This window comes from Rhododendron vialii, chromosome 5a (assembly GCF_030253575.1).
Source record: "Rhododendron vialii isolate Sample 1 chromosome 5a, ASM3025357v1".
In the NCBI taxonomy this organism is placed as follows: Eukaryota; Viridiplantae; Streptophyta; class Magnoliopsida; order Ericales; family Ericaceae; genus Rhododendron; species Rhododendron vialii.
The window spans coordinates 39,851,746-39,923,834 of record NC_080561.1 but is presented as its reverse complement, the minus strand read 5'-3'; the positions used below and the strand labels follow the sequence as shown (position 1 = coordinate 39,923,834).

The following is a 72,089-nucleotide window of genomic DNA, read 5'->3' as shown; positions in this document are numbered from 1 at the left end:
GTGGCATACGAGTAGCATTGCTTAAATATCATATTTTACCACAAAAATGATTTTCTGTTTCTTTACATTTTTTTTAACGCCCACAAAGATGATTTGGTATTGATGTACTTGTTAGAGTATACAATTAATCTAGAAAAAAAAAAAGGTAACTTACAATAAAAGTTGAAGAGTCTGCTGGAGTGCAAAATAAAGTTTTATTTTTCCAATTATAAAGTTTTAAGGACCTACCAGAGATGCTCTTAATATATAAACTTTGCATCTTTACCTATGTTGCAAGACAGGCCCAAAGCCCACTATTTGGGGTTCAGGGCTATCGATAGTCTCTGAACCCCCGTTGAATAGCATACTAACCCCCACTAACCCTCCGTTGATGTATAAATTATGGCCAAAAAAAAAAACCCCCACTATTTGGAATTTTTTATCATACACAAATCACTTTTGAGTGTATAGTATCCAAAAATTTACTTTAATGGTAAGTATTTTACATTGAATGATAAGTATTTCATAAGAAGTGATAATTATTCAATATTGAGTGGTAAGTCTTCCAGATCTATTATATTTATCACTTCATATCAAATACTTTCACTTGGTAAATATTTCACATTGAGTGGTAAGTATTACATGTTAGAATACTTACAGCTCAATATGAAATATTTACCATTTCTTGTAAAATACTTAATACTTAATCTGGAATACTTATCACTAAAGTAACTTTGTGGGTACCATAAAAAAAAGAAGTTCTGTGTACCATAGATGGACTGATTTGAAGGGGTCCTAAACTAGATTTCACAATACAACATACTAGAAATAAAACTCCGTGCATAGCACAGTTGCGGATTCCTTATATAATTATATTACTTTGGTTTTAAAGTAGTAGTTCTGATAAAGTGTAAAATCCAACTTAATGTGTTGAGCTTTGTTTGTTTAAAGTAGAAGTTCTGGACTCGCCTTTACTGCATGTAGGCCGAAGACCAATCCTAAAAATGGGCCACAAGAAGGGTTCCGTTACCTGGAACTCACTATTATAAGGATCCATTCTGGTATTAATCTCACCTGCACAGCAGCCCAATACCACCAATTTTTAAAACAAATGCGAAATAAACTGAGATATGTAAACCAAACTGACCCTTGAATCAGTTTCCTTAAAACATATTTACCGCCTCATGTTGGGTGTTGGAGGTTGACCGACGTCTGCCTCATAGGATAGAACGGGTAGACTCCAGCTATCGAAACACCACCAGAAAGCTGCCTCGGCGAACTGAACGAACGTTTCTCTCTCTCTCTCTCTCTCTCTCTCACTAACAATATCAGAATGGATTTTTATACTTCGTAGAACTGATGACAAAATTAAGAATGTGATGCTCAATATATACACCTCAGGTGGCCTTGTGTAACAACCGAAATTGACTTCAACCTTGAACACACAACCATGAATAGGGGCAATTCAATATGCAAAATTACCGGAATGAATTCTAGGTGTAAATTCTGCCATTAACTTCTCTTCATGGGGTAATAACTAGTTGAAACAACTTGAAACTTGTAGTGCCTCGTCCAGATTCAATGAATCCACAGGAGGTTTATTTGGTTGTCTTGGGAGACCTTCCGAATGTTCCAATTATCATTCACAAAATCTGGAAATTTTCTAACAGTTTTGTGCTATACAATTGACACTGTGTATGCAACTGGGCTTGGTTTACCAGTGTACTGGATTATGTTTATCATGATACTAAAAATCGCTAAAAGACAAAGATATCGGGTGTCTTGTTAGTGATGATCTCTCTGTTTTTTCCTTTTGTTTTACAACATAACATTGTTCTTCATCATTCTATTTACTTGTGTGACATTGTTCTTCATCAATCCATTTACATTGGATGTATTCGATAATGCTACGCCGACCTTTAGCATTTCTTACAGATCCATTTTATTTTTCTGATTTCTGTAGGAGCAATTATGAACAGAGATAATGTTCATGATCACCGGCGTTTATTTAAGGAACCCGTGAACGAAATTAGTAACCGTTATTCCAAAGGCAATAATGGCCAGAGAGAAAGCTACGATCCCCCATGGAGTTTCAATGTACGTGCGTTTCCAGTATGCCCACCACTTCGGCCACCCATGCTGGCTGTACTTGTATGCTTCTTGGCACTTGTCATTAAAAATGGAGTCCACCGTCGTTAAGAACTTATAGGTTACTTGAAAAAAAAGTAGTTCAATTCAATATCGATAGAGCGTTTCAAATTTTGAAACATGTTTTTGTTTTCTTTGTTTAATGTTCTGTTGCTTTAAACGGGCCTTAGCAAACAAAAGATCACATGTGGGGACTCCCTTAATGATGCAAAATGGCAGCGTTTATTAGAGTGGGCATGCAGGGGCTGCTGCCTCATGGGGACGGCAGAGTCGCCTCTGTGGGGAACACGGCAGACAGTACAATTTGCTTATTGTGATTCAAATTGGGAAGCTACTCTAAGAGTTTTACGTTTCATTAAAGGGAATCCTGATTAAGGATTATTCTTTCCTTCGTTCAATGATCCTACGTTAAAGGCTTATTGTAATTCAGATTGGGCGGATTGTGAGACAACTCAACGTTCAAATACAAGATTTTGTGTATTTCTGGAAAATTCTTTGATTTCTTGGAAATCAAAGAAGCAAACCAATGTGGCTTGTTCTTCCACTGAAGCCGAATATCAAGCCATGGTTGCAACATGTTTAGAAATTACATGGATATGACACATTTTGGAAGATCTCAAAGTTCTACAAAGCTAGCCAGCATCCTTATTTTGTGACAACCAGGCAGCTCTCCACATTGCCAAAAATCTCGTTTTTTCACGAATGCACAAAACATATAGGGATTATTTGCCACATTGTTTAGGAACAATTACAAGCTGGAGTAATTGCTACATCCTATGTTCAGTCAAAATCTCAACTTGTAAACATCTTCACCAAACCTTTGGGAAATAAACAATTTCAATATTTAAGTGGCAAGTTGGGACTTCATGATATTCACTCTCCAACTTGAGGGGCAGTGTTAGAGGAAAATCCGGTTGATCTGTTGCCTAATTGATTGACTAAAGATCCTTGATTGTAGCATAGAAATATTGTATATTTATTCTTTTCTAATTTAACTTCTTTCCCAATTTAGCTTCTCTGTATGTATATAAAAAGCTTCGTATCTTTGTAAAAAATTCATTCAAAAAATACAGAAATATTCTCTCAATTTTCGTCTCCTAAATTTAACAAACCCTCTATTCATTCTCTGACAAAGCCGTAACGCCATGGCTGCATGAAGGACTAAATGACTACTTGGAGCCACTTGTCTTCAATTATAACAGAGGCGTGCTAGTGAACAGGAGAATATATGGGAGAAACAATGCCCCTCAAGTCAACAGTGTAACGAGTTACAATAAATCCGCCTTCAAGATATATACAACAAAACCCGAGCTACATGGAATTTTCGGTGTCGATTGATTGTGGGTTAGCTATGTAGGAATTTTCGGTGTCGACTGTGCTTGATTTTTTCAATGTTGGATTATGTAGAAACTTTATATCCAATTCAAAATCAATTGGCAATGAGTGAAGAGGTTCCAAATGTTATTAAGTGATCACACATTCTACTCCTAAGCAATATAAGACTCTATTTCCAGAGCAGATTATGTTTAATTAGTACGATAATCAATCAAATTATTTTGTTTAGAGCCCAATCCACTTCTTAAAAAATACTCTCTTCGTTCCAAAATGAAAGTCCATGTTACTATTCCAGACACTTCAAAAAGTAATTCATATCTTTCAATTTATAATGTTAACAATATCCAAAATGAATATTGTTTGATAGATTTCAATTAGTTTTATTAGACAAAATTTTTAAAATCATACAAAAATATTACAAAAAGAAAGATATGAACAAGATAAAAAAAAAAAGAAAAAAGTGAAAGTGAACTCTCAATTTGGAACGGATGAAGTACTTATTCCCGTTTTACAAGACATGTCATTCTCCCACAATAGTGTTTTTAGCTTTTGATTGACACAACTGATAAATTGGAACCCACTTAAGATTAAAGCTATTGGATCCACTTAAACAGATGACGCAGCGGAGTTCACGAGAGGCTAGTTAGCGTACTAGTCCAAACGAGATAAACAACTCGTCGCAACGAGCAAATCTTGCGCCCAAGAAAGAAAGAGAGAATCTCTGAATATTATTAATCAAAAAACTCAAAAGTTTTAATAATTGAATAACTTATACTCCTATTTATACTAGTAGGAGTCCTAACAATAAGGTAATTACTTAAAACAGAAACCAAGCAAAACAATACTTGGAAACAAAGACTAACAAAATTAAAAGACTAATAGGAATATGCCTAAACAAGTGGCATTAAAAGGGGAATTCCTAAAACGAATAATTCCTAGAATAAAGTTTTCATAAAATTGAAATTTTCTAAATTTTTGTCCTACATCAGTCTCCTTTTCTTCAAAAGAATTCAACCTCGAGTTCTCGTTGGGAATCTGCCATTTTCCATGCCGAATAAATAGATACTTAGAATACTTCAACTCATTTCTTAACTTGAAATAAAACTTCGAGAAAAAGTGTATTTGCAAAGATTGTTTCTCAGCATGCCTTAATTTGTTGACAAAATTCACTAAATAAATGTTGGGAACCCAATCAAATTGTTGTACTCCAAGAAAATCTACAACTAGAACCTTATGCTGAAGTTGCTGGTTCTTTAGATTTTGATTTATTATAGAGTTGTTTGGCACTCCTTTGTCAGAAAATTGGATTTCAGCAATAACCATATTTTCTTGTAGTGTTGTAGTCAACTTTATTGTGGGTGATTCATCAAGCCCAAATGCACAAACCTCCAATGCAATATTCTTTTATTCCTCCGCAATCGCATCGGAAACAATTTCAGTATCCTCTTGCACACAAGCATCGATGTTAATTTCGTTTTGACCTTCAACTTCAATTTTGACCTCTCCCACGGCTTCCACAATAATGTGTTCTGCATGATACTGTTTTGGCCTATATTTTTCCTCCAACAATTGCTCATAATTCCTTGGTAAAAATCTCTCCATCATATATTTTTTAATTCTGTACCATGCATAAATTTGACGCTTGCCCAATCAATCTCTTAGAAATTGCATATCTAGCCATCATCGTAGCGCTGGTCCCGTAAGCTTCACTAACAAATACCTCCACATTTGTTCTGTTGAAATTTTTGCATACTCGAAGGAATATTCGATGTTTAAAATCCAATCCAAACAATCTTCAAAAAATTCAAGACCACTAAATTTTGACAAATTATCATAATACCTGAAATTTGGTTGTCGCTTTATCGACTGATAAGCATCATGGTTCTCGAATAGCTTTCTTTCAAATTTATTCCTACTATCATAATGATAATAAGAATATCCTCTGGAGACGTTATGGTGAATAGGTTGGTTGGGCAAATCCCTCAACGCGGTTCCTATTCTGGTCAGGAGGTTGGCGATGGGCAAATCTCAACGCGCGATCCTTCTCAATCCTTTCTGGCCTTTGGCGATTTTGTAAAGTTAACCCCTGCAGCATCTCACGGATCTCAGCGAACTGAGTGTGGGTATCCTGACGGATCTCGGTCAACTGTGCTTGTTGATCCTCCACAATCCTCTTAGGTCAGTAAGCCCACGACCAACGTCAATGGGTGTGTCTTCTTCTGTGTTTGGTGTCATCGAATCAGGCAAAGCCTTGCTTTGATACCACTTGACGCAGCGAAATTCACGAGAGACTAGTTAGCATACTAGTCCAAACGAGATAAACAACTCGTCACAACGAGCAAATCTTGCGCACAAGAAATAAAGCAAGAATTTCTGAATATTATTGATCAAAAAGCTCAAAAATTTTAATAATTGAATAACTTACACTCCTATTTATACTAGTAGGAGTCCTAACAATAAGGGTAATTACTTAAAACAGAACCTAAGCAAAATAATACTTGGAAACAAAGACTAACAAAATTAAAAGACTAATAGGAATATGCCTAAACAAGTGTCATTAAAAGGAGAATTCCTAAAACGAATAATTGCTAGAATAAAGTTTCCATAAAATTGAAATTTCCTAAATTTTTGTCCTACATCAACAGAATTTATGATCTTGGTAGAAAATCGTTAAAAGACAGAGATATTCGACATCTTGTTCTTGATGTATCTTTCTATTTCTCGTTTTGTTTCATAATGCATGATTGTCTAGTTCCTTGGGAGGATATATATCTACTAGTATAAGAATTCACCGATCCCAATAATAGCACAAGGACTTGAATGGTCCTGTATCAAGAGCAGAATTCACTAGTGTTGGGTGCAAAACAAATTTTGCTGGTGGGAAAGGTATCAATTACACACACAAACACACATATTATTGCTCGATCAGTTATATATTATAATCTTTCACTCAAACTGACAAATTAAGTTCACAAACCCTAACAGTTGGGTTCTCACGTTTCACTCTGTTTCTTTATTCCTCACTCACTCACTCACTTAGTCACTCTTATTTCTTACACACAGAGTACAAGCACAGCACACATACTAATATATAGAAATAGATAGATAGGGGAAGTGAATCGGAGACTTCGGTAGCTTTCAATCTCTAAATCAATCAAGTAACTCCCTTTGATCAGATAGACAATCTTCACAGCAACTAATACTTGAAACACTGATAGGTTCGTGATCATTGGCATTTATTTAAGGAAACTGCGGATGAACTGAGTAAGCCCCATGCCAAAAAGGATAATGGCCACGCAAACAGCTCTGAACCTCCATGGAGAAGAAAAGTACGTACGGTTCCAGTATGCCATCAACTTCGGCCACCTATGTTTACTATAATTGTATGCAAGTTGGTACTGGTCTTTGAAATAGAACTCCCCTGTTACAACTTCCTTGCACAGCTTGTTGAACAGATCAGATACGTCCTTGTCCGCTCCCAAGTGGTTGCATATGACTTTGGCTTTCTTAAGAACTTTGACGTCTTCCTTAGAGCTAATTAACATGTCCATGAACTTTGCGTAGGATGTGAAGTATCGCCGAACCCCAGGGCAACACTGTTCCAAGGCAATGAGGTTTCTAAGGAGTGGCTCTGTGGGGTCATGTACAACAAGAGCCGGGATTTCAAATCTGGCTGGACAAAACCACCAAAATGGGCCTTTATGTTCTTTGAAATTGACGTCAAATAGATTAACGTTTCCCTCAACAGATACGAACTTGACTCCTGAAAAGTCGAGGTCTGATGCAGAAACCTCTAATCCAATGAACTTCTTTTCTATTTTTTCTTCTACGGGTTCCTTATTTTCCCTTTTTTTTTTGGGTAAATCCTTATTTTCCCCTTTTGGAAGGTAATACTCGTGTAGGAAATGGAGAATATGATAGTAGTAGTCGTTAGCTTTGCTAGACTCTTTTTTTCCGTCTTCAGTTTCTTTTGTAGAATCATAAACCAGGAGGACACGTTCATCAGGCAAACCACAAGAAGTTTTCGTCTTGCTATGATCACTATTTTCAGCTTCTGGTCTCATAATGTCGTCAAAGTATGAAACGACATACTCGGTGAGTGATGATAACTTGTTTTCCTCGGGGATCTTATCCACTATGAGTTCGAACAACTCTTCAAGTACGAAGAAAGGAATCTGGTTCTCGAGGAGGATCAAGTCTTGTTTGATCATGTTGGCAGTCAAAATGTTATCGATGATAGGATCAAACCGATGATCTGCCCCTGGTTGTTCGCAGCCGCCGCCGCTGCTGCTGCTTTTGCTGCCATCCTCTCCTCCATCAATAGGATTCTGAACGCTACTCCATGCCTAGCTAAGACAAGAAGTTTAAAGTGACGCCTTATGCAAATACTAGACTATACACTTTTTTTTTCAAAAAAAGTATTGTTTCCTGGTTTTTGGAAGGCAACATTACTAAATCGAATTTGTATACATATCCAGGTTTACCTCACAAATTGTTTGGATTTTGTATTTTTTTTTTATTAGCAAAGAAAATTTTATTAATCAACGAACCGAAGTTGTAAAACTTGGAGAAACATCTTTGAGAATGTTGCTTCTTGCAACCCTATGGTCTATTTGAATTGCAAAGAATGATGCGTGGAAGAGCTAATTAAAACAAGGACAGCATTGTGGATCAAAAGCCAAATTTGATGTAAAGGTGTATACGGTAGAAGATATCAAAAGAAACCTTAACGGTGTTAGAAGGCTCACTATTTAGGTGTCTTCGGGTGTAATTTTCATTGTCTTTTTGGAATGCAACATTATCAAAATTTTCTTTTTCCGAGCAAAAAAAAAAACTGAAGTTACATAGATTAAAAAGAACTGAAGTTACATAGGTTAAAATTTTAGTATTATGACCGATTCATTATGTACATGTATAGAGTCTGAATTTGTTCATTCCCCCACAAAAGAGGGTAAACCTATTTTATTGGCTCTTATCATCTTATGGGCCCTACACTCTAACCATAACCATAGTTAACCTTTAAAAAATAGATATAAAGAAAGTGAGTTTAACTAATAGATCAAGTATAGCATTTGGTGGGCTGTTGCTTTTTAGCTTAATCTATGAAAAATTTCATAAAAAAAGGAAATTCACAGAGTCAGTAAATTCGCAGAACAGATGTACATTTTTTTAGTTTGATAAACCTATGAAAAAGTATACTTTTTCGGTATTATATATGAATAGTTAATCATGAGATTAAATTATATACACTAACAGTGTAAACATTATTTTCCTTCAAATCAATTAGATAGCATCATATGTCAAAACAGTGATCTCAATTAGTAGAACATGGCGATGTGGTGCAATCTAATTGATTTGGAGAGAAAAAATGTTAACACCGGTAGTGTATACGAAGTATAATTTAATTTCGTTAATCATATAACATGTGTATTATACGGGATATTAAGTATGATTAACCTATGACAATGAGTTGGGCATTATAATCTGCAGAGCTAACAATATAACACGTGTATTTTTTGGGGTATTAAATATATTGTGCTAAATGATTAATATGTGAAAATATGTACATTTTGCGTATTATGATTCGCCAATTTTCGCACAGGCATACCTTTTTTGATATCTAGTACATATATTGATGTTTTTAAGTGTCATCAATGATCTAGATTTTATAGAGATTCTTTCCGAGAAGATTTTTTCTACAAATCTGACCTATTAAATATATTTATGGATGACTGAGACAATACCACCAACTCTCTGCAATTCAATCTCAAACTAGTTCTAAGTACAATATAGAAACACATGATTTTACTCCTAGCCAAGCCCTTAACCTTAATTTCATGTCCAATGAGGCCAAATGTTTGAGTTATCCAAACCCAACTTGAAGTCTGGTTGTCCATTTACTATTAAGTCATAAAAATAAAAAAGGCATATAAGTCAAAAAAGTAAAATCAAGGTTGCTTGAATTACATCAAAAAAAAAAATCAAAATGTAACCAAGCACGATTTTGATTCAAAGTAATTTTTTGTTAAAACAAAATTTTCTATTAAGTCATTGTACTTTAACTAGTAGTTTTTTTAGGTTTATAAATCTTTTTTTTTTTTGTTGGGTTTATAAATCTTTTTTTGCCCCATGGTGGAGGTGCCCAAGCCCAGGGACGTGTGGGACTTACCCCAGGGCCGGCTCTATTCATACCTTTGGGTTGCCACTGTCTCTTCTATTTGTTGTCTTTTCTTCTGCTGCTTTGGATTTGTTAGTATGGTAGGCGTAGAGAAGTTCAAGGATGAAGCAACCATCGACTAACATCATTTTCACCATATCGTCATCATCCAGCTTTAGTTCTTCTGCGTAGTATTTCTTGGCCCTGTCTACGCTCTGCTTCATTTTTCCCACACATTTCAGCAGCAGCTCTGTTTTTTTCTTGCGTTTTTGGTCATCACTGTTCATTCCTGCCGTCACTCGAGTAAATACGTAATTGGCGTAATACTTTTTGACGTCTTGCATAGGTGTTTCGAGGTGTTCTTTGCGGTGATGAGGGCCGATAGAGATGATACGAGGGATGTAGGCGCTTTTGTTGAGCTCACGAAGATCTTCAGGCACCCTGTAAATGCGAGCGGGGAACAAGGATTTGGTAGTTTTCTGGGAAGATTCAAGGAGTTCTTTGCCAATTGTATTTGTAAGCGGGACTAAAGTTGGATCGAAGGATTGATTTGGATCCTCCATGTAATCGACAAAGCAATTTGTCGTGATTTGGGTAGTGTGTTTTTGGGGTGAAGAGGGGCTTAAGATTTTTCTGCGTTTGAGAATGCAAAGACCCCCTGCTGGCACTAGCTATATATAGAGGGCTCATCCATTTTCATCGGTATTTTGTTGTTATTACTATTAATTACTACTATCATCAAAAGTAATAGTAATAATTCTTAATTATAATATTATTAGATTTTTTTGGAGGATTCTAATCTAAAATTAATTGGGACCGGGGACACCATAGCATCATCCAACTTTAGAATATATACTACTCCCTCCGTTCCTAAATGTTTGGCACTTTCATACTTTTTATTGTCCCATATAATTTGTCCATTTTGAAAAGTCAAAAGTAAATTATAGTAAACTTCCTATGTTACCATTTTTCTTTTGGGCACAAAATTTCAAAATTAAATTTTTAAGTACTATTCAAAGTACACTAGAAGGGTAAATTGGACACTTGATTTTTGCACAATACAATAATATTTCTTCCTTAAAAGTGAGAACTCCCAAAAGGGCCAAACATTTTGGGACGGAGAGAGTATTAATCAAGCTTGTGTGGTTTAAATGTGCAATTTGGGATAAAATCTAACAAATATAATTACAAAATTTATTATTGTTATTGATGACGGTACTTGAAATGTGAAAACGAAATGGGAAATTTTGACTTCAATGTTGTGGGACCCTATTTGAATTAAACTTCAATTCATAGAATATATAGTTTAGACACTTCCAGTGCACAAATTTTCATTGGAACTCCGTTGAGGCGTCGAAAATGTACCTAGCTGAGGAGAAATTTCCTTCGTATGATCATATCTATTTGTTCCTTTTTAATTACAGGGGTGGGCATATCTTCTATATATCTATACATGTTTTTTATTTTTATATATCATGATGCTTGGATTAACTTTCGAGTAATTCAACTAATCTTCGAGAAACTAATCTTATTGTTCACTAGCAGGATGACCATCTAAAATCGGAGCAAAGTCCTATATGAACTATTCTTTTAAGCGATAGAAGTATAAAAGGGTCGACATCCCTGTCAGCCCAAATACTCGGATAAAATGCACAAAATTTTACTCATATATTTAAATTACTAAAAGTGTTAAAATTCATGAAACTCAGCGCATGAAAGTGTCCATAAAAATAAATGAACAGACCAAATTAACAGATTAACAGTACTAGTACTACACTTGTTTTCATGAACACTTTCATGAGTTTTATGGACTGTACTAAATTACGGACCTAAGTTTAGTGGGGTTTATAGTCTATGGGAGTTTACTACTGCATTTTGGTTCCACGTGTTGTTAAGGTAGGTCTTTTATTTGTGAGTAGCAGTATTAGAAGAGCCATTGCACTATTCGAACCTCTCTCAAAATATTTCTTTTCCTGTTCTACTGTTTTTATCATTTGATCTTTATAATGAAGTATTTCTTTGCCGTTGAAAAAAAACAAAAAACAAAAACATTAGCTCCCCGGGAACGTGACTTTACTTCATATTTTTGTTGATAGTCTCGAAATTTAAGTGGATTGCAATATTTTCCGTAACCAAACAATCTAATCTGTCCAGTCGATCACATAAATCTGTCCATTCGATCCCATAAAATTATCATTTCGGAAGCCGCTACAACAACCAAGTTCTGGTCATTTTTATCCTCTTTTTTTTAATTTCTCACAAATTGAAGGTGAGCCAGTGTACCGTATTGGGCTCATCTGTAATTAGGCATGACAACAGACAGATATGTTTGTAATAAACTGCAACAGAAGAGCTACATAATTTATTTTTGAGGAAGCACATGCAGAAGTAATGTTAAGAGAATAATAGAAAATTTAGTAATTGGTACTATTTTACTTATTTTATTTGTAATTAACACTTAACTCTATTTCATAAAATTGGTTAAAAGTAAAATAAGGAAACGTATCTTGCTATCAACTAAAGAGGAGGGGGTAATGTTGACTCATTTTTTAATTTTTTTAGGTGAGGGAACGAAATTGAACTTCTTGTGGTATCATGTGGCGGTTCAGCAGACTAATGAATAATTACTAGATTTTGGGTATTATCTTTACTGTGTATCATTAAGCTTGATGAGAAGTAAGAAATGTAGGCTAGTATAACATATGCACCCAGGGACGGACCTAGGTGCCCCACACAAGCCCGTGCTTCCATTCAAAATTAAAATATTTTTGTATAAATTAGCATAATTATGAAAATGTACTAATAAATAAACATACACACTTGCATATATCTCGAAAATACACATATAAAACTAGTTTTATGCTTGAATTTTATTATATGATGCATTTATACTTGTTACTTTATGAGCTGTTCATTTATTTGGAGATATTGATTTCTTGATTCTTTTTATTTTTAACCATTTGGGAGAAATATTTAACAATAAAGTCATTAACAAAATTAGTTTGATCATTCTAAAACTTGTCAATGTTCATTTAAAACACACTTTAAAAATTGTTTGAGATTTTGTGCTCATTTTTATCTAATTTAGCTTAAAGTACACATTTTAAACTTTTGTAGTTAGTAATGCATGCCTTAATTTTGTACGATCTTATTGTGGTTGATTAAAAAAATTAAACTTTCGCCATTATGATTAATAAGATGTCCCCCACTAAGTTATATTTCTAAATCCGTCCCTGTATGCACTAAAGTTGCAAATAGATCATATGATACGACAAAAAGACTTCTCCCTGGCCAACACATTGTTTTTGCGTCTTTATAGTTAGTGAATTTTTTAAAAAAAATTAAGCTTTATTTTTAAATATAGACAGCTAGGAGAGGTTACGCCTAAGCTAAACGACATGAAAAAACAACAAATAAAAAAATTTACCTGTGCGCCTACCAAATTAGACTTTCAAGGCCAATTTTTATCCGATCAATCTTTGATAAAATCTCTTAGTCTAATCTAAATCCTTGGCAAATCTTTGAACATGTTTCTCACGTGTAAATCAAGCTTACCATCTACTTAATATCTACTTAATAAAACACAAAGGTACGGGGACCATACAAATACAAGTTAAAATAAGGGTTGAAATTCATTTGATCAAACGAATGTTGTGTGCTCTCCAACTCTCTTAAGAAAACACCCACACTCTTACAAATATAATAGTACAAACATGTCATCGGTTCTTTTATCCACTGCTCGGCTCTGGATTTGGCATAAAAAAACAAAAATATATTACAAAAATGGATGTGCCTATGGTACTACCGGGGTGCGTAAGTGCCGTAGGCATTTCAATATCCCCTAAGCTTGAGTCTCTTGTCCAATGTGTCTGTCTCGCCGTCTTGACACCTCGTCCCGCTGAACACACGTCTGTTGTCAATTTTCCCGTCTATGGGAATAACCGTCTGTTGTTCATGTTGGCTCCCTCTCATTGAGCCTCTTCAACCACTTTGTTGGTTGATCTCGTCACACAAGGAGTATGTCACTCCTTGTTCCGCATGTCGAACTTAGGTCCGAACATAACTTGAACCATTGGCCAATTTTTTGTCATCTCGTCACGTACGTCTCACTTACGTCTCATCTCACGTCACGTCTCATCTCGTTCGTCATCTTTGATTTTAAGCATGGATTGCCAAAAATCTCTCGTCCGGCAAAATCACGTCCAATTTTGCTCCGTACCGTCTCGTTGGTCAGTCGGCTACGGGTAACCAAAGCACCGTCTTCAAATCACTTGGTGAGTGATTTTTCTTCAAATCACTTGGTGAGTGATTTTTTCGGCAACTTATCATCTGTTACGTATGGATGCACCATGCCACATATGGTACCATCCACACTGGATAACTTCTCCTTGAGTGGAGCTAATTATTGATGGCTCCTGTTTTCTTCCTCTGCGGACAGCCAGCACAGACTGCACTATACTTCTCTTCTTTTTCTTTTTCTTTTTTCCTTTTCTGCAATGGTGTCATCACAGCAATTGCCCAATAATTTTATTACTTTTTTTTTATATTTTATTTTTTGAAAAGGTCTAACCGCGTGAATCACTCCATAACATATTTAAAGGAAAGGCATCAAAACAAGGAAAGGCATCAAAAGTGAAAAGCGACCATTTGTTTCATATTTAAACTGAAAGGCATCAATAATTAATTAGCCACGACTAAAATCTGTCTTGTTAAAATAGTTAAATTATTATCTTGATAGAGTAGTTAAACTTGTGACATCTTTTTTCCTAACACCAAGGTGCGTTCCTAATCATGTGTCATATTTTCTTATACGATGAGGGATAAGAGTGCAGTGGTGCATGGTGAAAATCATTATCTTCATTCCCGAATCTCAAATCCATCCCAACCATGTTGCCGCTCCAATATCCAATTAGAAAACTTTTTTATCCTTCCATTCCTCCATCCAGGGAATGAAGATCTCCGAACGGGGATTAACGGGGATCTAGTCATTCGTAAAATTCTCTTTTACTCACTTCGTACAATAAAGATAATGCACTATAAATAAATAAAAAATGCTCTTCTGGATAAAGAAAAATGAAACTCTTTCCATGCAAATTTTTGTAAGACCAAATTTAAGTTCTCATTTAGTAGTTCTTGATTTGGTGTCAATAAATTTTGAAAATTAGAATTGCTTTATTTTTAGGAATTGATTTTGTCACTCTCCCCTTTGTTAATGTCACTCATCTTCTCTCACAAAATAAATCATCTAATAATGACACAAAAGGGAGTGGCATTAACAAAAAGGGGAATGGCGAAATCACTCCCCTTATTTTTTTTATCTGAACACTATACATCTTTCATAGTGGAGTATCTTTGTGTGGGACAGATCGATTACTAATTATGACCACCTGTAAGACAGACTGTTTCACAAATAATGAATTATCAAAATTCAAAACCTAGTTTAGTTGAAATATCCACTACAAAAACAATAACAAGGGTACAAAGGGTAAAGAAATAGGGATCGGGGCAGGAAACGGGCATACTTGCCTCCAAATCATACTTAATCCCTAGACTAAAAGAGAGTGAACTAGCTAGTATTCAACAGAATTAAAATATAAGTACATTTTAGTATGTAAGACAGTTATTTATTATGACCAATTGGTATTTATGGACATTGCATAGGTAAGGGGTTTGATATTACGGTCTTAGCATTAACTGGCATGGGCAAAAATATATTTATCTTTTTGAAGCGTGAAAGGTTTACCTTTCTCTATTCCTTTGTTTAAACTGTATTTTGTTTTGCCGATAAAAAAAAAAAGAAAAAAGAAGTGTATTTTGTTTTTGTTTTTGTTTTTGGATTTTTGTTTTTTTGCCAAAAGTTAGGAGAATTTCCATATCGGGAGAAAAAACCAGATGTTAAATCAAAAAGAATTTGAATCTCCTTGAAGATGAGATAACAGCCAAGTGTATTTTGTGTATTAGGATCAACCTTTTCAGAAATTATTTATTTCTTGATTCTTTTTATTTTTAACCATCTGGGAGAAATATTTAACAGTAAAGTCATTAACAAAATTAGTTTGTTCATTCTAAAACTTGTCAATGTTCATTTAAAACATACTTTAAAATTTGTCTGAGATTTTGTACTCATTTTTACCTAATTTAACTTAAAGTACGCATTTTAAATTTTTTTAGTTAATAATGCATGCCTTAATTTTGTACAGTCTTACTGTGGTTGACTAAAAATATTAAATTTTTACCATTATAATTATTAAAGTGCCCCCACTAGATTATATTTTCTAGATCCGTCCCTGTATGCACTAAAGTTGCAAATAGATCATATGATAGGATAAAAAGACTTCTGTCTGGCAAACACATTGTTTTTGTGTCTTTATAGTTGTCTTTAGTGAATTTTTTTGAAAATTTTAAGCTTTATTTTTAAATATAGACAGCTAGGAGAGGTTACGCCTAAGCTGAACGAAATGAAAAAACAACCAAAAAACAAAAAAAAGAATCGTGCCAAAAATATTACAATATAACAAAAAGATCGGCCAAAGTGGCCCAATTTCTCATGGCCCAAAAGACTTTTCTTAGATTATCCCAATGTAATAATCAAAAGTGAATAATCAAAACTTACCACGTTAGCTTTTGATTATTTATTTAAACGGTTGCTAAAGTTAGCAGTGTGAAATCCCACATTGTTACTTTTGATTATTCAAATGTCCAAATTTGATTATTGGTTAGGAGGTTGCTAACTTTGATTATTACAATGTGAGTATTTTTTTAAGCACACGTTGCTAACTTTAGCAATTTTTTGATTTTGATTATGACATTGTGGAAAGCGGAAGCGGAAGTGGAAGCGATAGGAATTCATGACATCATTTTGGTTAGGTCATCAACACATCGTTTTCATGACATCATTTCTCTAATTGGTGGAAAGCAGAAGCGATAAGAATTCATGAGCAATTTCAATTTTTATTGATTTATCACTTTCCACACTTTTGCACTACAGCTTGTACACATGCATACAGGAAACAAAATCTAAATTAAACAAAAGACAAATCTTATGAAATGACCCGTGCGCCTGCCAAATTGCAGTTTCAAGACCAATTCTTATCCAATCAATCTTTGACAAAATCTCTAAGTCTAATCCAAATCATTGGCAAATCTTTGAACATGTTTCTCACGTGTAAATCAAGCTTACCATATTTCAACAGCCTCCTAAACTTGATTCTTTTGTCCAATGCGTCCGTCTCGCCGTCTCAACACCTTGTCCGATCCCACTGAACACACGTCTGTTGTCAATTTTCCTGTCTATGGGAATAACATTTTGTTGTTCATCTTGGCTCTCTCTCATTGAGCCTCTTCAACCACTTTGTTGGTTGATCTTGTCACACAAGGAGTACGTCACTTCTTGTTCCACATGTCGAACTTAGATCCGAACATAACTTGAACTAATGGCCAATTTTTTGTCATCTAGTCACGTCTCATTTGCGTCTCATCTCACGTTACGTCTCATCTCGTCCGTCATCTTTGATTTTAGGCATGAAGTGCCAAAAATCTCGTCCGACAAAATCACGTCAAATTTTGCTCCGTCCCGTCTCGTTGGTCACTAGGCTACGGGTAACCAAAACACCGTCTTCAAATCACTTGGTGAGTGATTTTTTGGGCAACTCATCATCTGTTACGTATGGATGCACCATACCACACATGGAACCATCCACACTGGTAACTTCTCCTTGAGTGGAGCTAATTGTTGATGAGTCCTGTTTTCTTCCTCCGCCAAATGCCAGCGCACACTGAACTATACTTTTTTTCTACTAACCAGGGTTTTTTTGTTCTTTTTCTACTAACCACGTTTTTTTTTTTTTCCTACTAAGCACGCATTCTTTTTTTTGTTTTTTTCTACTAACCAGGTATTTTTTTTTGTTTTTTCCTACTAACCACGTATTTTTTTTTAAAAGGTCTAACCAAGTGAATCACTTCATAGCATATTTAAAGGAAAGGCATCAAAACTGAAAGCGACCATTTGTTTCGTGCTAGGGTCAATAATTAGCCACGAAAAAATAATTTCGTCTCCTTATTTACGCTTTTGGCTACGAAAAATGTATTTCGTCACCAAATGGATACCTTTGGTGACGAAAAAAAAATTCTGTCGCTAAATAAGCATAATTTGTGACAAAATAATATCATCGCGGAAGTTGTCAATTCTCCTGGAATGTTTGATCGATTATCCTAGACTGGTGGAACATCAAATGGGTTTGCCCAATCTCAATACCTAATTTAGCAAACTGGTGGTTTACTAATGGATTTTTTAACTTGGAGAAATATGTTTGGGAAGTTTGTTTCTATGCTACGCTGTGGTCCATTTGGTTGGTAAGAAACGACACTATATTCAACAACTCTTCGAAACAAGCTTGGGAGGTAGGGGATCTAGTCAAAACTAGAGTTGCAATGTGGATAAAAGCAAAGTTCGACATCAAGGTCTACTCTATTGAGGAGTTCAAGATCTTCTTAGTCGGTGTCCGAAAATTGAGAGTGTAATCTAGTTTTTAGGAGTGCATCCAACTGTCGGTTGGATGTGGTTTTAATTTTGGGCAGTGCCAAACTCTTTCTTTGGCTGTCTCTTTCCTTTCGATGTTCCCCTTTCGAGTTTTAATAAATGTTTCTTTTGCGGAGCAAAAAAAAGAAGTTGTCAAAACAGTGATGAATTTACTTTTTTCCTTGCCAAATAATTACTCATTTAGCGATAAAATGCCACTTTTTCGTAAGTGAATATACTTTTTCTTGTAGTGCGTTTAAGCCATCCTTAGTTTCAAATGAGATTGCACAAATGTATGAACGCTTCTCTTTTCATCCGTAAAATTTCCGGGCAATGTTTGAGGTTTGCGTGAGAAATTTCTCACACATCCCTGGTTATTTGCTCAATTCAGTCTGACATCAGAACTTATGTAAGTTCATGGAGGAAACTGCGCAAGTCTGATGAAAATAGGTTGCTGTGCTCTGATTGGAATATTTCCCCAAGAATCTTTGAGGCATAATCTGTACAGGAGTTATGTTCCTTTGTTTTCTTTGTATATTGATCATTTTTGTACGGAAATCTTTTTAATTTTTTTGGTAGTTAAATAAGTGCGATAACCTTTAATATATACAGTCTTCTGCTTGTTTAAACAACATATAACAAAGAAGAAAGCAAACTATCATAAAATATCAACTGCATAACATTGGAGTAGTACACTTAATGAGGAAACTCTGGCAAGCAAATCCATCAAGTAGTAAACAAAAACTTATTGAAATCTAGATCCATCGAGATCCACCTTAACATGATCGAAAATAAGATAAAACAACCTTAAACAACAACGTTCCACACGTACAAATCAACATGCTTACTAGATGTAACAACATGTTGATATCACAATTATTTGTAGCATCTTAATTAGTTTATAGCATTCTTAGTTTTTTCCCATTCATCTCTATCCAGTTCTTTATAACTTCTTTTGGTTTATGACGTAACAACATCCATTGCTCCCTGTGCGCCTTACTCTCGCAAAAAATGCTGCACGCAACTGCATATAGTGGATCGCTCATGTCGAGAAGCTTCATCTCATCCAAAGTATGATTGCATTCTTTTATAGTTGGCCTTTCAGAATTTTCAGAATCTTTCCAATTTGCTGCAACTCCATCACCAGAAGCCTTCCCTACAAGTAAATGTTGTAATGTCCAATCAATTTGAATTTAGAAGATTGGTTGAAATAAGGTTGCATCATACCCAATCCGTTGCATCAGAAGTACTTCAATCAAACAAAACCAGCATGCATATGAACACCCGTATAAAAATTATAATTCGTAAATACATGGATGTTTAAATACATGTATGTTAAAGAATAATACATGACTGTATATTTTTTCGTACATCTATGTATATATACTAAATAAAAAGGTGCAGCACATCTAAATGTAATATTCTTCAACAAAAAACTTTGTTCAAGGATGAGAGCACAAGAAATACAAAAACAGAATACCAAGCTGTCAATTGGACCAATTTTTGTGTTGACTTGTCAAATTGAGCCTTCATTTTAGAACACCCAAAAAAATGAAAGATGTACTCTTATTTTGGAATGGAGGGAGTAGTACATAGCATTACCATTGTCACTTTGGTCTTGATAACTGGGAGCAAGTTCCTCGAACCCAGAATCATCGTGCATATTGTGGGCCTCCGATAGTTCTGAAAAATAAATTGTTTAGTAAAACGATCAACAGATCAAGAAACATCGCTATAGATCCATCATCCATGAATTCTTTCATGCAAAGGGAAAAGAAAAGGAACGGAAATTAGTCTGATCCAAAATTACCATAGCACTAACCCAACTTCAAACGACGGCAATGCTGGATTGTAGCATGTGTTGAACTCAAAAGCTTAGATAGCAGTTGAGCATACTTACCGCAGAACCATGTTGCCGTATGACCAGAAATTTGAATACGATATACATGTATATGAAATGTTTATAATTGTTCTATGACTTCACGGGGCCCCAATTTTGGGCCCAAAACTGAGGACCTAGGCGTGGTAGTGCCCAGGCCTGACCGTGTGTTCATGTCGAATATCAAGTTGTAACTCAGAGAAAGGAAAAATTGACAGAATTGGGAGCTTACTCGCATGATAACTGTCGTTGGTTACGGACGACATCAACCTAGTTTTGACCACAGTAAACGGGATACGCGAATTCGAGTAGGAGGGGATGACAGAGGACGTGGTTGTCAGTAGGAGCCTTGTAATCCCTTTCATATTTTCAGATTTGTTCTTTGATGATATGAAAAGCGGGCTTCGGATTACTACTGAGGCCATCCGTATCATCGTTGTTTTTGAACGGCACACCCTCGTAATCGTTTAAGATTTCTTCTTTGATGATCTGTGATATATATATATGCGGGCTTTGGGTTACTACTGACTACTGAGGCCATCATTACTATAGAGATATATCTTATACAGGATTCTTTATTTTTCTTACGGTGCACACCTCCCTTTTTCCGTTCAATGTATGCAGAATGTGATTTTAAGGGTTCTTTCGAAAAATCAGCAAAAAAATATGATCGGAAAGTGCTTGTTTTGAGCAGTATTTTTTTTGCCAAATTTTCGCAGGTATCCTTAAAATCACGTTCTGAATATATTAAGCTGTTCGGATCATCAAAATTCGATCGGAAAATAGGAGTCCACATTTTAAGAGGTTCTTATTTGAAACTTTCTATATATATACAAGTTTTGTTTCAAATGAGCTCCTTTTAAAATGTAGGCCCCCTTTTCCGATCGAATTTCAATGATCTGAGTCGCTCAATGTGTTTAGAATGTGATTTTAAAGATACCAGTGAGAAATCGGCTAAAAAAAATGAACGAAAAAGGATTGATTTAAATAATTTTTATTTGAACCGTTCAATAAAAAATTATTCAGATGAAACTCTTCCCGGTCATTTTATTTATATACACAGTTCGTTTCACATGAAGGGATTCTCATTTTAGATAAAATGCAGACCTCCCAATTTCTCTCATTTCTAGATTGAATTTTAATGATCCGAACTGCTCAATGTGATCAGACGCGATTTTAAAAATATTCACGAAAAATTGGAAAAAAAATAATCGGAAAGAATTTCATCCAAAATATTTTACCATGCACTGTGTACAAAATGGTCACCTTTGATTTTGACGCCTAGGTACCCCTTCGAAAATTCTTGTGGTGTGATTCACGTGGTTGACCTCTCAAAAAAAATAAAATTATATATTAATTATAACGTGGTGACAAAAAAAATGTTAAAATTTTACTCCGCATCACTTATTCAAGCCATACAAATTTGGTTAATATATTATAAAGACTACTCAATCTATTGTCAATTGATTGTAGGTTGAACCATAAAGAAATCTACCCTGATATTAGAGCTAGGTATTAGATTGTGTCACGTCACATGACCAGGTCTCCGTCACTTGAGTCAAATCTCTGCTTCTCCTCAATTCATACCCACGTCCATCTGGGTTGCACGGAAGGGATTATTTGCACAAGATAGTCACAACATGTCTAAACTACACTCTGTATGCTAAATTTTGGTTTTAGCAACATTAAATAACAGCGCTAAAGATTTTTCAGATAAAAATTGTAGTGGTTGAGATTCAAACTTGCAACCCGTTGAATAGTAGCCCGAGCACTTAACCACTCAGTTATATGAAATTTTTTGTTTTATTTGAAAAATAATAATATTTTATATTATATATCGCCATTATTGATTTTTTTCTTACCGCCGTTAATTGTCATCTTTATCTTTACTCCCGCTGTTAATAATTATCTTTTGCGGCGATTTTTTCATTACCACGTACCGGTAATAGCACTCTTTACCGACGCTTTTGTTACTGCCTATAAATGCTATTGTCGGCATAGTGAGAGATGCTATATCTCTCTTTACGAACACGCGATTTTGAGAATATTCTCAATTTTTTATTATTCAAACACCGCGTCCTTGTTATCATCAGCGATACTATTGTTTTGCTTAATTGCTTTCATGTTGTTTCTTTTAACTTTGTTCCTCAAACTTGTAATAAGGTGGCTGTAGCACGGATTTCCAGTCCTAAATTAAGTGTTGCCCTAAGCGTAGAGCGGAGATCGACGTAGCATAATATCCGATAAGACCGAAGTCGAATCCAAAGAGACGGTGATGTGTGCTGACTAAAAACTCACGTTGTTACTGTTTAAATTGGCTCTTAGGTAGCCACCCCTTGTCGATTGGTTTAGATTAACTAAAAACTAAGAAATTGAATGTACTCTTGCAAGTAATTAAAAAGAAAGTACGGACGTAGGGTTCATAGCACTTGCAACCAGGCCGAACTTATCTGCTACATTTGATGTTCTTAAAGAAGTTTGACTTTAAAGAAAAAGAGATACCCCGAAAGATGCGAACCTTTATGGTCGCCGTTTACCTATGTGCACCGGAGAATTTGGTCTCTATTTTCCCATCTACATGGGCTCCGACAATGCCCGGGATTGTCTAATAGAAGTACTTTAATAACCTAAAAATTGCCTTTTCATTTTTATTTCAAAACAGGAGCAAGACATGTCACATGTTCGATTTGGCTATGGTGTGCTAATCACCCCGCGACCGTAACTATACAACTACCCCTACATTGACAAATGACTTGCCAAAGAAAGGTTAAAAACATCTAAAAACATAACTAATTATTATGAACATGATTATGAAAGATCGATACTAGTTCATACCAAAAAGATGTATACAGTGGAGTAAACCAAAGGTTCTCCACTCTCAACCTTTAGAGCAAGTACACCAGCATAGGTGAAATGCCTTTTTAACTACTTTGGAGAGGAAAAACTCAAAAAGCACAACTGCACCAACATAGGTAAAAGGGTAGATAAAATTCATTTATGAACAGTTGTACTCTATTTTTACCTATACACTATTCATACTCCTTTCTTTTTTTATTGTTTCTTTCTCTCTCTCCTCCCTCCTTTCTTCTCTCTTTAAACAATAAAGATAGTAGAAAATGAGTGAAAAAATATATTTTTTAAGGTAAAATAGATAATATTAGTGAAGTAGCATAATATCCGATAAGACCGGAATCAAATCCAAAGAGACGATGATGTGTGCTGACTAAAAACTCACGTTGTTACTGTTTAAATTGGCTCTTAGGTAGCCACCCCTTGTCGATTGGTTTAGATTAACTAAAAACTAAGAAATTGAATGTACTCTTGCAAGTAATTAAAAAGAAAGTACAGACGTAGGGTTCATAGCACTTGCAACCAGGCCAAACTTATCTGCTACATTTGGTGTTCTTAAAGAAGTTTGACTTTAAAGAAAAAGAGATACCCCGAAAGATGCGAACCTTTTTGGTCGCCGTTTACCTATGTGCACCGGAGAATTTGGTCTCTATTTTCCCGTCCACATGGGCTCCGACAATGCCCGGGGTTGTCTAATATAAGTACTTTAATAACCTAAAAATTGCCTTTTCATTTTTATTTCAAAATAGGAGCAAGACATGTCACATGTCCGATTTGGCTATGGTATGCTAATCACCTCGCGACCGTAACTATACGACTACCCGTACATTGACAAATGACTTGCCAAAGAAAGGTTAAAAACATCTAAAAACATAACTAATTATTATGAACGTGATTATGAAAGATCGATACTAGTTCATACCAAAAAGATGTATACAATGGAGTAAACCAAAGGTTCTCCACTCTCAACCTTTAGAGCAAGTACACCAGCATAGGTGAAATGCCTTTTTAGCTACTTTGGAGAGGAAAAACTCGAAAAGCACAACTGCACCAACATAGGTAAAATGGTAGATAAAATTTATTTATGAACAGTTGTACTCTATTTTTACCTATACACTATTCATACTCTTTTCTTTTTTTATTGTTTCTTTCTCTCTCTCCTCCCTCCTTTCTTCTCTCTTTAAACAATAAAGATAATAGAAAATGAGTGAAAATATATATTTTTTAATTAGTGTTAGGTAAAATAGATAATATTAGTGTAGTTGTGAAAGAAAAAATTGATAGTTAAAGTAGAGTTGTGAACTGTTCACGAGGCAGTATACATATTCACTGGTAAACTTGCTCTTAAGGGATTTGCACTAATATTACTCTTAGAGCATCTACAGTGAAATAAACAAAAGAAAAAATTGGTAAAGTTAGCAATGTTGGATCAAAAAAGTGTTCACATTTGAATAATCAAATCTAGCATCCTCTTAATAATTTATCAAAATTTGGTTCTTTAATAATCAAAACTAGCAATATTTTGTTAATAACCAAATTTTATCTATCAATCAAGTACACCAACATTATAAAAACATTCATTCTCTCTCTCTCTCTCTCTCTCTCTCTCTCTCTCTCAACAATGTTTTCGAAAAATAATTTTAAAAAACTGTAACTTTAAGATTTTTTCTGTTTCTTTTTTAAGAAACTTTTTTTTTTTTACAAAAACGAATTTTTTCAAAAATTTGAAAAACTGCAAGTAAATAATGTGTGTTTTTCAAAAAACAGTTTTTGAAATTTCAAAACTCTTTTATAGAAAACTATTTTTTACTCAAAATCTATTTTTAAAAAATTGTATTTGTAGTTTTTAAAATTTCAAAAATTATTTGTGTAAATACAATTCTTTCAAAATTTCTCAAAATTGTATTTATAGTTTTTAAGTGAACAAAATGTGTTTTTTGTTTCGAAAAATTATTATTTTTGAACTGCATGTTTCTAACATAAAATGTTTTTTTTCCTTCAAATACCGTTTTTTCAAAAAATATGTGTGAAATAAAGGGAAAAAGTTTGGAGGGCCCATTAGTTTTGATTTTGAGTAAAAAATAACCATTGTGGGATTTAACATTGTTAACTTTAGCAATCTTTAAATGAATAATCAAAATCTGATGTGGCATGTTTTGATTATTCATATTTGTTTATTCCACTGCTGATGCTTTTAGACCAAAGTTTGGTGTGAGAAATAGCTGAGTAGTTTGCGAACTCCCACAACCAAACCTTAATCTTTACTTTTTTAAACAAAGCATTTAGCAGACTAGAAATATAAAACAGAATTGAAACAAGGAATTTGAACCTACAAATTTATTACAAACAGTTGAATAAAAATACAATACAAAAGCAAGCAAGCTCGCTCTAAAGAAATTAAGGCAGACGAGGAAAAATTATAGAGGGAGGAAGCTCTAGCTCCTTTGGCTGGGAAACCGAAAACAGAGAAAAAGAAAGAGGAAAATGGAACGGAGGAAGAGAGAGAGAGAGAGAGAGAGAGAGAGAGAGAGAGAGTGGTTTTTCTTTTCTATTCTAAACCCACTACTAACTACTACTGTACTAGCTAATAAAGGAAAAATAAAAGAATTAAAAAAACTAAATGGGCCGACACCAGCTAACAATCCATCACCTATATATATATATTATATACTCCGTATTATATACATATTATATTGTATTATTATATTACTTATATTGTAATATCTATTTTATATAATAGGAAGGTGCCCCAATTCTCCTGCCATGCTCGGCCACTAGTCCGGAAAGTTGCACAGTTTTGATCTGCAATGCTCTCGATTGATTTTCAAAATGGTGTCCGATTAGATCCCAAGCACAGTCAAAATTCCTATTTTAATTTGGGTTTTGAGATGACGGCATCAGCTTCATTTCCTTCTTTTTCTTGCATGTGCGCGTGATTGGCCAAGTCAAATTGGGTGCCAAAATGGCACACTTTAATCTAGATTACCTGAAACAATGAAAAACATACCTTATGCACAATATCATCTTAAAATATAAAATAATAAATATCCTAATTTGATAAATGTGAGAGATTAAACACAAGAATATACAATATTGTGTGTTTATCGGTGGCTCACTCAAGAGCCAAGTATGTCCTATCTTCTAGCTCTCACCTCACTTGGACCAGTGAATTTCCGGAATGGGTGATGAGAGAAGTTAATTCGGATTCTCCTTCGTGATTTTGAGTAGTAAAATTTCTAACGATTGAAAAAAAAATGGAAATTCAAATCAAAAGAATTCACGAAACAAAATAATTCTAGCCTTGATATTCTAAATTTTGAGATCTAGAAAATATTAAATCAAAATGCGGGTATAGGTATATATATTCTTAAAATTGTGTCTTAATCAAAAGTTAAAGGGTTATTTGCATCTTTCGATTATTCAGAATTGGTGTGGGCGCGACCTGTTAATTACAAGAAGTGGAAGAAATCTCCAAAGATTCCCTGATTATTATAAGCCATGTGGGAACACTTCATTCGAATAGATATATAGTAGTGTACTAGTATCTTGGTATATACGACTAACGTTGGTATTTTTCTCATGGAAACGTGCCCACTTTTGAAAAGCATCTACAACAACTATGTTTTTGTCATTTTATCCCCTGTTTTCAAACAATTGAAGGGGACCTAATATGGCTTATTGGACTCCGAAAAGCAGTTCTACTTGCTTTCCAACTGTTCTAACAAATTGCACAGCAACTGTTGATACTGAGTCCGAAATTCAACTCCATTGACATCGTATATCAATCGTCACTAAAAATACTAAGTCTGAAATTCAAGAATAATATAGCTGAGTTCTGATTCAATTGAGATCTAAGAAAAAGTGTTCATCATAACAACAAACAAATCGACCTATTCAATTACTAAATACGATCATCTATTTATAAATCTGCATACAATTTCGAGCATCCCTAATAATTTTAAAAATCAAAATGGCATTGCACAAATTAAAAGGTTGCTAAAAATGAAAAGCAAGTTTGATTATAGATACAAGTATATAGTGGAGAGATACGACTATATTGGTATGAACACATTACAAAAATTAGAATAAAGTTACAGCATGAGAATAACTTCTTCTTTTTTAATGATTAATGAAGATTAGTAGAATATTAGTCAACAGAAAGTTCGTAAGCTTTTTATACCCCAAATCCAGCCCCTCACGAGGAAGGCGGAGAAGTGAAGAAAAAGAAATAAAAAGAAAAAGTAAGGAAAAAGAAGGACAGCCACATGCGTGACTTTTAGAAATATAAGATAGTACAATAATAAACTATAATAATACACAATAGGTATTTTAATTACTCCAAGGCAATCCACCAGCACGGCTGTCGGCCAGAGAGGGGAAGAAAAATGATCCAGTGTACCATGTGCAAGCGAGGGCGAGATCAATGGTGCAGATTAAAAGCATAGAATGATCCGACGCATGAGAATCTGCCACATGTGTGAACACTTGATTTCAAAGCATCACAGCATGTACCGTAGCATTTTTCCACTGGTGCAACCAAGTTGTCATCCGACCACTACCTCCATTTCTCTTTTTTATTCTTTCTTTGCATTCCATTCCCTGGCATTCCATTGATTATTTATCATCTGGTGCCATCCAGCTGAAATCCATCCACCTCTTTATATATAATTTTATGTTAGACACACATTTAGGATTCCAATATTTTATTGGAGAGAGCCACGCATCTAGATTCCCACTTTTCAGCCGACTATACGTCTAGTCAAGGAAAGATATTCAGTGCCATTACTCTTGTCACCCAATTAGCTATGCATGGCCGTGTGCAAAGTGCAAAGAATATACAAGGCCGTGTGCAATCCAAATCTTCCTAAATCAATTCCATCCTAGGAAAATTTGGTGAGCTCTATTTGGGTTTTGCTTTTTTGGATCTTCTAATTCAAATTGGGTTGAGCCTACTTGAATCAGATTTCATCTCATAAGGCTCGAAAAAAACTTTTTGTGTGATAAAGATCAAAATACCTACAAATTAAACATAAATAGGTGATAATACGGCATAAATACTTATAAAGTCAAGATTATCAATGCAAGTACAAGCGTCTTTAAGTACTACATTTTACGCTCATCAAGGCTCATAAAATATTTATAGTCTTGATACCCCAAATCCAACCCCTCATGAGACTTGAACTTAGGCCACCACAAAGGGGGACATGAACTTATTAACTGTGCTAGCTTAACTGTTCAACTTTCTCTTTTCTTTTTCTTTTTTTGTACTTTTTCCTGGGTAATAATATATGGATATGGTAAGGTACAAATGGTCCCCTTGAAATTTAATGGCTGGCTACCCCTTGGGCCTGTTGGGGAGCTAGTGATTCACATGCATGGATAGAACAAGACATTAAGGCAATGAATGCAATGGCATGTACTCTACACAAGTTTACCAGCCACTTTAAAATAGCTTTATAGTTATTCTACCTCACAAAAAGGGAAAAAATATTCTTACAGCAGATGAGCTAAACAGGGAGCCAATTTTCTTCCGTCGTCTACAGTTGTAAGCTATTTTTAGCTTACAACTGTTCACAATCAATCCGTTTTTTTATTATTATTTCCTCTCTCTCTCTCTCTCTCACTTTATTAATATTTTAATAAAAAATAGGTAAAATAGATTGTATTGGTGTAGTGTTTAAAAATTATGAATAGGTAAAATAAAAAATATGCACTGTTCAAGAGCTTTTTCAGCAAACGATTGGTAAAGTTGCTCTTAGACGTCCTTTAGTTAGGACGCTATTTCACTGCCTCAAAACTTTTCTTCTTCATGACCTCTTGGGATGAGGTCATCCATTCATCATTTCTGTGATGTCATGACATTACCATATAAGAAACCAACCTCGATATCTCTTACAAATGATGGGCTAAACCAATCGCATCCATTTTGGATTTAGTTTTTTGAGTAATTTTCATGGACAAGAGTGGAGGCACTATTTGTCTGTGACTATTATCTTTGTTTAATCGTGGATGGTCTCAAACTATATGGAATGAAGTTTTTTTCTAAAGACAATTAGCCAAATATTGGTCATTGATAAATGATTATAGCATATGGCAAAACACCAGATATAAAATATAGCACTTTTTCGAAGACTATTTATCAAGGGATTGAGCTTAATGAACTAATTTAATTTTTAAAAAAAATTCTTACTCTGTATAATGTTTCTCTTCACTCTTTTCAAATTACAACTGGAGCTCTAGCTCTTTTTGGATAAATGAAATTAGAAATTGTGGCCTATTCATTTATAGAGAAAGATTGAAGGACCAGTTGTGTGGTATCAAAACACGAGAGGCCTAATACGTAATAATGGAGGCGGTTGCCGTTGTTTTCACTCTTCGCAGCCTGAAAACTTTAGTAGGTTCACAATTCCCAAGAGTCATCTATACCTCATTCTCAGGAGTAATGACTTCACACGTGTACCGTGTGATGTGATCACAATCTTTATTTCCTTATCATTCACTAGAAACTAGGTAGAACAATATCGTTTTTCCAATGTTAAAAGCATATACTGGTAGCTCGTCTCAAGTCTAACAAAAACAACCAGAATCGTTCATTTTAGGAAAATAACTATTTTTTTAGCTATTCAATCTCGATTTTATGTTGATTTTATCACGGTTAAAAACCATGATAAAAGTAGCGTAGAACCAATCATGGCTCCATAGACCACGGTTTTAAAACTGTGATGAATTGTCAAAGATCTCGAGTAGAAACCCTGATCTTTCTTCTTTAGTTGTTAGAGGGCAACATTTTATTGCCATCTGTTAGAGCACTTATCGTGCTAGCTAGAGGCATCTACAACACCTACGATTCCGTCATAGTTATAACCTTTTTTAACCCGTTGTAGCTTATCGGGCTCCATAATTGGACATGACAATCCTGGTGAATAAATTGTTAGAAAAAAGTAAGTGCTAATAACGAATTTTTTCCCATATGATACCAATTAGAAGAAAGAAAGTGAGATTTTTTCCGCATATGAAAATGTCTTTTGTGACAAATTTTCCTGTCGCCTAAAGGAATAATTGGTGACAAAATTTTTCGTCATCAAAAAACGCAATAGGCGAGGAAAAAAAATTGTCACCAATTATTCACTTTTTAATGACGAAATATTTCGTCATCAAAAGACACTATAGATGACCAAAAACAGATTTCGTCACCAGGTGAGAATCATTGACGACCCTTAGTCAACAAAAAAAAAATCATCATCCATACTAGTTTTTCTTCACCCATATTATTTGTGACAAAGAAAAAAATATGTAATCTTTGACAATTTTCATTCATCTCCAAAAACCAAATTTCTTGTGTGCAAAATTTGTTCATTGTCAACATTTTATTGCCATCTATACAAGGTCTTATCGTTCAGGAAGCATAATTTATTCCATTTTTTCTTACCTGTTGTAGCTTATTGGGCTCCATCATAGACATGACAATTAATCAACAAAATTGGGAATAGATTGTAATAGAAAAGCTACTTATTTTATATTTTTGTTGGGAGAACAGTGGTACTATCGAATAAAAAAAGAAAAAAAGTACTAGTATTTTTATGCATTGCTACAGTTAGTTTAGTTCTATTTAGAAACCAGCTATATAGCTTGAAAATCTTTATTTGTTTGTATTTTTTTCATGGGGTAATAATTGAGCATGGTAATTAAGTTAAAAATGGTCCCCTTAATTCAATTTTGATGCCTACCCCTTTGGTGTGTACTGGGGAGTGATTCACGAGGATTAACGATCGAAGACAAACGAGAAGTTGTTTTAGTTGCTCCTGATGACAATTATGGCAATAATTAATGCGATGATTAGACCTTTCAGGGAAAGGAAAAAACGTGGTTAGGAAAAAAGGGTAAAGTCATATTATGTGACAAACACAGGCATCAAAATACCAAAGGGGTTGGTAGGCATCCAAATTGAAGTACCTGATTTTCTGATTTTTCTAATAAAGGAGGAGGTCATCCACACCTCATTTCCATTGCATCAGCTGCTTCAGTGCCTTATCAAATAATTCCTCCGTCCTAATTTAAATATCATTATTTAAAGTTCGTGCCACTTTTTAATTAATTATATCTTGTAATTTATAATATTTTAGGTGATTTCGAAAATATGGAACTATAGAACAAATCGAGATTTATCAAACAAGATCCATATTTGATATAAAATTCATTACCAATTTAAAGATATAGCTAGTTTTGTAATCCAGTTAAAATAGAATTGAGGCAAGTAAATTGAGGCGGAGGGAGTATTTTTCCTATCGATCCATGTGAATCACTCCACAACATACCGAAGGGGTAGGCATCCAAATTGAATGAAGCTTTATTTTTAAATATAGACAGCTAGGAAAGGTTTTGCCTAAGCTGAACGACATGAAAAAACAAAAACAATAAAAAATAAAAAAATCGTGCCAAAAATATTACAGTATAACAAAAAGATCGGCCAAGGTGGCCTAATTTCTCATGGCCCAAAAGACTTTTCTTAGTGAGGTCATCAACACATCATTTTCATGACATCGTTTTTTTTTTTGCTTGGCATTTTCATGACATCGTTTCCCTGGTGTCATCACAGCAATCGCCCAATAATTTTATTCCCTTTTTTTTCTACTAACCACGTATTTTTTTGGAAAGATCTAACCATGTGAATCACTCCATAGCATATTTAAAGGAAAGGCCTCAAAAATGAAAGCGACCATTTGTTTCATACTAGGGTCAATAATTAGCCACACTCCATAGCATATTTTAAGGAAAGGCATCAAAAATGAAAGTGACCATTTGTTTCATACTAGGGTCAATATTAATTAACCACAACAAAAATCCACGTGAATCACTTCATATAGCATATTTAAAGGAAAGGCATCAAAATTGAAAGCGACCATTTGTTTCGTACTATGGTCAATAATTAGCCACGACAAAAATCTGTATTATTAGAATAGTTAAATTATTGTCTTGAAAGAGGAGTTAAATTGGTGACATCTTTTCGCTTAGCACCAAAGTGCGCTCCTAATCATGTGTCATATTTTGTTATATGATTAGGGATAGGAGTGCGGCAGAGCATGGTGGAAATCATTATCTTCATCTCCGAAACTCAAACCCATCCCAGCCATGTTGCCGCTCCGATATCCAATTAGAAAACTTTTTCAACCTTCCATTCCTCCATCCAGCGAATGAAAATCTCGGAATGGGGATTAACGGGGGTCTAGTAATTCGTAAAATTCTCTTTTACTCACTTCGTACAATAAAGATAATGCACTATAATATATATATATATATATATATATATATATATATATATATATATATATATATATATATATATATATATATATATATATATATATGTTCTTCTGGATAAAGAAAAATGAAACTCTTTCCATGCAAGTTTTTGTAACACCAAATTTATGTTCTCAATTAGTAGTTCTTGATTTGGTGTCAATAAATTTTGAAAACTATGCACGGAATTGCTTTATTTTTAGGAATTGATTTTGCCACTCCCCTTTTTGTTAATGTCACTCTCTTTCTCTCACAAAACAAATCATCTAATAATGATATAAAGGGGAGTGACATTAACAAGAAGGGGAGTGTCAAAATCACTCCCCTTATTTTTTTTTCTCTGAATACTATACCTCTTTCATAGTGGAGTATCTTTGTGGGACAGATGATTACTAATTATGACTGCATTTAAGACAGACTATTTCACAAATAATGAATTATCAAAATTCAAAACCTAGTTGAGTTGAAATATCCACCACAAAAACAAGATGTTAAATCAAAAAGAATTTGCATCTCCTTGAAGAGGAGATAACAGCCAAGTGTATTTTGTGTATTCGGGACTGAAATCGTAATTTCTTACTCCGGCACTTCAATTTCGATTTCTCAAATTATGTTTCCACTAGTTTGCTAATCTAATGGAAATCTTCGTTTAAAAGAAAATCTACTAATGGAAATCTTTTGTTAATTAGGATCAACCTTTTTAGAAATTATTAAATTAATGTCTTTGAATTCGAGGCGTCACTACAAGAAATTAATCAAAATTGTCATATATTATTAGTACATGTTTTTTTTGTCGTCACAAACAATATGGGTGATGAAAAAAATTTGTCGACTAAATATTGTAGTTTGTCACAAATAATATAGGCATCACTACAAGAAATTATTCAACTGTTTGGTAGTTTGTCCAGTCGTTAAATTTTCTCTCGTTTTAATGAGGCATTCATTAGTGTAAGTACTGTTTTTGGCAAGATGTTACAGCGATTCAAACTTGTGTGGCATTATATACATATTATCTATCACCTGGTGGGCGATCGTTAGCACTAGACCCTTGTATGATTTTATCTAGTTTTTCTAACCACATCTTTTTTTTCTTTTTTTGAAAGGTCTAACCACGTGAATTACTCCACAATATTTCATAGGGATAGGCATCAAAATTGAAGGGGATAATTTGTACTACGGTCAAAATTACCCTGACAGAGTGACAGTGATGACATTAACTAAGTCTTTGGACATTAACAATATCCCGTTTTATGTCACTTTTCTTAAATATTTTTGTTGCGCACTCTTGGCCATGCAATCTTGAATCTCTCTTTTTGCAGGATTACCAAGGTAGAGTACAAGAATGTACATCAAGCCCATTATCTTACTATAGGCAGGCACTAACAAGCTTTGCGCACCACACAGGCACATCAGTTATAGGAATTAACCTGTTTTGTAATAGAGCTATAGTTATCTATTTTTAAAAGAGCTAGTGCTGCTCCGACCTAATCATTGTAGCTTTATATTTTGGGTTGTTTATCTTGTAAACTGTTATGCTTATATGAATTAATTTCTTCCTATTTCTAAAATAAATAAAAAAAGACTTTTTCATGTTTAGATCGAAAAAATTCTCTTCACAAATTTCAACCTTCTCAAGTTCAATGCTTGTCTCTGTCCCTGAATTAAGTGTGAAATCCTAGTGTTCCAAAGTTGCCTTTGTGAGGGACTTGACTTGACTTTATCGACAGTTCGTGGTCTCGAAACATGCGTGATTTGGTAATTTTTCCCGAAAAAGAACGACAAAAAGCTTTTCATTGCCTTGCAGTATGTTCGAGGCTTTCTAGCTAGCTACGTTCGAAAGCATTACATGTACAACAATTATGTTTTTGCCATTTTTATCCCCTGTTTTCAAACAAATGGAAGGTGACCCGTTATAACTTATTGGGCTAAAGTAGTTTCACTCGTTTTTCGAATGTTCTAACAAATTGCACTGCAACTGTTGATAAATCAGCCAAACCAATACACATATGATGCGCAATGAGTAATCAAGTAAAAAACGCTTTCAGTACATCTACAACTCATTCTAGTTTTCACTTTTGTCGAATGAAAAATGGAGCACAAGTTACAACGGCTAGGTGGTAGTATGCATTTGTGATCTAGGATTTTCATCACAGTTACAACTGTGAAAACCACTGTACGGCTAGATTAAATCCGGAATTAATCTACTGTACGGCCCAAAGCCCACTATTTGGGGTTCAGGACTGGATAGCCTTTGAATTCCTGTTGACTAACATACTTATCCCTGCTAATCTCCCATTGATGTATAAATTATGGCCAAAAATACAAAACCCACTATTTGGAATTATTTATCGTACACAAATCACTTTTGAGTGTGTAGTATCCAAAAATTTACTTTAATGGTACGTATTTTACATTGAATGGTAGGTATTTCATAAGGAGTGCTAAGTATTCCATATTGAGTGGTAAGTCTTTTAGATCTATTATACTATATCATATTCATCATTTCATATCAAATACTTCCACGTGGTAAATATTTCATATTGAGTGGTAAATGTTCCACATTGAGTGGTAAATATTCAATGTGGAATACTTACCACTTCTGGTAAAATACTTACTACTCAATCTGGAATACTTACCACTAAAATGACTTTGTAGGTATCATACACAAAAAAAGGTTCTGTGTGCCATAGATGGACTGATTTGAAGGGGTCCTAAACTAGATTTCACAATACAACATGCTAGAAAAAAAAAAAAAACTCCGTGCATAGCACAGTTGCGGATTCCTTATATAATTATATTACTTTGGTTTTATTCAACGTGAAGAACATTGTAACAATATGATCATTAAGAAATAAAAAAGCAATTGTATGGGCCAATTGATTCGTATCGAAGATAATGCCATGGTGACATGATAAAGTGTGAAACAAAATCCAACTTAATGTGTTGAGCTTTGTTTGTTTAAAGTAGTAGTTGTGGACTGCATGTAGGCCGAAGACCGATCCTAAAAATGGGCCACAAGATTCACAAGAAGGGTTTCCCGTTACCTGGAACTCCCTATTTTACTATATATATAACGATCCATTCCGGTATTACTCTCACCTGCACAGCAGCTCAATACCACCAATTTTTAAAACAAATGCAAAATAAACTGAGATATGTAAACCGAACTGACCCTTGAATCAGTTTCTTTAAAACATATTTACCATCTCACTGTTGGGTGTTGGAGGTTGACCGGCGTCTGCCTCCTAGGATAGAACGGCTAGACCACAGCTATCGGAACACGACTAGAAAGCCGCCTCAGTGAATTGAACGAACGTCTCTCTCTCTCTCTCTCTCAATAAATAACAATATCAGAATGGATTTTTATACTTTGTAGAACTGATGACAAAATGAAGAATGTGATGCTCAATATATACAACCTCAGGTGACCTTGTGTAACAGCCGAAATTGACTTGAATACACAACAATGAATAGGAGAAATTCAATATGCAAAATTGCCGGAATGAATTCTAGTTGTAAATTCTGCCATTAACCTCTCTTCATGGGGTAATAACCAGTTGAAACAGCTGGAAACTTGTAGAGCCTCCTCCAGATTCAATGAATCAACAGGAGGTTTTTTTGGTTGCCTTGGGAGACCTTCCGAATGTCCCAATTTTCATTCACAAAATCTGGAAATTTTCTAACAGTATTGTGCTATAAAATTGACACTGTGTATGCAACTGGAGTGTACTGGATTATGTTTATCATGACACTAAAAATTGCTAAAAGACAAAGATATCGGGTGTCTTGTCCCAATTTTAAAATAATATTTTATGGGACCCTGTAAAAAATTAGTTTTAACGGATATCGGTAGGTATGTTTTTCAGAATTCGTAGGAACGAAACTTTGCAGTTTCATCCTACAAATTCAAAAAACATATCTACCAATATCCATTGGAGTTGATTTTTTACAGGGTTCCGTGAAATATTATTTTAAAATTTATAAATATTTTTCTGTATTTTTTTGAGGCGTGCGGTGGACCGGTCACCGCATTTCATGCGGTGACCCTAGACTTTCTGTTTTGAAAAAGTGTTCTGTCTAATATAATAACAATAATAATGTTATGCCTTTTTTAAAAAAATGTAATGTCTTCGATCGACTAGTTTAATGTTATTATGTCTTTGAGTGATTATGTTATAAAGAGATACCGTATTCCCGGACTAGAGGGGAATACCGTAGCATTATCCATCTATCTATCTATGCTATACTATAAAGCATGAGTTCTGCATTACTGTTCATCCCATTCTCTATTTTGTCCTTGGTTAAATTGGACATTGCCACATTGGAGTTGTCATATATCCGTCGCATTTTTATTTTTTATTTTTGTCTATTTTATCCTCTATTCAACTTTTATTATTTCCACTTTCAGTTCGGACTTTGGTGAGGCAAAGAAGACTCACTTACAATTTAATGATTTGGATTAGGGATATGGGCCGTAATAGGACTCACACAAGACCCTGGATATATAAGATTCACAGAAGACCCCGATAAGATAGTAGGCCAGTCCCATGAAGATGATCCATTCCTATTTGATGAAACAGTAAAGCTACTGGTACAGCAGGAGGGGCACAGCAGCCGCGCACAGATCGCTTTTGCGCCCGTCTCAGGTCCCGCAAAGATGATCGGAGTCGCTCATTTTGTTCAAAATACTTCATTTAGGGTCCTTGTAAAAAATCATCTCAATCCGATATCCGGAAATGTGTTTACGAATCATCCAACTTTGCTTTAAAATTTAGCCGACGGGCGCAAAAGCGATCTGTGCGCAGCTGCTGTGCACCTCCTGCTGTACCAGTAGCAGCGTTCTTGATGAAATATGTGCCTCTATTGAACCATAAGATGTGTTGAGTTTCTCTTCTATACATGATTTCCTTTCTAGCTTGTCTAGAGAAATTCTTTTAGAGGCGATGTTATTTCACAATGATATTCGTGCAAACAATATTCTTATCCAAAAAAATATTTTTGGTAGGACAACTTGTGGAGATTTGTCAGATTTGTAATTTTTTTTAAAGTTCATTGGTGCGTCCATACTTGGTTGAAATCCATCTGATTGTCTGGACTTTTATTGTCTTTTATCTTTGATTAGCATTTTATCTCTTTTGAGAGTGATAATTCTAGGTATGACTATATAGGAGATCACAAGTGCCACTGTTTGCATTAGGCTCAACGTCTGAGTTGGAGTGAAAGATATCGACTGTCTTGTGCCTTTTTTGTTTTACAATAGTTAGATGATTAGTTTGGCTTTATCTAAAAGATGATGCTATGGTGTCTACCCTCAATTTGGGAACACCGTAATTTTGGCATAACTAGATCATTACAAGCATAACTAAAACCAGTGATATGTATAACCAAGGCCTTACAAGACATAACTCCTAAATTTTGGGATTATGTCTTGTAAGGCCTTAGTTATACATATCACTGATTTTGGTTATACTTGTAATAATCCGGTTATGCCAAAATTACGGTATCTCCAAATTGAGGGTAGACACCATAGTTTTTCCTTGGGAATGCCTTTATCTCTGAGATGTTTGTAATGAAGTTTGTGATGTAAATGCCGAAATGCCGCTCAACAATTATTAATATATCTTCCCAATTTTTGACCCAAAAAAATTGTTGACTATCTGTGGGGCATATTCTTTTCTTTTTCTTTCTGAAGACAATAGTGCCGCATATTCATGTAACCCATGTGTTACTCTTTCCATCCCAAAATTTTGGTTCATCTTTCTTTTTCTGGATGTCCTATATACTTTGTATAACCCTTAGATGAATGATTGTCTAGCTACATAAATTTGATGTATTTCGATAATGCTACGCCGACCTTTAGCATTTCTTACAGATCCATTTAGTTTTTCTTATTTCTGTAGGAGCTGAAACAATAAACTCTGACTTTGATTCTTTCCAGTTCCTTCACAGGATATATATCTGTAAGAATTCACCAATCCAAATAGCAGCAAACGGACTCGAATAGTTCTTGTATCTAGAGCTAAATTCGCTACCGTTGGGTGGAAAGAAACTGTTGGTTGCAGAGGTATCAATTACACGCACAAAAACATATATTATTGCAACAGTAGGGTTCCCACATCATCTCTCTCACGAACACTTAAAGGTAATGACAGAATGACACTGTTGATTGACAAGTACATATCTTACATCGATGAAGAAGAAAGGCACACTTGACACTTCTTTATAGCTACACATTCAGATAGACAATCTTCATAACAATTATAAGCACAGATAATGTTCATGATCACCGGCGTTTATTTAAGGAACCGGCGAATGAAATTACTAACCGTTACTCCAAAGACAATAATGGCCACAGAGAAAGCTACGATCCCCCATGGAGATTCAACGTACGTGCGTTTCCAGTACGCCCTCCACTTCGGCCACCCATGCTGACTATAATTGTATGCTTCTCGGCACTGGTTTTCGAAATAGAACTCCCCTATTACAACTTCCTTGCACAGATTGTTGAACAGACAACAGACGTCCTTGTCCTTGCCCAAGTGGTTGCGTATAACTTTGGCTTTTTTAAGCACTTTGACGTCTTCCTCTGAGCTAATTAAAATGTCCATGAACTTTGCGTAGGACGTGTAGTACTGGTCAATCGCAGGGCAACACTGTTCCAAGGCAATGAGGTTTCTAAGGAGTGGCTCTGTGGGGGCATCTATATCAAGAGTCGGGATTTCAAATCTGGCACTAAAAAACCCCCAAAATAGGAATTTAGGTTCTCTGAAATTGACGTCAAACAGATTAGTGTTTCCCCGAACAGAGACAAACTTGACTCCTGCATAGTGGAGTTCTGATGCAGAAACCTCTACTTCACCATTCTTTTCTTCTGGGGGGTTCTGTGTTTTACTAGGACGGTAATGCTCGTGTAGGAAATGGAGAATATGATTGTAGCCATAAGCTTCCCTCGACTCTTTTTCTCCCTTTTCATTTTCTTTTGTAGAATCATAAACGCGAAGGACCCATTCATCAGGCAAACAACAACAAGTTTTCGTCTTGCTACTTGTAGTTTCAACATTTGGTCCCAAAATTTTGCCAAAGTACCGAAGGACATACTCGGTGAGTGATGATAACTTGTTTTTCTCGGGGATCTTATTCACTATGAGTTTGAACAACTCCACAAGCACAAAGAAAGGAATCTGGTTCTCGAGGAGGATCAAGTCTTGCTTGATCATGTTGGCAGTCAAAATGTTATCCATAACAGGGTCATCGGCGTCAGCCCATGGTAGTTCGTCAACGCTGCTGCTTTTGCTGCCATCCTCTCCTCCGTCAATTGGCTTCTGAACGCTACTCGATGCCTAGCTAAGACAAAAAGTTTAAAGTGATGCTTATGCAAATAGAATATACACCTTTTTTTTTCAAAAAAAGGAATTGTTTCCTGATTTTTGGAATGCAACATTGTAATCGAATTCGTATATATATACATCCAGGTTTACCTCACAAATTGGAATGCAACATTGTAATCAAATTCGTATATATATGACCGATTCATTTCGTATATTTACAAAGTTCGAATTTATTCACTCCCATCAAAAGAGGGTGAACAAAATACTGCCACTTTATTGGCTCTTATTATCTTATGGGCCCCACACTGTCTAACCTTAACCATAGTAAACCTTTTAGAAAAAAGAAATAAAGAATGTGAGTCTAATTAATAGATCAAGTATAGCATTTGCCCAAAATTATTTCTCATCTCCACTATAATTTGCCAAGTTCCAATGGATTTCCACCATTTCTATTTGGCAAGTTCATCTGAGTTCAACCGAGGTATGTCTGAGTTTTATCGTATTTGGCAAGTTCATCTGAATTCAACCGAGGTATGTCTGAGTTTTATCGTATATGAAATTTCGACAAATGTTATGAACTTCTAAAGAAGATTAGGAATTGTTGAATAAATTTTACTAAAAACTATGAGAATTGGTACACTCCATCACATCAGGACCATGAAATTAAGTAAATGAATGGTCCAGATTCACAATGAGTGGTCCAGATTCGTAGTGCAATGAATCTAGACCATCCATTTACTTTCATGATTTGGATGTCATATTATGATTTCTATCAGATAAACATTTATAATTATGCGAATAAAATGAAATTCGTATTTTCTTGACCAAGGAACAGAGATCGATTTTTCCCTTTTTATTTTCAATTTTATGTTGCCTATCTGGCTCTATGGTTCATATTATTTTATTTAGGCCATAAGTATCTTAAAAACCTTATGAAAGTTAAAATGCACTTATGACTAAAAAACTCAAAAAGTTGAAGGACCTCCACTAAAAACTATTTTGCTGATGTCTTTTCTCTAAATGAAAATTATTTTACCGTCCATATGGCTAATTTTCCCAAAAGAAAAAGAGTAATTCTATCTATATCGCAGAAACAGAAACAATAACAGAGTTAGTTATCTCGTTTTGGCATCTGTTTACCTTGTTTCTTTATCTGTAATGTTGATACATCTGGTTGGCTGTTGCTTTTTAGCTTAATCTATGATATGATCGTTTGACCCAAAAAATTCAAAAAAAATAAAATCACAGAGTCAGTAAATTCGCAGAACACATGTAAATTTTTTTTAGGTTGATTAACCTATGAAAAAGTATACTTTTTCGGTACTATAAATGAATAGTTAATCATGAGATTAAATTATATACACTAACGGTGTAAACATTATTTTCCTCCAAATCAATTAGATAGCGTCACATGTCAAAGATCTCAATTAATAGAACATGGCGATGTGGTGCAATCTAATTGATTTGGAGAGAAAAAATATTTACACCGGCAGTGTATATAGAGTATAATTTAATTTCGTTAATCATATAACATGTGTATTATACGGGATATTAAGTATGATTAACCTATGAAAATGAGTTGGGTATTATAATCTGAAGAGTTAACCATATAACACGTGTATTTTTTGGGGTATTAAATATATTGTGCTAAATGATTAATATGTGAAAATATGTACATTTTGCGTTTTATGATTTGCCAATTTTCGTACGGGCATACCTTTTTTGATATCTAGTACATATATTGATGTTTTTAAGTGTCATCAATGATCTAGATTTTATAGAGATTATTCCAGAGAAGATTTTTTCTACAAATCTGATCTATTAAAAATATTTTTGGATGATTGAGAAAGTACCAACAGCTCTCTGCAATTCAATATTAGACTAGTTCTCAGTACAATATTAGAAACACATGATTTGACTCCCAGCCAAGCCCTTAACCTTAATTTCATGTCCAATGAGGCCAGATGTTTGAGTTACCCAAACTTGACTTGAAATTTGGTTATCCATTTACTATTAAGGCCCCGTTCCGGAAACAGAAATAAGTACTTATTTTTTAAGAAGGCAATTTCAAGTTCAAAAATCATGTGTTTACGTAAATAATTTTCCTATAAATATGGATCTTGTTTGATAGATCTCATTGAGATCTTTTATACGGTGAAAAAAAAATTGAAAAAAAAATTTTCATTTATATTATTTTTGAGTTTAAAAATGTGAAATAAGTACTTATTTTTTAAGAAGGTGTTCTGGAACGGAGCCTAAGTCATAAAAATAAAAAAGACATATAAAAAAGTAAAATCAAGGTTGCTTGAATTACATAAAAAAATAACAAAATCAAAATGTAACCTCTGTTATGATACTTTATGATGAGCACGATTTTGATTCAAAGTAATTTTGCTAAAACAAAATTTTCAATTAAGTCATTGTACTTTAACTAGTTTTTTTAGGTTTCTAAATCTTTTTTTTTTTGTTGGGTTTATAATTTTTTTTTTGCCCCATGGTGGAGGTGCCCAAGCCCAGGGACATGTGGAACTTACCCCAGGGCCGGCTCTATTCGTACCTTTGGGTTGCCACTGTCTCTTCCATTTGTTGTCTTTTCTTCTGCTGCCTTCGATTTGTTAGTATGGTAGGAGGCGTAGAGAAGTTCAAGGATGAAGCAACCATCGACCAACATCATTTTCACCATATCGTCATTATTCGGCTTTAGTTCTTCTGCGTAGTATTTCTTGGCCCTGTCTACGCACTGCTTCATTTTTTCCACGCATTCCAGCAGCAGGTCTTTTTTTTTGTTGGCTTTTTGGTCGTCATTGTTCATTCCTTCCGTCACTCGAGAAAATAGGTTATTGGCATAATGTTTTTTGACGTCTTGCATAGGTGTTTGGAGGTGTGCTTCTTCGCAGTGAAGAGGACCGATAGAGATGATACGAGGGATGTAGGCGCTTTTGTTGAGCTCACGAAGATCCTTTGGCACCCTGTAAATACGAGCGGGGAACAAGGATTTGTAAATTTTCTGGGCAGATTCAAAGAGTTCTTCTCCAATGGTATCTCTAAGGACTGAAGTTGGGTCGGAGGATTGCTTTGGATCCATGAAATCGACAAAGCAATTTGTCGTGATTTGGGTAGTGTGTTTCTGTGGTGAAAAGGGGCTTAAGATTGTTCTGCGTTTGAGAATGCAAAGACCCCCTGCTGGCATTAGCTATATATAGAGGGCTCATCCATTTTCATCGATGTATTGTTGTTACTCATACTATTACTACTATCATCATAATAATAACTGTAATAATTTTTATAACATTGTTAGATTTTTTGGATGATTCAAACCTAAAATTAATTAGCAATGGCTTTATATGTATATCGGAGCAGTTCCAGAGACATCTAAAAAAACACTCCAAAGTTCCTGACCGAATTTTGATGATCTAAGTCGCTCAATATAATCAGAATGTGATTTTAAGGGTACCCATGAGATATCAGCAAAAAAATGACCAGCAAAGGGTTAATCTGAGCAATTTTTAGCTTAGATTTGATGAATTGTTCAATTAAAAACTACTCGAAACAAGCACTTCTAGGCCATATTTTTTGCTAATTTCTCGCGTACACTCTAAAAATCACATTTTACACACATTAAACGGTTCAGATCATAACAATTTGATCGGAAACTATGAGATTGAGATTTGGGGTATTTTTTTTTAGATTTTTTTAAGTGTCCACAGAACTGCCCCGTATCGTATATATACATATATATATATATATGTGTGTGTGTGTGTGTGTGTGTGTGTGTACATACACACACATTATTAATCAAGTTTGGGTGGCTTAAATGAGTAATTTGGGATAAAGTCTAACAAATATAATTATTATTTATTATTGTTATTGATGACGGTACTCGAAATACCGTGAAAACTAATGTTAAATTTTGACTTCGGACCCTGTTTGAAATAAACTTCATAGAATAGTAATAGTTTAGACAGTTTCCGTTCACAATTTTTCATCGAAACTTCATTGTATAAGGCGTTGAAAATGTACCTTGGGAGAAATTCCCTTTGTATAATCATATCCATTTGTTCCTTTTTCCTTTTTAATTACAGGATTGTCATATCTTCTATATATATACATGTTTTTTTTTTTACATATCTCAGGATATCTGGATTAACTTATGAGCAATTTAACTAATCTTCAAAAAACTAATCTAATTATTGTTCACTAGCGGGATGACCATCTAAAATCGGAGCAAAGTCCCATGTGAAATATTCTTGTAAGTGACAGAAGAATAAACGGGTCAGCAGCTCCACCAGCCCAAATACGTACTCGGATAAAATACACAAAATTATACTCAATTAAATTAACAAAAGTGTTAGGATCATAAACTCATTGCATGAGAGTGTTCATGAAAACAAATGAACGGTTCAGAAGTGTCCACGAAACCAAATGAAAACGGTCCCGTTCATTTGGTTTCATGAACACTTCCGAATCGTTCATTTGTTTTCATGGACACTTCTATGTGCTGAATTTTATGGACTTTACTAAATTACAGACCTAACTTCATCTCGCTACACCAAGTTTTCTGGGACTTTATGTTATGTTTGGATTGATATTTGAAATATTTTTTGAAAAATAGTAGAGGTAGTCCGTGGTAGTTTACTACTGCATTTTGGTACCACGTGAAGTATGTGTGTGTGTGGAACAAACAATATCTTGAGATTATATTCTCTGATTTTGGAACACTGGAGTAGTGTGAAATCCTATGTTGTCAACATTGCCTCCACTGAGATTGGTCTTGTACTTGCGAGTAGCAATAACTAATAGAAGAGTTATTGCACGATTCGAACCTCTTTCATTACAATTTTTTTTTTCCCTATTGCACTGCTTATATTGTGAGTGTTGCCTCCCCGGAGGTAGGTCTTGTTTTTGCGAGTAGCAGGTAGAGTTTTGTACCAAAAAGCAGTAATAGAAGAGCCATTGCACTATTCGAAATTGTCTCAATACATTTTTTTTCCTATTGTACCACTTATGTTGTAAACGTTGCCTCCCTGGAGGTGGGTCTTTTATTTGCGAGTAGCAGTAATAGAAGAGCCATTGCACTATTCGAATATTTCTCAATAACCACATTCTTGTCGTTTTTATCCTCTCTTTTTTTCTCACAAATTGAAGGTGAACCAGTGTACCGTGTTGGGCTCATTTGTAATCAGGCATGACAACAGACAAATATGTTTGGAATAAACTACAACAGAAGAGCTACATAATTTATTTTTGAGGAAGCACAGTAGTAATATTAAGAGAATAATAGAAAAATTAATAATTGGTACTATTTTACTTATTTTATTTGTAATTAACACATAACTAGAGCTTCGTAAAATTGGTTAAAAGTAAAATAAGGAAACTTATGTTGTTGCTATCAACTAATGAGGAGGGGGCTAATGTTCACCTACCTTTTAGGTGAGGGAGCGAAATCGGACTCGTTGTGGTATCACGTGGCAGTGCAGCAAGACTAATGAATAATTACCAGATTTTGGGTATTATCTTTACAACGTATCATTAAGCTTGATGAGAGAAGTAAGAAATGTAGTCTAGTGTTACATATGCACCCAGGGACGGACCTAGGTGCCCGCACGCAAACGCGTGCCCCCACTCGAAATTAAAATATTTTAAAAATATTTTTGTGTAAATTAACATAATTATGAAAGTGTGCTAATATATAAACATACACACTTGCATATATCTCGAAAATACTCATATAAAATTAGTTTTATGCTTGAATTTTATCATATGGTGCATTTATACTTGTTGTTTTATGAGTTGTTTGTTTATTTAGAGATATTTATTTATTGATTCTTTTTATTTTTAACCATCTGGAAGAAATATTTAACAGTAAGGTCATTAACAAAATTAGTTTGATCATTCTAAAACTTGTCAATGTTCATTTAAAATATACTTTAAAAATTGTCTGAGATTTTGTGCTCATTTTTACCTAATTTAACTTAAAATACGCGTTTTAAACTTTTGTAATTAGTAATATATGTCTTAATTTTGTACGATCTTACTGTGGTTGACTAAAAAAATTAAACTTTTGCCATTATGATTAATAAGGTGCCCCCACTAGGTTATATTTTCTAGATCCATCTCTGTATGCACTAAAGTTGCAAATAGATCATATGATACGACAAAAATACTTCTCTCTAGCCAACACATTGTTTTTGTGTCTTTATAGTCGTCTGTAGTGAATTTTTTTAAAAATTTTAAGCTTTATTTTTAAATATATACAGCTAGGAGAGGTTTGCCTAAGCTGAATGACATGAAAAAAAAAATTCGTGCCAAAAATATTACTCCCTCCGTCCATTTTTAAGTGTCCTGCTTCGTAATTCCAACTTATTAAAAAGACATCATCATTACACATTTCTCAATAACTTTTACCTCCACTTTCCTTCCTTACTCTCTATGGAAACATGATCATTATATTTTTACTCACTAACTTTTAAAAATGGAATTTACTTTTAGGAACAAAATGAAAAATTCACTAATTTTTATTCACTAACTTTACAAAATGGACACTTATTAAGGGACAGCCCAAAATGAAATACTAGACTCAAAAAAAGGAACGGATAGAGTACAGTATAACAAAATGATCGGCCAAGGTGGCCTAATTTCTCATGGCCCAAAAGACTTATCTTAGTGAGGTCATCAACACATCATTTTCATGACATCGTTTCTCTGATTGTTGAAAAGCGGAAGCGATATGTATTCATGAACAAACTCAATTTTTATTGATTTCTAGCATAAATACATTTACAAAAAATTACACCTCTCACACTCACACCTCACAACTATATAGGATACAAGATCTGAATCAAACAAAAGACAAATCTTATGAAATCACCCGTGCGCCTACCAAATTGGACTTTCATGACCAATTCTTATCCAATCAATCTTTGACAAAATCTCTTAGCCTGATCCAAATCCATGGCAAATTTTTGAACATGTAAATCAAGCTTACCATATTTCAACATTCCCCCTTAAACTTGATTCTCTTGTACAATGCGTCCGTCTCGCCGTCTCGACACCTCATCCCGTCGGACACACGTTTGTTGTTTTTTTCCTGTCTATGGGAATAACCGTCTGTTGTTCGTCTTGGCTCCCTCTCATTGAGCCTCTTCAACCACTTTGTTGGTTGATTTCGTCACACAAGGAGTACGTCACTCCTTGTTCCACATGCCGAACTTAGGTCCGAACATAACTTGAACCACTGGCCAATTTTTTGTCATCTTGTCACGTCTCAATTACATCTCGTCTCACGTCATGTCTCATCTTGTCCGCATCTTTGATTTTAGGCATAAAGTGCCAAAAATCTCTTGTTCGGCAAAATCACATCCGATTTGCTCCATCCCATTTCGTCGGTCACTTAGCTATGGATAACCAAAACACCATCTTCAAATCACTTGTGACGGCCAAATTTTGAAGAAAATGGGTGATACATATCGACTGTATCACCCATTTAGATAAGACTTGAATTATAGGTAGGACAACAATGGTCCCAAAATATATGTAATAATATGTGATTTGGAAATTATTGAAATAACTTGTTCATTGCCAACATTTTATTGCTATCTGTTGGAGGCCTTATCGTTCTGGGGGCATTTCTACAACACTTACAAAAAGACATGTCCCAAATTCATGTGAAATACTCTCTCTATCCCAAATTGCTGGTCTCCTATGGAAAGACATAAAATTTGAGATCAAAAAATAAAATACTTTAGCGCAATATTTTTAAAATTTCAGTTTGTGTTTACAAAAAATTCTCTTCACAAATTTAACGCTTCTCAAGTTCAATACATGTCTCTGTCCCCTGAATAAGTGTGAAATCCTAATGTGATACTAGGGGTGAGCATGGTCCGGATTGGTTCGGTTTCATACTAAACCAATAACCAAACCAATACTTACGGATTATGAATTTGGAGAACCGAACCAACCCACAAAAGACATAAAACCAAACCAATCCAAGCCATTTAAATACGGTTCGGTTTCGGTTTTAAACCACGGTTTGCTTTGAACTAAGTTATTGTCTTCAAAAAATATTTAAAGTACTTAACATTATGAAGATAAATTTAAAAAATACATATATTTAAACAAATTCCATTCAAATTATTAAAACACACTAATATCAACAAACTAATTAAGGGTAGGATACCAAAAATTGCCTCAAGTCTTAAACTAAGAAAATAAAATGTTGATAAGTCACTAAAATGAACCAACTAAGAATATCAACTACTAAACATCTTAAGATAGTTTAACCAAATAAAAGACCGAAAATAATTTCTAAAGCTATTGAATTGAAATGAGGTAGCAAAAGGGCAATAGTAGAAACCAACTTGTGATATCACTTTACATCAAGGTTCATATCATTATCTTGGCAGTGAAGAAAAATTAAATATTGCAGTGGATTTAATGGAATCAATAAATTAAGAAAGTAGTTGACTAAAAGCTCCCATATTTATTGGGTGAATCATAATTAATTTATACATATATGTATGTATGTATTATAACCATATTACTAAAAACCCAAACCAAATCTTCCGGTTTGGATTGGTTTGGACTGGATTCACGGTTTGACGGATATTTTGCTCACCCCTATGTGATACTGGACTTTACTTCATTGACGGGGTCTCGAAACGGCAATGTGTGATTTGGAATTTTTCCCAAAAACGAATGACAAAAAATTGTCCATTGCCTTACCGTAGCTTCCACTTTTGGAAAGCACCAACAACAACTATGTTTTTGTCATTTTAATCCCCTGTTTTTAAACAAATGAAGGAGACCCAATATGGTTTATTGTGCTCCGAAAAGCAGTTCCACTTGTTTTCCAGCTCTTCTAACAAATTGCGCAGCAACTATTGATACTAAGTCTGAAATTCAACTCCATTGACATCGTATATCAATCGTCACTAAATATACTAAGTCCGAAATTCAAGAATAATATAGCTGAGTTATGATTCAATTGAGATCTAAGAAAAAGTGTTGATCATAAAAACAAACAAATCGACCTATTCAATTACTAAATTCGATAATCTATTTATAAATATGCATACAATTTTGAGCATCCCTGATAATTTTAAAAATCAAAATTGCATTGCACAAATTAAGAGGTTGCTAAAAATGAAGTTATTTTCCCATAGAAATCTTTCTTGGGCTGGAGTTGAATTGTTAAACGGTATTAGTTGAATTGTTAAACAGTATTGGACGTGATCGGGCAGCGGTTTGGCTGTGTTTGATCACTGTCTTCGGCTGAGGTTATTCAAGGGACTAGCTCTATACGGTGGGATTTACTAGACTCACATCTGTTTGGGTTTGCTCACTGTTGGTGGCTTATGCTTACCATGGTGGTGGTGCTCTTGAGATGCATTAGTTTAGTCTTTTCGTGTTTTATAAGTTTTCAGATTTAATTTTCTATGTGTAGGGGTGGGTAGATTAGCATTTGCGATGGACGTTTCGTGGTTTTTAGTAGTTCATAGTTCAATAACCACGATTGCGGTGTGGGACTGCATTTTCATTATGATTCTGCGCTGTAGTTGGCTTTTTTGGCCATTTAGTTGCATGATGTTTATTCCATGCATGCGGTGCTCTCTACCAGAAAGTGTGAAAATAGCCATTAGGTTGGCATCGGTCGTACTAGGTTGACATCAGTCGGTCTCTGTGGAAAGCATTGTCAATTGTGAAATTATCGTGACAGCTGGATATCTACACATTACATGCATAGCTCTGATTTCTTTCAGTCTGATCAATTTATCATTGAACTTGATTCATTCATATTATTGGCTGTGTATTTCGTTAACGTGTGTGCAATAGGTTTTTCCCCAGTTGTATTAGCGGCACACGGTAGTTTGTAATCCTTATGATATTAATGAATATCTAACGTGTTCCAAAAAAAAAAAAATGGTATTGGACGTGCAAACTTACATAATTCAAATTTTTCAAACAAATATGTTTTAGTACCAAAATAACTTAGAAATTACAATGGGTAGAGCAATCGTTTGGGGACATCCACTCCTCAAATCTGTCCTTGGACTTTGGTCTCGAAGTATAAGTGAATTGGAAATTTTTTTTCCAACAAAAAAAACCCAACTCATGTTCTTAGCGTGCGTTCCTGAACTCCCAATAAGTACTTATTTGTGGTTTCTAGAACGGGGCCTTAATGCCAAAATCATAATCTCGGCCATGATCTGTTATATGCCTTGTCATTTCAGAAGCATTTAAGAAACTACGTACATTTTTCCATTTTTATCCCATTTTTTCTAATTCATAATTAGATACTACGAAGAACAGGTGTGATTACAGATACAGGTATATACCGGAGAGATACGACTACCTTGGTATGAACAAATTACAAAAACTAGAATCTAGTTACGGCATCAGAATAACTTTAATTTTTTTTGTATAATTAGCAGGGGTTAGAAGGATGTTATTCAACAAAAGGCTCATAAGCTATTCATAGTCATGATACCCCAAACCCAGTTCCCCAATGGGGTTCGAACCTAGGCCACCACAGAGGGGAACATGAACTTAACTGTGTTAGCTTAACTGTTCAACTTTTTTTTGTACTTTGTCCAGGGTAATTATATATGGATATGGTAAGGTACAAATGGTCCCCTTGAAATTTCATGGCTGGCTACCCCTTGGGCCGGTTGGGGAGCTAGTGATTCACGTGCATGGATAGAACAAGACATTGTAGAAACTTTATACCCATTTCAAAATCAATTGGTCATGAGTGGAGAGGTCCCAGATGTTATTAAGTGATCACACATTCCACTCCCAAGCAATGTGTGATACATTTCCTTAACATGCCCTCAATTTGATCTAGCATGGTAAGTTACAAATGGTCCCCTTAATTCAATTTTGATGCCTACCCCTTTGGTATGTACTGGGGAGTGATTCGCGTGGATAAACGAAGACAAACTAAGTTGTTTTAGCTGCTTCCTGCTGATGACAATGGCAATAATTAATGTGATGGTTAGACCTTTCAGGGAAGGGATCTTAAAAATGTGGTTAGAAAAAAGGGTAAAGTCATATTATAATTTATAAAACAAACACAGGGGGCCATCTTTATTTGATCAACGGTGGTCTGGAAATATGTGGCATAGAATTTTAATTTCTCCTAAAAAGGGCAAAATATTAATTACTCCATCATAGACATGACAATTAACCGACCAAATTGGTAGCAAATTGTAATCTGAAAGCTACACAACAAATTGTAATCTAAAAGCTACACATTTTAATTTGTTGAGGAAGAATAGTGGTAATATGGAAGAAAAACAGACAAAAAGTAGTATTTTTATGCATTCCTACATTTAGTTCTAATATTAGGAACCAGCTAGCTTGAAAAACTTTATTTGTTTGTATTTGGTCCCATGGGTGATAATTGAGCATGGTAATTAAGTTACAAATGGTCCCCTTAATTCAATTTCGATGCCTCCTAATGACAAAGGCAATTAATGTGATGGTTAGACCTTTCAGGGAAAAATTGTGGTTAGAAAAAAGGGTAAAATCGTAAGATTGAAGGGGACCTTTAATTTCATTGCCTTCAAAGTTCATTGAAATTTGAACAACTGCTTACTATCAAAAAGTCAGGGTGTGTTCTACATTATTTTCTTAAAAATAAGCACTTGTTCCCGCATCCCAAGGTCATTCTTTCGTAATACATCACCTTTATTTTAAAAAATAAGTACTTATTTATAAAATCAGAACGGGGCCTCAACCAACTGAAGCTGATGCCTTGGAATTGAGGTCTCGATAACATATTGATATTGACCCCCGATTTTCTATGGAAATGCTCCATTGCCTTATCCTGAGGAATCAGCTAGCTAGAAAAGCATCGTTTGTCTTTTGTAAGATGTCAATCCCTTTCTTTCTAACAGCGTAGTATTTTTCTTGAAAATTTCTATCGATCCATGTGAATCTCACTCCACAAGGCACCCAAATTGAGGGTGACCGGTCATTGGTACCCGACATGGTTAATAATTGCCAATATGACACTTAACTAAAAGTCGCCTTAACTTTTAGTTTTGTTTTGTTTTTCTTTTCTTTTTTTCTCGTTTATTAGTTTTGCGCTAACCTTTTGTGACTTATTGATTTGTCTCGACAAGCCGAATCGAAAATGTATATAATTTTTTTTTACTTTTACCCAAATATTTTAGGAAATAACCACTTTTAAGTAAAAAAAAAATGACTATTTTCTAAAATATTTGGGCAAATATATAATTTTGTTTTTACTTCTGATTCGTCTTGACCAGACGAATAAGAAAACAAAAAAAAATGAGGCACAAAACTAAGAAACACGAAAAAAAATTAAAATAAGAACAAAACTAAAAAAAAGTTAAGTGGAATGGGAATGTCCCAAAATCCCCAAACATCTCATTATTCTCCTTCATTTGCCTCACACCATCTCAAACTCTATCGAAAAAAATGGCACATAAATTTGATCCCCAAAATGTGCAATAAGTTCAACAAAAACAAACAGTTACAATAACCGAGATGAAGTCTTATAAGCATTACTCCCATAACAAACCATTGGAACTCCATGGCCCCTCAGGTGGGTTTTGGCGGGAGAAATCAATAGAGATTAGTGTTTTCCCCCCAAAATGTATATTGGTTTCCCTCCAAATGGCCAGATGTAGGCCATTTCAGCATTTTCGTCTGTTTTTGGATGGAAAGTTAACGGTGGGTGGAAAATTGATAGGTTTTTAAATAGGTCAGGTGTTTGTTTGATAATATTAAAAGGTCAGGTTCATATGCGTGATTTGTGTGAAAGATCAAGTGCTATTTTGAAATTTTCCCAATTTTGTTTTTAGGAAGAACAGTGTACTATTGAATAAAAAAGACAAAAAGTAGTATTTTTACGCATTCCTTTATTTAGTTAGTTCTATTTAGGAACCAGCTATATAGCTTGAAAATCTTTATTTGTTCGTATTTTTTCATGGGTAATAAACTAATAATTGAGCACGGTAAGTTACAAATTAAATGGTCCCCTCAATTCAATTTTGATGCCTATCCCTTTGGTATGTACTGGAGGAGTGATATATTCACGTGGATAAACGTAGACAAACGAAGTTGTTTTAGCTGCTACCTAATGATAATGGCAATAATTAATGTGATGGTGAGACCTTTCAGGGAAGTGGTCGAAAAAATGTGGTTAGAAAAAAGGGTAAAGTCATATTATAATTTATAAAACTAACACAGGCATCAAAATACCAAAGGAGTAGGCATCCAAATTGAAGGTGACCGGTCATTGGTACCTGACATGGTTAATAATTGCCAATTTGATGACACTTAACTAAAAGTCCTCAAGCTTGTGCTTTCAACTGTTTGGTAGTCTGTGCATTCGTGAAATTCTCCAGCTTCAATGAGGCATTCATCAATGAAAGTATTGTTTTTGGCGAGATGTTCCAGCGATTCCAATTTGTGTGGCATTATATACATATTATCCATCACTTGGTGGGCGATTGTCAGCAAGACCCATGTATGATTTTATCTATTTTTTCTAACCACGTCTTCCTCTTTTTTCCTTCTGAAAGGTCTAGCCACGTAAATCACTCCACAATATGTCAAAGCGGCAGGCATCAAAATTGAAGGTGACCATTTGTACTTTATACTACGGTCAATAATTATTAATTACCCAGACAATGACATTAACTAAGTCCTTGGACTTTAATACGTCACTTTTCTAAAATATTTTTGTTGCGCACTCTTAGCCATGTGATCTCAAATATCTCTTTTTGCAGAATTACCATGGTAGAGCGCAAGGATGTACATCAAACCCATTATCTTACTAGGCGGGCGCTAACAAGCTTAATTTGTGCACCACACAGGCAAAGCAGTTACAAGAATTAACTTATTTTGTAATAGAGCTGTAGTGATCAATTTTGTAATAGAGCTAGTGCTGCTCCGACCTAATCACTGTAGCTTTATATTTTGGGTTGTTTGTATTGTAAACTGTTATGCTTATATGAATTTCTTTCTGTTTCTCAAAAATAAATAAGCTAAATTTTTTATTTCATGTTTAGAAAAAATTCTCTTCCCAAATTTGAACTTTCTGGAGTTTAATACTTGTGTCTATCCCTGAATTAGTGTGAAATCCTAGGCAAATTTGCGTCCGTTGGGGATCAGACTTAATTAATTGACAGTGACCTCGAAAAATGTGTGATTTGGATTTTTTTTCCCGAAAATGAATGACAAAAAATTGTTCTTTGCCTTACAGTATGTTTGAGGCCTTCCACTTTCAAAAGCATCTACAACAACTATGTTTTTTTGTCATTTTTATCCCCTGTTTTTAAACAAATTGAAGGTGATCCATTATGACTTATTGGGCTCTGAAAAGCTGTAGTTTTACTTATTTTCCACCAGTTTAGACAAATTGCGCTACAACTGCTGATACTAAGTCCGAAATTCAACTCCATTGACATTGTATATCGATGGTTACAAAAGATACTAAGTTTGAAATTCAAGAATAATATATACAGCTAGGTTTTGATTCAATTGCGATCTATGAAAAAGTGTTGATCATAACAACAAACAAATCAACCTATTCAATTACTAAATACGATCTTCTATTTATAAATATCCATTCAATTTCAAGCATCCGTTTTAATTTTAAAAAAATCAAAATAACATTGCACAAATTAGAAGGTTGCTAAAAAGTAATTATTTTCCCAACGAAATCTTTCTTGGGCTGGAGTAAAATTGTTAAACGGTATTGGGCAGGTGGACTTACACAATTCAAATTTTTTTTAAAATATGTTTTAGTATCAAAATAGCTAGCTTAGAAATTACAATGGGTAGAACAATCGTTTGGGGTCATCCGCTCCTTAGATCTTTCCTTGGACTTTGGTCTCAAAGTATAAGTCATGAATTGGAAATTTTTTCCCGAAGAAAAAAAGAAAACTCAAAGTTCTTCATGCCAAAATCATAACGCCAGCCATCTGTCAGATGTCTTGGCATTTCGGAAGCATTTAAGACAACTACGTACATTTTGTCATTTTTATCTCCTTTTTTCTAACAATTTGAAGGTGACACATTAACTGGTTTGGATCCGTAATCATACACTACAAAGAACAGGTGCAATTGCACATATAGATATATACTATATATCTGGTGAGATACGACGACCTTGGTATGAAAAAATTAAAAAAAAACTAAAATATAGTTGCGGCATGGGAACAACTTTTTTTTAATTACTTTGTCCAGGGTAAAACTGTGGATCATGGTAAGGAATGGTCCCCCAGAAATTTGATGCCTGGATACCCCTTCAGTGTGTTGGGGAGTGATCGATTCACGGGCATCGGAAAAAAAGAAGACAAAGGCAATGAATGCAATGGAATGTACCATACATACAAGGGCGTTAGACGTCCTTTCAGAGAAAAAAATGTGGTTGGAAAAGTTGTTCCTAGATGGTTCCTACTATAAATGAAGGCAAAATGAATGCGATAGCATCACACAACTGTTTCACTGAAATATCTACCCTAAAAAGGTCATGTTCAGAAGCTAACATACGGGATGTTAACACCCATTGAGGTCCCTGTTTCGCTGCCCGAAAACTTTTCTTCCTCACCTCTTGGGGTGAGGTCATCCATTCCTCGTTTTCGTGACGTCATGACATTACCAGGTAAGAAACCAGCCTCGAAATTCCATACAAATTCCATACAAATGACGGGCAAAAACAATCACATCCATTTTGGATCTAGCATTGGAGTAATTTTCATGGACAAGAGTGGCACTATTTGTCTATGACTACTATCTTTGTTTAATCGATCGAGGATGGTCTCGAAATATGTGGCATGAAGTTTTTTCCTGAAGACAATTAGCCAAATAGTGGTCATTGGTAAATAATTATAGTAAATGAAAAAACACCAGACATAAAATATAGCGCTTTTTCGAAGACTATTTATCAAAGGATTGATTGAGCTTAAGGAACTAATTAAATTTTAGAAAAAATATTACTTATAATGTTTCTCTTGACTCTTTACAAATTACAACTAGAGCTGTACCTCTTTTTGGTTGAATGAAATGGGAAATTGAGGTCCTATCATTTATAGAGGAGGATTCAAGGACCAAATTTATGATATCAAAACACGAGAGGCCTAATACGCAATAACGGAGGAGGTTGCCGTTGTTTTCACTTTTCACGGCCTGAAAACTTTAGCCGGTTCACAACTTCCAAGAGTCATCTACACCTCATTCTCATGAGTAACGACTTCACGCGTGTCCCGTGTGATGTGATCACAGTCTTTATTTCTTATCATTCACTAGAAACTACCTAGAACAACTTCATTTTTTTCAATGTTAAAAGCACACACTGGTAGCTCGTCTCAGGTCCAACAAAAACAACCAGAATCGTTCATTTTTGGAGAACAACTTTTTAAAGTTATTCAATTTTGAATTTATGTTGATTTTATCAGGGTTAAAATCCGTGATAAAAAGTAGTGTAGAAACAATCATGGCTCCATAGACCACGGTTTTAAAACCGAGATGAATTGTCAAAGATCTCGGATAGAAATAGTGATCTTTCTTCTTTTTGTTAGAGGCCAACGTTTTATTGCCATCTGTTAGAGGCCTTATCGTGCTAGCTAGAGGCATCTACAACCCCTACGATTTTGTCAACTTTTTCGAGTTTAATTCTTGTCTTTGTCCTTGAATTAGTGTGAAATCCTAGGCAAATTTGCATTCGTTGGGGATCAGACTTATAAACTTCATTGACAGTTGCCTCGAAAAATGTGTGATTTGGAATTTTTTTTTCCGAAAACAAATGACAAAAAGTTGTTCATTGCCGTATAGTATGTTTGAGGACTTCTACTTTCAAAAGCATCGACAACAACTATGTTTTGATTGTCATTATGACTTATTGGGCTCCGAAAAGCAGTAGTTTCACTTACTTTCCACTAGTTCAAACAAATTGCGCTGCAACAGATGATTCTAAGTCCAAAATTCAACTCCATTGATTGTTCAACTCCATTGACATCGTATATCGATCATCACTAAAGATACTAAGTCCGAAATTCAAGAATAATATATATACCTGGGTTTTGATTCAATTGCGATCTAAGAAAAAGTGTTGATCATAACAACAAACAAATCGACCTATTCAATTACTAAATACGATCATCTATTTATAAATATGCATTCAATTTCGAGCATCCATGTTAATTTTAAAAATTAAAATAACATTGCACAAATTATAAGGTTGCTAAAGAGTAATTATTTTCCCAACGAAATCTTTCTATGGCTGGAGTTGACTTGTTAAACGGTATTGGACGGGCGGACTTACACAATTCTAATTTTTTTTAAAAAATATTTGTTAGTACCAAAATAGCTAGCTTAGAAATTACAATGGGTAGAACAATCATTTGGGGACATCCGCTCCTTAGATCTGTCCTTGGACTTTGGTCTCAAAGTACAAGTGAATTGGAAATTTTTTTCCCAAAAAAAAAAAAAACAACTCAAAGTTCTTCATGCCAAAATCATAACGCCGGCCATCTGTTAGATGCCTTGTCATTTCGGAAACATTTAAGACAACTTCGTACATTTTGTCATTTTTATTCCATTTTTTCTAACAAATTGAAATTGACACATTGACGAGTTTGGATCCATAATTAGATACTACGAACAACATGTGCGATTACTGGCACAAGTAGCTAGAATATAGCTACGGCATGAGAACAATTCTTTTTATTTAATTTTTGGTACTTGTCTAGGGTAAAATTATGGATCATGGTAAGGTGCAAATGATCCCCTCGAAATTTGATGCATGCCTGGCTATCCTTGGGGCCTGTTGGGGAGTGATTCACGTGCATGGATAAAACAAGACTTTAAGGCATGGACTGATCCCTACTTGGTTAGATGTCCTTTCAGAGATAAAAATATGGTTGGAAAAGTTGTTCCTGGGTGGTTCCTATAAATAAATGAAGCCAATGAATGCGATAGCATCACACAACGGTTTCGCTGAAATATATGTACCCTAAAAGTCATGTTCAGAAGCTAATGGGATGTCAACACCTATTGAGGTCATCCATTCCTCGTCTCCGTGACGTCATGACATTACCATGTAAGAGCATCTCTAGTGGTTTGGTTAAAAATTGTGTGTTATATGACATAAAATGTATAAAGTGGGTCTCATTTATTGTTTGTTAAGTATGTATAAATTTATAAAATTAATGTATATTGTAGTGGTATAGTTAAGATGTATGTTAGCATAAGATAAAGTGAGTATATGTATACAAACACGTAATATATATGAGACAAGTACCCTTCTAACAAATTGCGCTGCAACTGTTGAGAAATCGGCCAAAACAATCACATATGATACAAGATGAGCAATCAAGTTAAAAATGTAATCCGCAAATGCACGCTAATAGCTAGTTTTTACAGGGTTTTCCATAAAGTTGAGTACATCTACTCTCATTCTAGTTTGTTTTAACTTTTGCCGATCGAATGAGAAATATATGGAGCACAAGTTACACCGGCTAGGTATGGCATGTATTTGTGATCTAGGATGTTCATCACAATTACAGATGTGATAACCATTGTCTAGGCTAAATCTAGAATAGTCATCAAATTACAAGTTATACTTATCAGGCTTCATAGAGGCAATAACAACAATCACATATGTATCATGTTAAATATATTAAAATCTTTCTTAATGAAACACACCAAAATGTTACGATCCCCAAAATGTTATGAATCTATTGCTAAAAAGTTATGAATCATATTGATGAAAGTTACGAATTTTTAGTATAAAAGTTACGATACGAAATAAAATGTTATGAATGGCCGGTCCTACAAGTAATTTTTTATGAGGTGGCACAATATAAGCTACACAATAGGTGCATATGGTACACACCTTAAAAGGGTGTGTATTGAAGACTTTCCCATTCTTCTATTGCTCGCTTGTAACAAAAAAAAGGTATTGGTCATGAAATTCTAGTGTGTAAGGGTGTCGGAAAGGCTAACCTTAAGAGAAAATTAGTTGTTCAATCACATCCATTTGAATTAGTGTTTGAGTAATTTTCATGGACAAGAGTGGCAATTATATATATTTGTCTATGATTATTATCTTCGTTTGATCGAGGATGGTCTCGAAATATGTGGCATGAAGTTTTTTCCTGAAGATAATTAACCAATATTGGTCATTGGTAAATAATTATAGCCAATGGCAATACACCAAAAATAAAATATAGCACTTTTTCGATGACTATTTATCAAGGGATTGAGCTTAAGTAACTAATTAAATTTAGAAAAAATATTGCTTATAATGTTTCTCTTCACTCTTCACAAATTACAATCGGAGCTCTAGCTCTTTTTTGTTGAATGAAATTAGAAATTGAGGTCCTATTCATTTATAGACGAAGATTCAAGGACCAGTTCTATGATATCAAAACACGAAAGGACTGATCCATGGTAACTGAGGTGGTTGTCATTGTTCTCTTAAGTCATGACATCATGCGTCTAATGTGATCACAGTCTTTCCTAATCATTCACTAGAAACTAACTAGAACAACTTCATTTTATTCAATGTTATATTAAAAGCGCGCACAGATAACTCATCACGGGTCCAACAAAAAAAATTGGAATATATCGTTCATTTAAGAACGATTTTTTCTTGTATCCCTCTTCTTTCTTTTTTGTTTGGAAAGGTCCAGCCACGTGATAACCCTGCAATATTACAAAGGTGTAGGCATCAAATTAAATTGAAACAGACCATTATCTTCCTAGGTCAATAATTACAAAACACATGAGTATCTCAGTAGTTGGACTTGTAGAGTGATCTATTGAAATATAAGCCCATCATTTCCCTACCTTTAACCCTTGTCTAGATTGGATTCTTAATCGATTTGATTGTACTTTTTATTTTACAATGAGATGTCTGGGGTTCGAGTCTATGGAGAGACTTCGAACCTCCTTTGATTTTTAATATATTAATTTTCCGCTAACCCATGTATGTCCTCTTTAATCTTTTTTGTTTGGAAAGGTTCAGCCGCGTGATCACTCTGCAATATTCCAAATGTGTAGGCATCAGAATTGAAAAGTGACCATTATCTTCCTAGGTTAATATTGAAAGTGACCATTATCTTCCTCCTTCCTAGTCCAATAATGACGAAACACATGAAAGTATCCAAGTAGTTGTACATGTAAAGTGATCTATTGAAATATAAGGCCATCGTTTCACTACCATTAACCTTTGTCTAGATGTGCCTCTTAATCGATCTGATTGTACCTTTTGTCTTGTAAGGGGAGGTCTGAGGTTCGAGTCTATAGAGTAACTTTGAATCCCCCTTTGGTTGTTAACATATTCATTTTCTGCTAAACCTCTACTAATGTACACCCTCTTTAGTCTTTTGTGTTTGGAAAGGTCCAGCCACGTGGATCACTCTCCAATATTCCAAATGTGTAGGCATTCAAATTGTAAGTGACGATTATCGTCCTAGGTCAATAATTACGAAACACATCAAAGTATCCAAGTAGTTGGACTTGTAGAGTGATCTATTGAAATATAAGGCCATCATTTCACTACCGTTAACCTTCGTCTACATGTGGCTCTTAACCTATCTGATTGTACCTCTTGTCTTGTAAGGGGAGGTTTGGGGTTCAAGTCTATGGAGAGACTTCCAACCCCCTTTAGAGCATCTACATTGTAATAAGCAAATGAGTTTGGATAATCAAACTTAACAACAATGTTCAAAAAACATCCCACATTGTAATAAGCAAAGTTACAAGTCTTTTAATAAATAATCAAATTTCACTCATTACATAACCAAACTTAACAACTTTTATCAATAACCAAAACTCAATAACCAAACTTAATAACCAAACTCAAAACTCAAAAACACCCCACATTGGAATCGTCTCATCGAGATGAATAATTTGGTGTGGTCGGGTACGTAATTGAAATTCGTTTGTGATTGGACAAATGTGCATTTTGTATTGTGGGGGGTTTTTTGGTTAGGGATGCAAAAATAACCAATGTGGAGGTAGAGGTTATTAAGTTTGATTATGAACTAAATGGATAATCAAATGCTGACGTGACACATTTTGATTATTGATTTTGATTATTACCATTACGGATGCTCTTAGTTGTTAACATGCATATTAATTTTTTGGTAATGCCCCACTGATGTATATTCCCTTTGTCCCACTTTATTTGTCCTCTTTTTGATTTTGTAATGTCCCAAATTATTTGCCCAATTTGAAATTTACTCATATAAGTTTCATTAATGCCCCTCCTCTTTTAAAAGTATTGCGCATGGGAAAATGTGCATTCTCATCCAATGCTAAAAAGTGAGGGGTATTTTTGGAAAAGTCAATCTTTTCAAGAGTAATCATTATGTTCCGTAAAAATGTTGATATCCCAAAAATGGACAAACAAATTGGGACGGAAGAAGTACAATATTAGGAAAAAATAAAAACCCTTTGTCTCGGAATTTAGCAATGCATAACTAAAAAATGGTGCATTCATTATCGGCCCGTAAAACTCCCACTGGGCCCTTGGCCCGCCGTACGTCCAGCATGGGTTAGGCTGGAAGCCCAAATTTAACTTAAAGGTGTCGTTCTGTCAATAACTCTGGCCATTAAACTTAGCCCAAACATATTATTAATGTTGGGCCGTCGCTATTCATTTTCTTATGAAAAGGGCCGTCACTAACTTCAAATAATGAATACGTTGTAGACAATATATCTTTCATGAGTGGGTTTTCTAAAACATCATGATACTTCTTCGAAACTCGTCTTAGGCCCGGCAATGTCAGGCCGGCCATGCCCAAATATTTGGATGCGATAACAAAAAGAATTAACACTCTCCAATATACACCTTTTGCACTTTTAGGAATATATGGTAATCGAAAAGTCCAATAGGCTGTTAATAAGCCGAAGATAATGACCAAAAAATGAAAGAAAATGACAAGAAAAACGCACTCTATATACTTTTCATAGTTTTCAATACAATTTCACAGACTTCTATACACATTTGTACACTTTCTAAGACTGAACAAATTCCCAGTTGGTTGCTTTTACATTTTTCCTTCTCCCTAATACCATATGAAAGCTGCCGAAAGTAAGAATGGAAGTCTCTGGATGTAGAAAAAGTACCAAACCAGTGAAACCATTCACATCTTGAAAGTATAATTGATTACTATTAGCAATCCTCAATTTCAAACTTTGCTTTTTCCTTTTTTCAAGTTTCTCTTTTTGCTTTTCGATTTTGGGATAGGATACGTCACTCCTATGACTATTTTAGAGAACAATGATCGGAGATCCTAGTCTAACATATGGATTGACAAAAAATATTGCTTTTATTGATGTGTGTTTAAAATATAATCCTATAATGTCTATATATAGGTCACAAGCAGTGGCGGAGTCAGAATTTTTGATAAGTGCGGTCAAAAAATTGAACTATTTGTACTATTGGAGAAAAAACAAGACAAAAAGTAGTATTTTTATGCATTCCTACATTTAGTTAGTTCTAATATTTAGGAACCAGCTAGCTTGAAAAACTTTATTTGTTTGTATTTGATGCCTGCCCCTTAATTCAATTTTTTGGTGTCTGCCCCTTCGGTACGTTGCGTAGTGATCTTTCAGGGAAAATTTGGGGTTAGAAAAAGGGTAAAACCATAAGATTTTTTTTTGCTAATCGATAGAAGAGATTCATTTTACATCAGACATAAAGTGCAAAGTACAAACCCGAGTTAAACCCGGGCATCAATGAGTCCTCTGTTATTAATAATATATATTTTTAATTAATCCGAAGATGGAAAAGGAAAAACGAAAGTGATGATACCTTGGGTTAAACTCCTCTAATCTTCTCTTGGGACCGTATCAATGATTCGAACTATTCATCTTGTTGCAATTAAAGAGAATAGTATCTCACCTGTAAGAAATCAATTTAAATGGGCAATGATCGACTCGTGAAAAATTCATATTTACATTTCCTTTCGCAGAACGAAAAATATTTTTATTATCTTATTTACCATCCATATGAAAGTGAACTTTTTCATAAATATTTTCCGTTGCGGACTATACAAAATGTGCATTTTGAATCGTCGACATCCTGTGATGGGATTTCGTATGGCAGCGATGAGTTCGCAGAATTTTGGAAGGTGATGCTCAGAAGATCGTTCGATTGTTGAAAGGAAGGAGCTTGATTAGTGCCAATTTGGATGTTATAATTCATGATACTTTACCTTTACCTTGATAGCTAAGTATGCCTTATCTCTTGTATGTCCTGACTTGGGAGGGGGTTGGATTTCACCATCTGGGCTCAGTTGGAAGCTTTGTTGGATGTTTCTACAATTACGTAATGAATAAAGCCTACCGATTAAAAAATAAAATAAAATCTTCGACATCAATTCGGGATGCAAATCATTCAATAATCCATACGTTTGCGGAGAATGGAAAAATGTTATGGGGAGGGCAACCGTGTTATATGTCACTAGAGTGTAAACAACAAACATGTGCCATTCTTAAAGGATCCCCATCGGATACTTTAAATATCAAATTTCAATAAATTTAAAACATTTTATAAGTGGCATACGAGTAGCATTGGTTAAATATCATATTTTACCACAAAAATGATTTTCTGTTTCTTTAAATTTTTATTTTTCTTGACGCCCACAAAGATGATTTGGTATTGATGAGCGTGTTAGAGTATACAATTAATCTAGAAAAAAAAAAAGTAACTTACAATAAAGGTTGAAGAGTCTGCTAGAGTGCAAAATAAAGTTTTATTTTTCCAATTATAAAGTTTTAAGGACCTACCAGAGAATCAGAGCCGCAAACGAACCGAGCCGAGCTTTACGGTGTTCAAGCTTGTTTATTAAGTTTTTAACGATCACGAGCTCGAGCTCGAGCTCAGTGAAAACTTAACGAGTCGAGCTCGAGCCAAGCAGGCCTTGGCTTGACTCGAGCTTGTTCACGAGCCTTAATGAACCAACAAAAAATGTATATATATCCTCACATAGGCCTAATACAACCAAAAATATTTTGATTGTGAAGATATATATCTTTCATTTTCCTATGGAGCGGGGGTGTACTGGTGTGCTGGTGTGCATGTGCTCTCGTTTCTCTTGGTTGACTAGAAAGTGAAAACAGAAAAAACAAATTACTACGAAATAACAATAAAAATCTTAAACTTAAGTATATATACCTCGGCTCGCGAGCCGACTCGAGCCAAGCTTATCCTAGCTCGAGCTTGGCTCGTTTACAAAACGAGTTGAAAAAATCGGCTCGAGCTCGTTCGTTTAACTTCCGAGCCGAACTTTAACGAGCCACTAACGAGCCGAGCTGCGAGCCACTCGCGAGCGGCTCGGTTTGTTTACAGCCCTACCAGAGATGTCTTAATAAACTTTCCATCTTTACCTACATTGCAAGATAGGCCCAAAGCCCACTATTTAGGGTTCAAGGCTATAGATAGCCTTTGAATCCCAGCTGACTAACATACTAATTCCTACTAACCCTTCATTGATGTATAAATTATGGCCAAAAAAAAAAAACCCCCACTATTTGGAATTATTTATCGTACACAAATCACTTTTGAGTGTGTAGCATTCAAAAATTTACTTTAATGGTAGATATTTTACATTGAATGGTAAGTATTTCATAAGGAGTGATAAGTATTCTATATTGAGTGGTAAGTCTTCCAGATCTATTATATATTATATTCATTAGTTCATATCAAATACTTCCACGTGGTAAATATTTCACATTAAGTGGTAAGTATTCCATGTTAGAATACTTACTACTCAATATGAAATACTTACCACTTCTTGTAAAATACTTACTACTGAATCTGGAAAACTTACCACTAAATGTGTACCATAGATGGGCTGATTTGAAGGGGTCCTAAACTAGATTTCACAATACAACATACAAGGAAAAAAACTCCGTGCATAGCACAGATGCGGATTCCTTATATAATTATATTACTTTGGTTTTATTCAACTTTGCATATTTTTATATCAAACTCTCTTAATACCTACAACACAAAAATTAAGCATTAAAACACCAAATAGTAAAATAAAAAGACTTAGCAATGTTAAATTAGGAGACACTAATGTAAACATTTACGCACTTATCAGGGACTAGCTCTATATGGTGGGATTTACTAGACTCACATCTGTTTGGGTTTGCTCACTGTTGGTGGCTTATGGTTACCATGGTGGTGGTGCTCTTGAGATGCATTAGTTTAGTCTTTTCGTGTTTTATAAGTTTTCAGATTTAATTTTCTATGTGTTGGGGTGGGTAGATTAGCATTTGTGATGGAGGTTTCGTCGTTTTGGTAGTTCATAGTTCAATAACCACGGTTGCGGTGTGGAACTGCATTTTCATTATGATTCTGCGCTGTAGTTGGCTTTTTTGGCCATTTAGTTGCATGATGTTTATTCCATGCATGCGGTGCTCTCTACCAGAAATTGTAAAAATAGCCATTAGGTTGTCATCGGTCGCACTAGGTTGCCATCAGTCGGTCTCTGTGTAAAGCATTGTCAATTGGGAAATTATCGTGACAACTGGATATCTACACATTACATGCATAGCTCTGATTTCTACCAGTCTGATCAATTTATCGTTGGACTTGATTCCTTCATATGTTTGGCTGTGTATTTCATTAACGTGTGTGCAATAGGTTTTTCCCTAGTTGTATTAGCGGCACATATATGGTAGTTTGTAATCCTTATTGATATTAATGAATTTCTAACGTGTTCCAAAAAAAAAGGGGTATTGGATGTGCAAACTTACATAATTCTAAATTTTCAAACAAATATGTTTTAGTACCAAATTACTTAGAAATTACAATGGGTAGAACAATCGTTCGGAGACATCCGCTCTTCAAATCTGTCCTTGAACTTTGGTCTCAAAGTATAAGTGAATTGGAAATTTTTTTCCAACAAAAAAACCCAACTCAAGTTCTTAGGGTGTGTTCCAGAACTCCCAATAAGTACTTATTTTTGGTTTCTGGAATGAGGCCTTAATGCCAAAATCATAATCTCAGCCATGATCTGTTAGATGCCTTGTCATTTCGGAAGCATTTAAGAAACTACGTACATTTTTCCATTTTTATCCCATTTTTTCTAATTCATAATTAGATACTACGAAGAACAAGTGTGATTACAGATACAGGTATATACCAGAGAGATACGACTACATTGGTATGAACAAATTACGAAAACTAGAATATAGTTACGGCATGAGAATAACAATTTTTTTTTATAATTAGCGGGGGTTAGTAGAATGTTAGCCACCATGGAGGGGGACATGAACTTATTAACTGTGTTAGCTTAACTGTTCAATTTTTTTTGTACTTTGTCCAGGGTAATTATATATGGATATGGTAAGGTACAAATGGTCCCCTTGAAATTTGATGGCTGGCTACCCCTTGGGCCTGTTGGGGAGCTAGTGATTCACGTGCATGGATAGAACAAGACATTAAGGCAATGAATGCAATGGAATGTACTCTACGAGGTTAGACGTCCTTTAGTGAGAAAATGTGGTTAGAAAAGTTTTTCTTTGTAATGAAGGCAAAATGAATGCGATAGCATCACTCAACTGTTTTGCTGAAATATGTAACCTAAAACGTCATGTTCAGAAGCTAACGGATGTCGACACCCATTGAGGTCGTTGTTTCGCTGCCTCAAAACTTTTCTTCCTCACCTCTTGGAGTGAGGTCATCCATTCCTCATTTCTGTGACGTCATGACATTGCCATAAAAGAAACCATTACTGATTACCATATAAGAAACCAACGTCGATATCTCTCACAAATGACGGGCTAAAACAATCGCATGCATCCATTTTGGATTTAGTTTTTTGAGTAATTTTCATGGACAAGAGTGGCGGCACTATTTGTCTATGACTATTATCTTTGTTTAATCGAGGATGGTCTCGCACTATATGGCATGAAGTTTTTTCTTAAGGACAATTAGCCAAATATTAGTCGTTGGTAAATAATTATAGCAGATGGCAAAACACCAGATATAAAATATAGCACTTTTTCGAAGACTATTTATCAAGGGATTGAGCTGAATGAACTAATTTAATTTTCAAAAAAAATTCTTATAATATCTCTTCACTCTTTACAAATTACAACTGGAGTTGTAGCTCTTTTTGGATAAATGAAATTAGAAATTGTGGCCCTATTCACTTATAGAGAAAGATTCAAGGACTAGTTGTATGATATCAAAACATGAGAGTCCTGATACGTAATAATGGAGGAGGTTGCCACTGTTTTCACTTTTCACGGCCTAAAAACTTTAGCCGGTTCACAACTCCCAAGAGTTATCTATACCTCATTCTCATGAGTAATGACTTCACGCGTGTACCATGTGATGTGATCACAGTCTTTATTTCCTTATCATTCACTAGAAACTAGCTAGAACAACTTCATTTTTTCCAATGTTAAAAGCACATACTGGTAGCTCGTCTCAAGTCCAACAAAAACAACCAGAATAGTTCATTTTTGGAGAATAACTTTTTTTAGTTATTCAATCGCGGTTTTATGTTGATTTTATCACAGCTAAAAACCGTGATAAAAAGCATCGTAGAAACAATAATGGCCCCATAGACTACAGTTTCCAAACCGAAATGAATTGTCAAAGATCTTGGGTGGAAACCGTGATCTTTCTTTTTATTTGTTAGAGGCCTTAATGCCTTATCGTGCTAGTTGGAGGCATCTACAACACCTACGATTTTTGTGGGCACGCGCCCCCGGAAATTTCATTTGTAAAACCGGGCGCGGCCCTTTTTGTTTGGAAAGACGCGGCGAAATGCCTTGATTCAGAGTCGCCACTCGGGTTTTAGCGGTGAATGCACCCAAGGAACCGAACTCGAAAACGTTTTGCCACGTTTGTTTGATTTTGAAAAAGGCTTGTAGACTGGTCCGTCGTCACCTTCGATATCTGAGGTTCGGGAGCCATGTTACGAGAGGGGAAGGGTTTTATGGCACCCCTCTCGCCCAATCCGGAGATCGGTCTCTACTCAGGCATTTTTATAAAGCGTTTGCATTTTTCTCTCATTTAGTCATTTTTTAGCCAGTTAGGGCGGGGGAACAGCTAATGGGGATTAAAATACTGTAACAAGTCGTGATTTATAGCAAAATGTATATGAATGGTTTGATTGCGATGCTTAAATATAGATTGAGAACAAGCACTGAGTATCCCGAGCAAACTGCAGCACGCTGTCACAAGGTGACGTGAGCAGATTCTGCCAGCATGCACTGGTCGAGCCATTGCATGGTGATAAAACCTGCGCACGCCACATATAAACTGGCGTACTCCACTTGTTGGATATCTCAGTCTTTGTTTGCAACCCTCTGGGCTCTGGAAAAGGACCAGCGCACACCCAGGGCAAACCACGCAGTTTATTATAGCAGAATATACACAGTCACAGGCAAAACGAATGGCTTTAGGCCACGAAAGAAAGCAGAACACCCCAAAACAGTGTGGGACAAAAGATAGGCCTAGCTTTCGCTTCAGATGCAAGGGCCAGTCACTGGACCCAGAAGCCTACTGCCGTACGCCAGTATATTACTGCCGTACGCCACTTTGCCTTTGATTCCAGTGTTTGGCTTTGCATCATCTAGGTTCTGGAACATGACCAGAAAGATCCCAGAGGCCTTTACATGACAGAAATGAAAAAGATAGGATATTACCACTAAACAGTTCTAAGTATGGAAAGCAGTAAACCGGTTATTAGCATGCTAAGGTGATCGACAGAAAGATAAAACAAAAGGAATGACGATCCATGATCCCCACGCCAGTTGTGCTCATACTGCCATGACTGGCGTACGGCATGTAGGAACTGGCGTGCGCCAAGTATCGTCGCATACGATTGTTGTATTTTTACCAGTTCAAGGCCAGGACTAGTATTGTTTACCAGCCTGGGCCTTGCTGGTTCCCCTCAGGGGCCGAAAACAGAAAGGAATACAAAGGTGGTATACCTTTTGGGTGTTGAAGTTTGAAGGTGGTTTAGAGCCTAGAGGTTGAAGATGGATGTTGTATGGCGACTGGATGTCAGTGGAGGTATGTGGAAGTGGGCTTCTTTCCTTTCTCTTTCAATGGAAGAAGAAAAGAGAAAGCAAGAAAGGAGGAAGAAGAGAGAACTTTTCTTTCTTAATGAGGCCAACCCCTTGCAAATGAATGCAAGGGGGGTATTTATAGAGGGGGAGTGACTGAGATCAGTCTGGTCTAAGGCCTTGTTTGGCTGTTTTAGGTAAGGTTGGAGCCTCCCATGCATTAAATGCATGGGACTTGCCTTGATGGGGGGTGTAGGAGAGAGGGGGAGCGGGCCTGGCCGATATAATCATCAGGGACACTGTGGCCGACGTCAGGGTGGCACAAAAGTCCCGCCCAAGTTGCTGAATAAAGTTGATTTGACTGGGTTTGACTGGCGTGCGCCACTTCTTACTGGCGTGCGCCAGTATAAGCTGGACCACTGGTCGATGACTGACACGTGGCAGCTTACTGGCGTACGTCACCAAGACACTGGCGTATGCCAGTTGGGTTTTGCTGGGGCCGTTTGGCTCTGGTTTGAAGGGTTTGAAATGGGTTTTGGACGCTCAAGGCTTAAGCACACCCTTGTCCTTGATCTGTTTTCGACTATAATCATCATTGGGGAAATAAAAGATCGACAAATAACGTTATCTGGACAGTCCAGAATGGGGTGTCTACAGAAGCCCCCCTTTGACGGCACTTGACGCACCATTGACTGAAGACAAGTAACGTCAAAGGTTTTCTAGACACCCTCTTCGAGGCCATCCAGAATACGTGAATTTTAAAAGACCTGTTTGATTCGAAGTTGGGGCGGATAGACCGCCGTTGATTTGATTTTGGACGAGTGGATCGTTGTTGATTTGAATTCGGACGAGTGGATCGTCGTTGATTTGAATTCGGACGAGTGGATCGTCGTTGATTTGAAATTGGACGAGTGGATCGTCGTTGATTTGAAGTTGGACGGGCAACCCGTCGCTCGTTTGATTTGAAAGTGGACGGGTGAACCGTTGTTGAGTTGAGAGTTGGACGGGCAGACCGTCGTTGATTTGACTCTGCTTGGGGAAATGGTTTAATCGCGGAACGATGAACGTTGTTGGGGACCAAACCTTATCTGGCACACAAAGAACTCCAACAATCACGGGTAGGTCGCGTCAGGGAGGTTAAATTCCATCTGTTGGGAATCAGAGCCAATCTCCTTATCAAGGACCATCCGAGACAGAGCAATAGGACTGCTGGAAAATGTGCTCTAAGTGGGACTGAAGTAGAGGTAGTCATTCAGAATGGACGGACCATCGTTGAACATGGATGATGGATCATCGTTGAGTATGACTCGGGAACCATCGTTGATTTGAGACGGTGGGTCATCGTTGAGGACGACTCGTTGAACCATCGTTGATTTGAGACGGTGGGTCATCACTGAAGGACGTTGATTTGAGACGGTGGGTCATCACTGAAGGACGACTCGGGAACCATCTTTGATTTGAGACGGTGGGTCATCACTGAAGGACGACTCGTTAAACCATCGTTGATTTGAGACGGTGGGTCATCACTGAAGGACGACTCGTTGAACCATCGTTGATTTGAGACGATGGGTCATCACTGAAGGACGACTCGTTGAACCATCGTTGATTTGAGACGGTGGGTCATCACTGAAGGACGACTCGTTGAACCATCGTTGATTTGAGACGGTGGGTCATCACTGAAGGACGACTCGTTAAACCATCGTTGATTTGAGACGGTGGGTCATCACTGAAGGACGACTCGTTGAACCATCGTTGATTTGAGACGGTGGGTCATCACTGAAGGACGACTCGTTGAACCATCGTTAATTTGAGACGGTGGGTCATCACTGAAGGACGACTCGTTGAACCATCGTTGATTTGAGACGGTGGGTCATCACTGAAGGACGACTCGTTAAACCATCGTTGATTTGAGACGGTGGGTCATCGTTGAGGACGACTCGTTGAACCATCGTTGATTTGAGACGGTGGGTCATCACTGAAGGACGACTCGTTAAACCATCGTTGATTTGAGACGGTGGGTCATCCCTGAAGGACGACTCGTTGAACCATCGTTGATTTGAGACGGTGGGTCATCACTGAAGGACGACTCGTTAAACCATCGTTGATTGATTGAAAAGACGATATTCTGATCATTGTTGATTGATTGAAAAGACGATAGGACGACATGGCTGATCGTCGTTGATTTGATTGAGAGGGACGACATGGCTGATCATCGTTGATTTGATTGAGAGGGACGACATGGCTGATCATCGTTGATTTGATTGAGAAGGACGACATGGCTGATCGCCGTTGATTTGATTGAGAGGGACGACATGGCTGATCGTCGTTGATTTGATTGAGAAGGACGACATGGCTGATCGTCGTTGATTTGATTTGGGAAGGGACGACATGGCTGATCGTCATTGATTTGATTTGAGAGGGACGACATGGCTGATCGTCGTTGATTTGATTGAGAAGGACGACATGGCTGATCGTCGTTGATTTGATTGAGAAGGACGACATGGCTGATCGTCGTTGATTTGATTGAAAAGGACGACATGGCTGATCGTCATTGATTTGATTTGAGAGGGACGACATGGCTGATCGTCGTTGATTTGATTGAGAAGGACGACATGGCTGATCGTCGTTGATTTGATTGAAAAGGACGACATGGCTGATCGTCGTTGATTTGATTTGAGAGGGACGACATGGCTGATCGTCGTTGATTTGATTGAAATGGGTAGCACAAGCCATTGCTGCTTTGAATTGTATTCTGATTGCCAAAGTGTGCTCCAGGTGCTAGTGGAGTGGGACAGTGAGGCTGTGTGCTTGACATTTGCCATGGAGAAATGGATAGGGAGAACAACATGTGGCACCCCCCTTACAATTGCACTTTCCCAGAGCAGCAGCTTCGGCTCCAGTTCCAGTAGTGACTAGATCCCAGGTATGAACCCCCAAAATCCTGATTACTTGCTGCTTTCGATACTGGACAGGCATGCTTTGACGCTGGATAGATTTTCCCTGTTTTCAACAGTTGATATACAATATGCAATGATATGTACGAAATTGAATGCATAAATTGAAAATGCAAGGGCAGACTAGGGCGGCCTCTAGAGGATTGATGGCCTAGGATGGCCACATAAACAAGAGTTACAGAAAGTGGTACTGTCACCTTAGCCACAGCTCAGAGACACGAGAGCAATAGATAACCAGCGGCTAGAGGTGTGCAGTTGAAAGAAAGGCCCATAGAAAGGGTGGCTCGCGCCAAAGAGTTTTTTAGAGGCCCAGAGAGAGAAGTCTGAGAGATTAAGAGAGAGTGAGAGAGAAATAGTCCATCAGCGAAAGCCCCCTCAAAAGAGGCAGATGGGATAGGAGCCCCAGGTACTTCAAAGAGATCAAGAGTGACGACAACGACGAGAACGAGGCTGAGCTCTACCACTGAGGACTACCATTGAGCCTCTTTACTTCACTGTCCTTTGCTTCTGAGACGTGCTTCTAGATAGACGTTGAGCGGACTGGCCTGCCCCAGTTGACATTTAGGAGTGGCATTGGGTCGACGTGCCCTTTTCCTTTGATGCTTGGGCGAATGAGCCC

At 35.6% G+C, this 72,089-nt stretch overlaps 3 protein-coding genes across 3 annotated transcripts; all 3 read right to left on the bottom strand.

The window, feature by feature from the left end:
* Positions 1 to 6,355: 6,355 nt before the first annotated feature.
* On the bottom strand, positions 6,356 to 10,262 carry LOC131326723 (UPF0481 protein At3g47200-like). Its single transcript, XM_058359582.1, has 2 exons — positions 9,655 to 10,262; positions 6,356 to 7,808 (listed from the first exon to the last, which is right to left on the bottom strand). The coding sequence occupies exons 1-2, from the start codon at positions 10,180 to 10,182 to the stop codon at positions 6,699 to 6,701; spliced, it is 1,638 nt and encodes a 545-aa protein (XP_058215565.1). The 5' UTR covers positions 10,183 to 10,262; the 3' UTR covers positions 6,356 to 6,698.
* Positions 10,263 to 18,773: 8,511 nt separating this feature from the next.
* Positions 18,774 to 20,536, bottom strand: LOC131326724 (uncharacterized). The gene is made up of 3 exons (XM_058359583.1): positions 20,249 to 20,536; positions 19,740 to 19,820; positions 18,774 to 19,293 (listed from the first exon to the last, which is right to left on the bottom strand). The coding sequence occupies exons 1-3, from the start codon at positions 20,448 to 20,450 to the stop codon at positions 19,037 to 19,039; spliced, it is 540 nt and encodes a 179-aa protein (XP_058215566.1). The 5' UTR covers positions 20,451 to 20,536; the 3' UTR covers positions 18,774 to 19,036.
* A 17,698-nt stretch (positions 20,537 to 38,234) lies between these two features.
* Positions 38,235 to 42,771, bottom strand: LOC131326722 (UPF0481 protein At3g47200-like). The gene is made up of 2 exons (XM_058359580.1): positions 42,049 to 42,771; positions 38,235 to 39,503 (listed from the first exon to the last, which is right to left on the bottom strand). The coding sequence occupies exons 1-2, from the start codon at positions 42,679 to 42,681 to the stop codon at positions 38,457 to 38,459; spliced, it is 1,680 nt and encodes a 559-aa protein (XP_058215563.1). The 5' UTR covers positions 42,682 to 42,771; the 3' UTR covers positions 38,235 to 38,456.
* Positions 42,772 to 72,089: the final 29,318 nt, after the last annotated feature.

What these genes read in the sequence shown, in the direction of transcription:
- LOC131326722 (XM_058359580.1), bottom strand. Translation starts at nt 42,681, where the DNA reads ATGCCAGCAGGGGGTCTTTGCATTCTCAAACGCAGAACAATCTTAAGC. An exon ending in GAGACAGTGGCAACCCAAAG is followed by an intron (nt 39,504 to 42,048) that starts GTACGAATAGAG and finishes TGTCTTAGCTAG; the next exon opens with GCATCGAGTAGCGTTCAGAA.
- LOC131326723 (XM_058359582.1), bottom strand. Translation starts at nt 10,182, where the DNA reads ATGGAGGATCCAAATCAATCCTTCGATCCAACTTTAGTCCCGCTTACA. An exon ending in GAGACAGTGGCAACCCAAAG is followed by an intron (nt 7,809 to 9,654) that starts GTATGAATAGAG and finishes TGTCTTAGCTAG; the next exon opens with GCATGGAGTAGCGTTCAGAA.
- LOC131326724 (XM_058359583.1), bottom strand. Translation starts at nt 20,450, where the DNA reads ATGATACGGATGGCCTCAGTAGTAATCCGAAGCCCGCTTTTCATATCA. An exon ending in CAACGACAGTTATCATGCGA is followed by an intron (nt 19,821 to 20,248) that starts GTAAGCTCCCAA and finishes TTTATTTTTCAG; the next exon opens with AACTATCGGAGGCCCACAAT. An exon ending in TCAAGACCAAAGTGACAATG is followed by an intron (nt 19,294 to 19,739) that starts GTAATGCTATGT and finishes ATTTACTTGTAG; the next exon opens with GGAAGGCTTCTGGTGATGGA.